This window comes from Aptenodytes patagonicus, chromosome 1, assembly GCF_965638725.1.
Source record: "Aptenodytes patagonicus chromosome 1, bAptPat1.pri.cur, whole genome shotgun sequence".
In the NCBI taxonomy this organism is placed as follows: domain Eukaryota; kingdom Metazoa; phylum Chordata; class Aves; order Sphenisciformes; family Spheniscidae; genus Aptenodytes; species Aptenodytes patagonicus.
The window spans coordinates 85,872,351-85,942,712 of NC_134949.1; the positions used below are offsets into that span (position 1 = coordinate 85,872,351).

A 70,362-nucleotide genomic window follows, 5' to 3' on the forward strand; every position below is an offset into this window, starting at 1 on the left:
TCAAATGCTGAGCTAACAGGGTTTCGGAAATTTTCAGTAAAGCATTGCCACACATCTCTTGCTTGGCCCATCATCCGTGGCCAGCAGCACCTTGGCTGATACTGAGCAGTCAAGAGGCATGAAGAATCCAAAATCATGGCACTGGTCTTAGATTAAAAAAAAAGAAGTTGTTTTTCTTTTCCTGTGAGGGCCATGTTATCTTCATGCTGTCCAAAGTTTTGAAGAGCACCCTCAGGTCATATCTGTGAATCTCTTTCATAATCAGGCTAGAATTAATTTCTCACATTTAATGGAAGCACATCTGCTCACAGACAGGGTGTGTCTGAATCACTAAATCTTTTACAAATTACAACATTGGGACTGCTGCCTTGGGTGAGCCCCAAGATCCATCCAAATCATTGCTAGATACTAGAGAAAGACCAGAAAAGAAACAAGTCCCCAGTGTCCCTCTCTGGCTGGCGGTGGCTGAGGGACTGCCTGTAACAGGAGCTGCATTCCTGCTGTTATTACACAGCGCATTGGGAATGCAGCTCCTGATACAGCAGACATCAATGAACTCCCTTCCTGGAAGCTGCTTACTTGCCTGTTTGAATTGCTGCAGGCTTTTGGTCTCCAGAACCACCTGTGGCAATAAGCTCTGTCCTTGAATGATGGCCTCTGAAAAATTTTATAGGTCTCTTGAGGACACTGCAAGATTTGGTAGTGTTTGTTAGCACAGCTTTGCTGAAGGTCAATAGTAGGGAGAACGCAACTGTTGCTCTTATAGCCAGCATCCTTCTGCAACCCAGTCCCAGAGACTTCACACCAAGATCCTGCCTGTCCTAAAGCATCCCTGAAGGAACAGGGCATGACAGGTGACTCCTTTTCCAGAGAAGTATTAGTAAGGAGCAGCCACAAGCTCAACTTTTTCACCTACAGCAGCCTTCGATGGGGTGGCATGGAAAGGTTCCAGATGATATTCAGGTTAGTAGCAGCACTGTTGGCTCCAAAGGAGCTGAAAGAACTCCTCCCACTCATGTGAGAGCCCTGATAATTGCTGCTATTGTAGTCCACTTTCAGATGTCAACCAGCACCTTTCAGTCAAGCTAACTCCCCTCTAATCGTGCAGTGGTTGCAAGAACATGTCTTTCCCAAGCTTAGGCACTTGCTGGGTGTGGGACGTGTGTTTGCGCTGTGCTTTAAAATGGATCTCCAAAATGATATATATGACTTAGAAATTTGCCCTCCAAAACACCTTATTTTTCCCCAGATCATGCTGGTCATACAGTTTACAGTACAGCTCTATAAACAGTGTAGCTGAACAACCAAAGGGACAAAGAGTGGCTGCATGAGGGAGTGGGGGTGGGAACAAGCAGCTGTGAGGCACAGGGACATAAACCAGCTTTGCCAACAGAAGACCATGCCTCTTATTATGCCAGTTGCAGACATCAATTGCCTTCATTTTATGCTCATTTTTTTTAACCATGACAGCTACTTCATTGCGTTAAGATAAAGTCATTGTCATCATCAAAGAGTGATAGAAAACCTGTGACTCAGGGAACTGGGGCTCTGTTATTAAATATACTTTGATACACACATCTGGTTTTAGGTACTTAGACAGTTATATAGTATTAAGTTTAGAAATGATGGTACGTCTATGTTTTAGCCAGTCTCAGTATTAAATATTGCTGGGTAGGGGAAATTCTTAAGGTGGGTGGTAGTTACTCATGTCATCCTTTGACTCTAGATATCTGGCATTGCCGAGAGTCATGAAGCTGATCCACTAATAACACAGAAAAATCTCTGTTTATAGTTTCAGAGTCAAATCAGTAATAACAATGACATATGGTTGCTGTGGCTATTTATGCTTCATCTGGATTTCATGTTGCAATGCTCTATTACAGTGGAAAAAGGATACAGAAAAATACATAATCCAACTTAAAAAATATTTTATTATTTGCCAAATTGAATGCACTGTTTGGTTTTCTTGAGGGGAGGCACAGAAAGATACAGACTAGAACAAGGGGCTTATTTATCATTTTGATGCTTATAAGATCACCTTACCAGCCTTTCTGCAAGCTATTTGTCACATGTCCCTTCACTAGACACTTCATCAATTCTGTACCTTGTGGCTGACTTACAGAACCGGTGGTCTAACCATCAGATGGATGCCTGGCGTGTGACAGTAACTTCTCCAACTTCAGTGAAAGATATGTGACCAGCACCTCTCCATACAGCCCACCGCTTCATGTGTTATGTATACACAACCGTACAGTGATATGTATAAATGAGATCCTCAAAGGAATCTGTGCCTCCTCTGAGACAAGTTACAATAATTTAGAAGCTCCAGGGGATTATCTAGGTAGCCAGATCTTGGGTCTTGCTATAAAGGAACTTGGTCGTCTGTGCCAATAAAGAAGGGGGGGGTGGGTGTGTGCGTGTGTAAGGGCATACGAATGAAGGGCTGTATGTACATAAATGGGCAAACAGGTATCTGCATGTCTGTGTGTCTGTGCATGCTTGCAGGTACATAGTTGGATGCCAAAACAGGTTCTAGCTACACGATGCCCCTGAGTTGGAGAGCACATGAATAACAAAGGGAGAGATGAGAATAAGATTTGATTCCTGCATGCCCAAGTACCCTACATCCACAGTGCTTAGGAATGATAGAGATGGTGGCCAGCAGTGGTTGGGAAAGGAGCCCCCATGGTGGCTGAGTGGTGAAAGTTACAGCCGTCACTCATCTTTGTGCCCTGATATTCCACACTGCCAGGACAGCTGTGGTAAAAGTCTACTTTGTGCTGGGCAATGAAGCCCACTGTCTGCTGGACGCTGCAGGTGCCCCCGCCTTTTCCAAAGACTCCTCCATCCTCGCTGGTCATGATTGTGTAAGCGTTCTGCCCTGCTCCGTAGTGCTGACGGGGGGGAGGCACGGTTTGGATGTTGCTGGCTGCAGTGATAGGGTAGCCCTGGTGGAATTTGGGGTGCACGTCCAGGTAAGTATTTGGCTGGAAGCCACTCTGAAAGGGAAAGACAGGGAATCAGAACACAGGCCTGACACGTGCTGGGGCTCTGTCCCTTCACATTTCATGTTGTCTCTTGATCAGCAGCAATGGCATGGGAGGACAAGAAGAACTGTATCCACCCCCATAGCTCAGGGGTGGATACACAGTCATACATATATATATATATATGAGGAAAACAGCTTTTCTCTGGAAGCATTTCAGTGGCCTAGTCAGCCCATTGCTAGGCTACCTACAGAACATGGAGAGTCGTGCCAAGTCTGTGCCTCTGCGCTGAACAAACCAGAAGGCAGAGTACGCTGATACTTGTATGCTTAAGTTGCCCCCATGGAGGAAATACATCACAGGACTTATCTGCCCGGATAGAAGGGCCATGTGGAGCCATGTGCTACGTTCTTACTTGCGTGAGGCACTGAGCCCGTTCAGTCCACAGGCTATGCTTCTGGCACCTTTTCAGCTTCATCCTCCGGTTCTGGAACCAAGTCTTCACCTGGGTGGGGAAGGGAGAGCAGAGAAAACATCAGCAAAGGGGAGGGAATAGCAAATGTTATCAGATTCACAAACAGCGAAGAAGAGTGACCAGATGGCATAGATATATGGGCAGCAGCAGATAAAGCCCTTTAAGGGCTCCCTGTGGTTGTTGCCAAGGGGAGATGTCTGTCTAGCAGCCTCAGCAGGTGGCTAGTGCATCTGCATGGTGGGGGGAGGGAGCGGCATTACGTCCACGGGACAGTTATCGCTGCAACAAATTCACTCGTTTCAGTCATGGAGGTGAATGACTGGTACAAATTAGACCCACCCAGGTCTCTACAAGCCCCCTGTGCTACAGGCAAAATTCTAAGACGCTGTTTCTGCACGCTTGTGAGCAGAGAAGGAAGAGGCTTGCTCCTTGTACCCAGCAGTTCCCAAATTCAGAGCTCCTTGCTGAGGTGAATTCCAGAGCCGTTTCCCCCCAGGGCTGTGTCTGCGCAGTGAGAGCAGCCTTTGCAGGGATGTGGATTGAAGGAAAGAGCAGATTGTCCCACCGATCTTGTTCCTGACAGAAACAGTTCAGTGTGTGCGTGAACAATGCGTATATAACTTTTTTAGTCCCAGGGCATCCCTAGGCATCCAGGCCATCGTGCCCAGCTCTGACATCCAAATTCCAGGCAGCTTTTGGACTTATAACTGCAAGCACTTGTGCCCCATTGCCCAGCCCCCTCTGCTTTAGGAAGGCATCATTTGAGCCAGCACCAGTTCACTACACACAACCTATCTGGAGATCAGCAGAGACCCTGAAGGGCTGCAATGCATGAACCTAGCAGTACCCACATGGAGGGGGGAGCGGGTGTCAAGCAGCCAGGCAGTGCCGAGTGTGGGGCACTATTAGGTATTGGACAAGATCAGCCCTTGGAAACGTTAGCAAGAGCTTTCAGCATGTTGCAGCCCTGGGATTCAGAGAACTGATGCATGCCAGGGTTTCTGTGAAGTTCACCAGCGCATGGAAAAAGTCTGTGAAGTGCTGTCACGCCCAGGGTAGACGCTGTTTGTAGCAAACAACATATTCATCACTGTGTTTGCAATTCTACTACAAGCGTTGGCAACAGTACCCTTAACTGATCCCTCACTGGGGAGGACCCAATGAGGTGCCACTGTCTCTCCTGTCCCCTAGAAGTGCTTCTGATCTCTGGGCATGAATAGGCAGGGGAGCAACTGTTAGCTGGCACCTTTGCCTCTACTCTCTGCTGGGGACTCATCTTTCCATCCTGTCACTGCCTTATGTGACCATTCAGCTGCTGCTGTGTGACAGATATACCATGGGTCAAAGTCTCCGTGTTCACCTGCTTGTAGGTGAGCCCCAGGGCAGCAGCCAGCTCCCGGATCTGCTGGGGGCTGAGGTACTTCTGGCTCTGGAACCGCTGGTGCAGGGTTTGCAGCTGCTCTTTGGAGAAAGCCGTGCGGCTCTTGGCCTTCCTCACCCCCTCCATGCCATCTTCTCTGCCCTTCTGAGACTTAGCCGTAGGCTGGGGGGATGAGGATGCCGAATTTGGACTGGTGGCTGAATCGGGTGTGAATTGGCTGAAATTCCCAGAACTGGACGAAGCTGGGGATACTTCTAGAAATAAAAAGACAATGGGAAAATATATACAATTCATAATGCACAGCTGTATGGGTATGAGCATGCTCCCTGCCTGCCGTAGAGTTCCTTGCCTACCAAACAGGGGCCTTCTTGAAGCAAAGGCTTGTGTCACCCTCCTTCCTTCATGGATCTGTGAGCACAGACAAGCCCACTGACAGCGAGCAGCTTCCCAGCTCAGCCCTCTGGGATGCCCGTGGCTCCCTTTCATCAGGTGGAAAAGTCAGGGCAGGGAGGGGAGAATGGTGCACATTGGCTCACAGCATTACTATCCTCCTCCAAAAGGCCCCGGTAATATTTCAGTCTCAGTGTGGTGTAAAGAGGCCTGGTCGTGACTGCAAGCATAGCTTTGGGTCAGTGACTGGGCTCCCCAAAACTGTCTGGTCAGCAATCTCAAGGCACTTGATAGACAGTGGCAAAGCAACCTCCAACCAGGGTGTATGGCGGGGCAGAGCAGTCAGTGCTTACAATGATGGGGTGGCAGGTGGAGAGCATCAGTCAGGCCTTGGATATTGGCTCACTCCTGTTTGCCTGTGGCTCCCACCACAGACCACTGCTGGAAATACATGTATAGATGGAGGGACCTATTTGGCTGAGGGGGGCTTCTGGCGAGAGAAGAATGAAGGAGAGAAATTTCACATGGAAGTGGGGAGGGAGAGAGGGGAGGTGGATGTGTGGGACAGGTGAGAAGAGCCAGTAATCCTGTACCAGGGACATGGGGGACAAAATTCAAGAGTGCAGAGGAAGGTATCCAAGCCCCTTCTCATTTGTCCTGGTACATGTCTTAAAGGGTCTCTGTTGAGGACAAAGTTGAGATAAAGATCTAAAGGAAAAACTTCCTAAACAATCTGGGCTACTAGTCTAGACAAAAGCTGCCAAGTTGCAAAGTCATTCAGGCTGCCTGAATAGGAAAATGCTAACAAGAGAGACTATCCCAGCACCTTTCTGTCAGGTGCCTGGTTGCTGGGGCCTGTGAGAGGCTGAGACCTTCTCAGCCCTGACTGAAGGGCTGTGATGCCAGTCTCCCCCCTTCTCCATAATTGCAATGATAAATCTGTCCATCCCTCCTTCTTCCAGCTACTCCTCTGCAAACCCTTCTGCATGGTCCATCCCCTCTCCTCCTACTGACATTTCAGGAGAGAGGGTGTGCAGTGAATGGAGCAGTGCCATTTTCAGTACATACCTTCTAACTACTGAGCCCAACCAATAGCTCCCAATCTCCTTCCTCGTCACCCTGAGAGCTGTGACTCCGAAGCCCACTGAGACACCCTCCTCAACCTCCCAAATGTATGTCTAGTGCAAAGTACTGACGCCCTCCTGAGGAAAGGGCTCCCCGTCCACCCTACTAAAGCCTTCCTTCTTCTGTCTTAAGCTGAGAGGCTACTAAGCAATCACTCAAAAGCCTTGAGGTGTTGCTGGGCTTCAGAAAGGTGGCCATGTCTGCAGTATCTTTTCCCTTGTTACCCTCCTGACAGAGGCACACCTGTCTTTGTGGTGCCTGCCCCTCCAGGGTTGCCTGCTCTTATAGGCCTGCTCTTGGCTATTTCCTATCCCTAGGAGATGATAACCACCCAGAGCACCGGCTGCGTGAAGAGGCAGGTGTGTAGTGGGGCAGGTTTCTGGTGCTGGGGAGCAGGGCCATGAGGTTTACAAAGGGATTCTGCCTACAAGGAGAAAGGGGCTGTCAACAGAAATGGTGCAAGGGCCTGAGGTGTTATGTGTATGGGGGTAGACTGTAGAGCCTGAGAGGAAGCTGAACATCTGTGACCTGGATGCACGGGAAGCTAAAATTTCGTGTGGGACCACAGGATGCTTGGCTCCTGCAGGCTGTGCAGTAAAAACCCTATAGGTAGGAAATGAGCATGCTCAGAATGTGGGCTTGGAAAACAGGAAAGTCTTCTGTTAGACCAGGAACCATAGCAAGACACCGTAGAGCTAAATCTCCTACATGTTCCTGCTCGGCCTGTCATCCCAAACCCCCATGTAATTTATCACCTGCAGCTCGAGCTCAAGACAAAGGTGCTCCCTCTCCCATGAGAAAAGCGTGAAGGAAAGAGGAAGCAAGAAACACAAACAGTGCAACAGACATAAACATGAAAACCTAAGACAGACCCGCTCCCACAAGCCCTTGACATCTGTAGGCCTTTGCTTCCATGACTGGGCTCTCTCTGTAGAGAGAGGCACCAGAGGAGAATGTTTGAAGACAGGTTTTAAGTCTATATACCAGGCCCACTGGGGGCACGAATGAGTCAATCTGCCTGCTGCCTTTGCGGAGCAGGCAGCATGCAGAGAACCTAAGCCTTTCTCCAAATTACATGGCAAGTAGCCTCGTGCCAAGTAGCCACTAGTCACTCTGCCCAAGCCTTTAGCTCTCTATAGCATCTGACAGCTTGAAACCGGCACTCCAAAAGCTTGCTCTCTTCCCACCCATTAACCTTACAAGAGCATTACCCTGCTGACCATACAATGGGGCTGAGCGAAAACCTGCTTTCATCAGCTATTCTATTACCACTCATTGGAGTGGGAGAGGAATGTCAGGAACAGAAAATGCCACCGCGGTGGGGCCTGGGACTTTTTTGCAAAGAGGGAAAGGCAAGGCAACAAGAGGATGGAAAGGAGAGGGAAATAGAGAGAGAGGAAAATGGCAAACTAAAAGAAGCAGAGAGTAACGATGCTGCATTTAAAGGGAGCAGATTTCTTGGCACAGTGATTCAGAGCATGCTTTAGCTCAAGTTTAATGAGCACACGAAGGGTGCGAGGAGTTTGTAAGGGGACAAGGGATGCCACGAGCAGAATTACCTTCAGGATTTGTTTCTCTCCATAGCACACATGACAGCATTGACTAAAAGGAGGCACAGACATTCCTGCCCCGAGAACCATGAACTTCCATGAGACCATGTTGTCACACTGCCCTTCAGCCTGGAGCAGAGACCTGCCAGCGCCTGGACTCTTGCAGGCTCTGTTGAAGTTTAGGAAACGAGTTCACAGTCAGCAAAGAAAAGTAGCATGGAAAGGTGGTGTGACTGCCCAAGGTCACCCATTCTCCTTGCCTACCACATCACGCTTTGCCCAGCTCACACATTAGGAAACCAAGGCAGGGAGAGAGAAAAATTTGCTCAAGGTCATTAAGCAAGTGGCTGACCTGGAACCACAGGTATCCTGGGATCAGCTCTAGGACAGCTGAAACGCCTTACCTGCCGTCTGCCTCTTCCCTCCTGCCTCCGGAGACTGACTGGCACTGGTGGCTCCCGCTGGCCCAGCCGAAGCGGGGGCATGTCCTGCCTCCCCTGCCGAGTTCCAGTATAACTCCAGGTACCCCATGCCAGTCCCGCTGGGGTAAGCCTGGTAGGGGGGCAGAGCCAAGTGTGCACACATGGGGGGCAGATGAAGGGGTGGTTCCCCCACCTTCCAATAGATGCCACCTCCACTTGGGGGGGCAGGTCTCACCAGCAAGCTGAGGTAGCCCCGAATGTAGACAGGTAGTTACCTTTATAGCTGGCTATACCCTGCCTGGGACTGCAATATCCACCATCGTCAGCTCCTTGAGGCTCTTTGTCATGTTAAAGAGGCTGATTGGTGGGGTGGGGACAGAGCAGGGTGGAGGGGGGGGAGAGAAAGCCACACGTGGCATCAGGGCTAAAATATGTGCCCTCTGAATTCTTCCCATTCTGCAGGTTCCTCAGTCACACCTGAGTAGGGGTCTGATCCAGAGCCCCAGGAAAGCTCCTCCTGCTTGCTTCTTTGGGCTCAGCTCAAATCATCCCATCACAAAATAACTCCATAAGCGCAGATGTCCTGTGGAAGAGAGCTGTTCACTGTTGGTAGAACAAACCCCAACCAATCTCCACCACATGAGAGTGGACAGAAGTCCAGTGGTGCTGAGCTGCACAGTACCATGCCGAGCAAATTCAAGCCCTGGCTCCAGTTTATGGGGAGGGTTCTGAGACCTTTGCTTCATGGCTTGTGTCACATTGACACCCCTACAAGACCTACACACACATGCACACACCCTCCCGACCTGGCAGCACTTCCCACACTCTCAGTGCAGATGTCAGAGATGGAGCAAGGGGGACCTGGGGGCTAGAAACTACATATTTTGGAAACTGAGGAGGAATTTCCTTCACACAGACATTTGAGGGAGCCAGCTGAAAATGCGTCTGGCCCATCTTCCACATGTCTGTGCCAGAGCAAGCTCAGAAACACTGGACAAGTCACATGCAACACCAGATCTCATTTTGCAGAGCAGACTCGGAAATCTCAGCTGACTGGTCTACAGAGGTACAATCAGCAGAGGCTTTTTCGCTGTGGAGGTAGGAAAAGATTTAGTGCAGATGAGGTCCACAGCTAACAGATTTGCTCCGCCATGGCCTTTCAAAGACACATTTCATTTGCATAGTCTTGGCTGTGGCCTTTGCCAGGCTGTTCCAGGCTGCTTGGAATAAAGAAGATTAAGTGTTTCCTTTAAGGTAGAGCTAGCTGATGTTTGCTGACATACGGCCCACCCAAGGGGGACAGGCACCCGCAGAGCTGTTCATTAAATAACTAGTGGTAAGTGAGTGAGCTACAGAATTCAGCTATGGGCCTGCAGGTTGGTCTGCTCTGTGGGCTTGCTCCAGTTCCTTCCCCTCAGGAGTTTTGCTCTGCTTGTGTTTAGGAAGATTTTAGTAGTTTCATCTCGAGAGACACTGCGAGTCTCTAGCTAATGTCTGTATTTCTCAATGCACAGACAGAAGCCCCAGAGTTAATTCAAATATTTCTTGCTAGAACCAGGCCTGCCTTGGCACCAGGACATGCGCATGTCTCATGTCAGAAGCTCAGAGCTGAGGGTGCAGATTCATGGAAGTGTAAAATGATTTAGTCTGGACTGTCCCTGCACCCCTCTGCACCTCATTGCTCCACAGTGCTTATCACTGCCTTCTTCCCAAGCCTGTGCTAGCACCCAGTACCTTGCCCAACAGGCCAGAGAGGTGAACCTGCTTGCTGTGAAAGTGTTCAAGTATCAGCAGGGAGAAGAAACAGGTGGGTGGGGTTCAGCAAGACCATAGGAAATAGGATTTAGATCAGTTTAAAAGGATGTAGAGCACCACTTCTACCAGCACTTCTGCTGCTGCTCTGTCCCATGGCAGGTTACTAGTCCCGGCTTCCCTGTCTGTAGAGCAGAGGCAACTTGGGAGCGTTCTGAGAACCCTGCATGGGATGCCAAAAGGAACTTCAGGACTGGCTTGTGAGTGATCGTGAAAATCAATGCAGCTGCTCTTGAGCTGTCATGAGCAGACTATTCAACTCACTTGCCACATCACAGCATGATTCTGCTGCCTTGGGACCATCTACTTTCCTGTGAGGTGCAGACCGGAGGGAACTAAGGGCCTGGCTAGGGTCTCTTTAATTTGACAATCAGTATTATGTTTTCTGTTTGCATGAAACACTTTTCTATGCCTACAAACTGCAGGGACCGACATCCCTCTGCACAAGAAATGCAGTTTTAAACATGAAATTCACTTGAAAATTGTAAAGCAAAAAAGGGCTTTTGAGCACATCTGCCCCGACAGAATCCCAAGAACATCTTCAATATAGCAATTACTCTGCAACAGCCTCTACCTGGTGGTTTTGGCTTGTGCCTCACTTCTGAATCATTCCACATTTCAGAGCTGCAGTGCCACAAAAGCTCAGATCACAGTCCCTCATAACTGACCTCAGTCCCTAGCTAATTAAGCAAAGGGAAAGACACCAATGACATGAACTGTACAGAGCTTGGGACCCCACTGGGCAGCTCCAGTGCCACCAGTCAAGGAGAATGACATGTGCTCCTTCCTATTCATGTCTGGCCTGTTACCGTATGTTGGTGTTCAAGTTTTCATGGCCTTAGGTGCAGTTAGAAGATGAATACAAGGTAGTAGACCTGGAGGAGATCAACATATCTTCTAAGACTGTTTAATCTGAAGACCTGACAGAAAATATGGCAAAGATCTGGGGTGCTGGCATTAGTGGCAGTGGGTATCTGTGGCTTCACCGTACTTGTTGGGAGTCTCACTGGCTGAGCACTTCGCACTTGATCTCCTTGATTTCAGCTACTTCTGAAGGTGTCTGGGATCTTTCTTGCAAAGTGCCCAGAGGCCATAATAAACTAGCATAGTCACCTGCACTACAAAGTCCCGCTGGGCAGAAGCCGGGGAGGAGGGCGGTGCTGCCCCTGGTAGCAGAGCCACCCGCCCGACTGGACCAGTGAGTGGGGCAGCACAGAGGGAGTCACCTCCCCGGGGGCGGGAGGGGGGCTGAGAGGCAGAGGAGCTGAAGGAACCTCAGGGCCTCACCCCCCCCCCCGTGGTTTCAGAGCAGCACCACCTCTCACGGGGCAGCTTATCTCCCCCGCGCAGCACATGACACAGCCTGTGGCGCAGGGAGCAGCTCCCTAAAACCAGCACTGCAGGCAGCTGACAGATGTGGCTTGGCATCAAACTGAGCCAGACCCTGGTTGGTTTGGTACTGCGTAATTCCAGGCTGGGCCCGGCTACTCACTATTATCCCACAATGTTCTCCATGAGACCCTTCCCAGGCTCATGCTCTTGGCTCAGAGGGCTTTCTAGTATCTTAACCTTTATCTGCTCTTCTGTACCACGAAGCTGAAAGCACACTCCAACAAAAAGAGGGTAAATTCTTCACAGGCATGTTAGTAACATGCTTTCATCAACAGCTAAGTCCTTTGCTTTCTCTGAGATGGCACTGAACTGTGCAACGGTCACAACAAATTAAACAGTAGCTTGTAAATGACCAGGTTTCCCCCATAAAGGCAGTGAGGTAGGAAGACTAGTAGTTAGAGAGACCAGGAGGAAAGAGCAAAAGTCTTAATTTTCTGTCCCCATGCCCTCCACGATGTGGTTGTAGCTCATGCTGACTTGCCCAAGATAGATAGCCACAAACTAGTGAACGCAGGTGCTACTGACAGGGTAACTCCAGTGACATGGAAGGCAGGAGAGGTTGCAAAAACAACCTTGAAAACTGGGCTGGGATTATGGACACCATTCAGAAGAGGCACAAGCAGAGCAGAAGATGGTGAACGTGCTTACAGAAATGGTTTCTGTAACTAGCTCCTTTCATTGGCATAGTCCATATTGTTGTGACAACCTGATCTTCTTATAACAATCCCTGCCTAGCCATGTTTTGTCACTGCCCTAATATCTTCTACACCTTTCGCAGGTGACCTCAGCAAAATCATCCTTCCAGGTAACAGCTTTTGATTTGTTTGGATGTTTTGGGGTTTTTTTTTGCTTCTGCTTTTCACTGGGATTTTAGGTAATAAATTACCTTTCAGACCTCTTCATTTGTCAGTTGCTGCTCTTTTCTCCTAAAAGAGGAATCAGACAGGGTCAAATGGCAAAGCTCAGATCTGGATAAAGACACTGGACAGACCTGACTCTCAGATGTCTGTGTTCTGGCAAAGTGTCCCATGACTGCTAATGTGCAAACAAGGCTTGACATGTACAGCGTGGACGTAACAGAGCAAGAACTGAAAGTTAAAGCTGACAGCATCCTGACTAGGCTCAGATGTTCAGTCACAGCTTGAGCCCTTGTGGCTCACCTCTTGTTGGTGTAGCACTGCCTGACAGCCCCTTCAGCGAAGATACAGCTGATGCCACCAACAGGAGTATTGCTACATCTGCATTCCTGTTTAGCTGGCAGAGCTGTGGCAGTTTGGGCTGCAACAGTTTAAAGTCCTTATTGCTACCACTATACCAGGAAAACACCAAGTTTCTTGGAGGCTTGGTCTCACCAGACCCCACTCGGGGGGCGCATGGGGAGTACCTCTCCCCAGAGGGACCTAAGCTGCAGGCTCACTTGCTGCTAGCAGCAGGCGAGCACCTGGCAACCCTCCGGAGGCTTTCTGGGCCATACAGTCACTTTCTGCAACTAGTAATATGGGCAAACAACCATTTTTTTCTGTCCAAGTTGGCTTTTTAAAAAAGTATGCTTTTCAGTTCTTGAACTTGTTGAGTGTGGTTTTGGTTAAGCATTCAAAGGTAGTTAATGCAGTTGTTTTAAGAAAAAGGCTTTGACAGTCTTGTTTTATAGTATTTCTCCTTTCTTTGAAGCCTTAAACAAATGCCCTGCTTTGTTTGAAGATTTGCAGGGGTTTTGTGATTGACGTTGATAGTAATGGCTTAATCTAAAGACATTTTTAAAAGCAAAGAAGTGGAAAAGTAATACAGTTTGAATCATAGGAATCAAAGTAGCTAAAACATTCTCATATTACAGCATTCCCACTCTGTCCCCTTTTTAACCACTTAGTTCCGAGTGTTTATTCTTTAATTGTAACTTGAATTGAATTTACTTCTCTTAAAGCACCATATTTTTCTCCAAAGACTTTTTTTTGGGGGGGTGTTTGATCATTTTCTACATTTTTTCTTTGCTTTGTGTGAGACACTGCTGTAATCTAGTCAGATCCATGTGTTTGCCTGTTCTCACAATGGCCTTGTCCTCCTTGCAAATACTGTTAATGAGTCTGTACCAGAAACACATACTGTTTTTTCCCCCAACACATACTGTTTTGCTGTACTGAGGATAGGCAATGGAAAGGAAAAATTATAAACATGCTGCTGCCTTTTTTTTTTTTTTTTAATGTGTGTCATGCTGGACTGAAAAATTTCTGAAAGGGGTAAAATACATTCCTAGTGAGAGAATATAACTAAGTTTCAGTTGGGTAATAAAAAAGAAAAAGGAAAAGGATTCCATTTCTCTTCTTCAGCTATTCTGGGCCTAGAGCTAAAGAGGGTCAGAGCTGGTACTTCGCTGTACATAGCAGCCATCCATAGCCACAAAAAAGTAAGTTAAGACCTCTCAGGGCTGGAAGATGTAAGGGGAGCTATGGTAACACCTACCTAAAAAAGACTGGGGGAGGGGCTAGGAAGTCTGCAAACCTTAAATAACGTTCATCAGTATTTCCTAGCTGCCTTCCATTTTTCCTTCTGTAAATGTAATTTAGGAGTCAACTTCCCATGTTAAGTGGTTTTGGTTCATGAAGGAAGGGAACAGTCTGCAGAGGCCCCTTCTCTTAAGTTATTCAGAGTAACAAAAGCCCAACTTACTTTGCTGTGCAAAAGTTTTCAGTAAAATCAACAAAAGGTAAAAGTGAAAACCTGTGCCACACACACATATATATATATTTAAATCCTCCCTCCCTCTCTCTCCTCCCTCCCTCCTTCTTTCTCTCCCTCCCTCCCTCTCTCTCTCCCCCTCTCTCTCTCAAAATCTGCCCAGTGGAAAAAAAATGCAAGGGCCAAGAAATGAATGGGCTTAGTTTCCAACAAAGCAGTTTAGGACAAGCTGTTGATCATTATCATGAGATCGATTTTTCTGCTTGTATATCCTTCCTGAAGTCCTTCACACAGCGAGGCCCTCCAAGAGAAGTGTAACTTGAACCTGATGCCAAGAGGAAGGTGAAATTGGAAGAGAAGAACTCTGCCAGCATTGCCAGCACTCCCACAGTCTCCTGGGTCTCAACTTTGGGATTTTACTTTCCTGATCTGTTAAAAAAATTGCGATGAGACCAGGCTGAAAAGAAGGCCCTGGACAGTGTCACCACATCTACCACTTTTAGCCTCATTCCAACATCTCTTGAAATGCAGTGGATGATTCCTCTGCTCTCACCAATCGTTCACAAAGCCTTTTCTGTCTACCTTCTGTCTCTTGACTTCATGTTTAAAAGGCATCTGCAGTAACCAGCCAAAGCAATTTCTCTGGCTATACAGCTACAAGCTCACGGACAGTATGCAAGCACAGCAAATTCTCGGCCAGCCTGATGCTGCTGTGTGTTTCCCACTTCCCAAAGTGCCTGTCCATACTATGTGTGTGCCACCAGCAGAAAGTGGTGCGAGAGTCCAGCATCAGCAATGGAAGGTGCACTTTCCTCCTTCATTGGTCTTCCTTTCCCTACTCAATGTATGTTTTGTCTTTGAAGAAAGAAGTTTATATATTAAGTAACAGCAAGGTTATGCTCCACGTCCGTCATGACTAACTCCCCTAGAATAATGGATCTTAACTGTCATTAATGTTATCTGTGGTATATTTTCTCCCTCAAAAGAAAGGTGATGAGGGATTTTTCTAACACTGTTTAGTACTTGAACTGTTTTCCCTTCTCTTTAACAAAAGCTATGAAGATTTTTAATGGCGGTTATTGCCATGGCACCAAGCTGTCTGAGGTCTTGAAATCTCAAATCTTGTATAACCATTTAGTGTAATGCAGAGCATTTTAATCAAAATGTATACATAGAGAAAACACTCTCCCACCACTGGAAACCCCACTTGGTCCTACAGAGATATGGTCCCTGTGTGACCCTCCCAACTTGTTCCTAGGCAAATCTTCCAAAGAATTCCCACTTAAACCCAATTTGCAAAACTGTGGGTCTCCATGGCCCCTCTTCCAGCTCAGCTGTCAACACCTGGGAATCCATCCCACTCATCCAGCCCTTTGATATTAGGCTTGTGACCAAGATATCTGAGGTAGGCTAGGCTCAGGCTAGGCTTTCCATGCTCCTTTCATGGGTTTCACTTATCCTGCTTCATAACCAGTAGACCAGTGCAGAGTCATATAAAGGAATGGTGAAAGGGTCCTCAATATCTTGTGAGCACGTGGCATATAGAGGATGAGCTGGTAGGGAAATCTGCCCACAGAACAAGGCAGGAGGAAGAGGAAACTGTGTTGGGACACCTCTGCAGGGGTACAAGATACAGAGAGAGCAGGTGATGGATTTTGGCAGGTGCAAGAAAGTTACAGGTTTCTCAGTTGTATTAAATGCAGACAAAGGCTGTCTTAAGGGGCTTATAGGCCCTGGAGCATCAAACCTTACAGACTCTTTGACATATCTAAGAGTGGGAGAAGAATGCAGTGTGCTCCTTTTCCAGTCACCGGCTCTGGTATCTGGGATTCCACCAGCCCAAATGTGCCAGGAATTAAGTCTCCCCAGACAAACAGAGATAACATAGCAGAGCTCTGATCAAGGGACTGATATCAAAGGAGCAAATCTCTCAGCCCCGGGGATGAATCATCAGAGCAGTTTATTCCAACCTTTTCTCCTCCTTTCAAGTATCAGGTTCAATTGCAGCAACAGCAGCACAAAAGGCTTCGTCATTCTAGGTGCTGCAAAGACAGGGAAAACACAACCAGGAGGAATGGAATTCACAGGTGATACAAGGCTGGGAGGGTGTTGCAAATACCACAGAGAACAAAGAAGTAATGCAAAAGGAACCTATCTTGCTTGGGCAGGGAGGAAGAAGGAAAGATGGGGGCTAGTCATGCACCTGGGGAGAAAGAATCCCAAAGGTAAGTAATCAAAGGGAGATGTCTAGAAAGCACAGCATAAAAAAAAAAAAAAGGCCAGGCAAAAGAGATGCATGTTTGCCAGCTGAGGTATACCAAATTCAAGCAACAGCAATACTATTTTGCAGGCATGCAAGTACTTGACAAATATCCATATGATCTTCTTTTCATGGATGGGGAAACTGAGGCACCACATGGGCTCAGTAAAGGGCCTGTTGTTGTGCAGCACTGTCCACACCTTGGCTGGGCAGAAACACCAGGTTGTCAGTGCAGAAAACTTTTGTCTTAGAGCTCAAGGGTCATATTATGCACAGTTATGGTGAGGTTACGCAAAGAAGGTTACATTCTGGTTTGTGTGCCCTGCAAAATGAGGGGAATGAGGAGGAGAGGGAGGCCCCGGGGAAGAGCAGCAGGCACAGGAGTGTTATAAAACACAGCTTCTCTCTGCCAAGCGCATATCAAACGAGAATTGCAACATCTCATCCTCTCTGCTTCTCAGCAATCTGTGGCTCTAATCTCTGTGTATACGTAAGGGGAGATCTGTTTTGTCTGAAGGCATTCCCACTGCCAGCTCCACTCAGGTTGCCCTTCCCACAAAGCAGGTGAGGACAGGTGGAAAGGGCAGACACGATGCCAGAGACGGGGCTGTGATGAAAGTAAATAAGGTTGTGTGTCACTTCAGCTCCACCAGTTCTTCGCAATCATCTCACCTGTGTGCCAGCCCACTCTGTAACAGAGATGAGCCGGAGGGCCGAGCCAGGTCTGGTCCTCTGCCTCATCACCTTTAGTTATGTTGGATGATCCTCCAGCAGGCTTTACTGGGGCATCAGTCACATCATTGCTGGATCTTAATAAGCAATGTTGTTAATGGATCTTCTTCCCCCCTGTGAGCTGTGTTAGCTCTGCAGGGCAAACAGGAGCAAGACTGTCAACTCTGTAGAAAAATCAGTTGATCTCTGAAGCCTGTAGCTCTGGCTCAGGTGCACACCAGGAGCCACAGAAGTGCTGCTGAGCCGTAGTCTGGTTTAGGTTGTGGTTTGGAGTTTGGGGGTTGGGGGGGGAGGCGGGAGGGAAGGGGTTGCGTGTTTTGTGGGGTGGTGGCATGGCATTCATGTTTCAGAGTAGCCCTGTGCTTTGGCATGTCAAGATACACCTTTTTGAGCTATCAGCTGCTCTAAAAAATTGTTACTGATAATTACATTGCAGATGAACCTAAGCTTTGCAAGGAGAATTGGGGGGTGGATGACAGCCATCTGTGTGGACTATTTGCTAAGGGTGAGGCACCTGGGAAACATACATGCTGCTAGTGTGTTGCCACATAACCAGGCAAGTATCCGTGCTACAGACAGGGTAACACAGAGTCAGCACCCTCCAGTGAGGCTGCACTTGGCAGCTTGTGTTTCCCTCTGGGTGCTGTGCTCTAGCAGGAATGAGAGACCTCAGGAGCAAGGAAGCAATTCATGGCCCAAAGGTGATCAATTTTGGAGAAATAATGTTAACTCATTGGGAAGACAACAGAGAGAGTGGGAGGCTGGTGGGCTGTGGAAATCTCAGCATGAAGAAAAGCAGGAGAGAGTTTTTAAAAGGTGATATTCTTTTGGAACCCAGGTAAAGAAATAGCTTTTCCTCACAGCAGAAGAGGCATGTGGCAAAAGTCACCTGGGATCACCACAGAAAGCAGTGCCCTTGAATCTCTCCCAGCCCCAGGCTCAGGGCTTTACTGGAGCGGTGCCCAAGGAGCTGCGGGCTGCAGAGCCACCTGGGTGGCATAGCCATACAGTGAGCTGCAGGGCCAGCACAGCACGCATCTCCACCTCCAGCGGCAGCCCTGCTGGCATCCCCGCTGGGCATTTCCCTCTCCAGCACAGCAGAAGCCATCATAAGGTGACCTTGCACTAGGGCAGGACTTGAAGTGTGCAAGGATGGCAGCAGGAGCATCCACTGGGCCATTGTCCCTGTGAGACAAGGCTTTGGCTTGGTTTTAAGCTCAGCAGGTCCCCTGTGTCATGTGGAGTTTGGGATGGGATTAATGCAAGTTTAGTCACTGCCCAGGATAACATGCCTCAGACCTCCACCCCCTCCCCCAAAGCTTTGTCCACAGGGCTATACATCTTGAAGAAAACCTGAGGCAGGGGAAGGAGAGCAGCATGAAGCGAGGCTTAAAGAATGGCTTTTTAAGGGGAGATGGGGAAGAGCAAAGGGGAGGCAGAAAAGTAGGGAAGAGGAGGAGGAATGGGCTGAAACATCAGGGAAAATACAGAGAATCCCAAAAGTGTGAAGGAGTGTAACACCAGGTCACCGTCAGCTCTGTATACAGGCAGACCCTGCAATACACGGCACGAGGCAGAAGAAGCTACAGGAGAAATGGGGCCATCAGAAAGCAGTGGGAAAATGCCATGTGGTAGAAGGAAGGACCAAGCGAAGGACCAAGGTTCAGGGGCACAAGAAAGGCCTTGAGGTATGAAGGAGAGCCCAGAGCTGGCCAGATAATGCAAGCCCATCTCCATCCACACTTTCAGTCTACCTATCTCTGCCCTTCCTAAGGCTGAGAGATGTCAGCCTGGTGAAAGTGGGCAGTGATCACCCCAAAGGTGTATTGGTTCCTAGTTCTGGGTATGCACAAGTAGGTTCAGAGACAGATATATCAGAGACCCTGTAAGGAGCAAGAAGAGCCACTATGAGCTGGAAGGAGGAGAGTAAGTTAGCAAAATTCTTACTTCCAAGGCCCTGGGAGATTATGGAAAGGAGAGGGAGGGCCCTGTTGGTGCCAAGGAGCATGCATCATGTTCAGCTTATAGTGACTCCAGTGGTGTTTGTGGGGTTGGAGAAAAGACCCTGCTCCACTGAACGGAAGGAGAGCCTCCACCACCCTCACTGTGCTGTTTTGCCCCTTTTTTTTGTGGTAGCTGGGCCCCTGATGGAGCCAAATAACCTAAGACAGTATTAGCCACATTAGCAATGTGGTCTTTTCAACTCTGGTAATAGAGACTTCCACATGGAAAGACACTATCTCAGGTCTCCAGCTGCTGCTGGAAGAGATTTTGGCACTTCATTGCACTCTTCCTGCAAGTCACTGCATATATCAGAGGCGAACCGCAGGCTCGGCAGCAATTTTGTGGCCCCCTTGCCACAGAGATGCCCCAGGGTATGGTGTGGGGGCTAGGTCATCACTGGAGATGGGCAAAAACCTTGATTCTCTCTGCTGCAAAGCTGTGCATGTGTGCATGGCTGTACGATTACAGTGATTCAGCTTTTGCTTTACTTTCCACTATAGGAGAAAGGAGGATGCAGATCTGCAAGCTGTGCTCAAGGCTCTCAGAAGGCCTAACTAGAGCTGGCTGGGTGAATGGACACTGGGCACCTTTTCGTTACACTACTGGGGAGAATCAAGCATACTGTATGTGTGCAACCAAAGTGCTCACACCCACAGATCACACATCAGATATGTGGTCATCATGGCTGTGCTCCAAAACATTCCCGGGCGCACCCAGTTCTGAGGGCCTGGGAGCAGGGGACACGTCAGCTTTGGCTCCCAGAGCTCCCCGGTCACCCGGCACCTCCTGCAGCCCTTCGCACTGGCACCAGGGACAGTACAACCCCCTTCCCTTGTGCCCCTCTTGCACCACCTTGCCCTTCCATGCCAGGCAGCGTAAGGGGATGATGAACCACAAGCCGTGCTATGCCTCCACGGTCTCCTTCGTGTCAGGGCACTGCACAAGCAAATACACCCAGTGTTTGTGCATCCGGTGCCAAGGGAGTGCATTTGGGTGCGACCATTCCTGTGCCCCTTTGGGCCTCCAGTCCAGCGAGGGCTTCCAGGGAACTGAGGTGTGTCCTGCACCGGTTCGGGTTGAAGTGGCTGGTTCTGGCTCCTAAGAGCTGTCGGCATTTCCAGGCACGAGTCCCACGTTTCCCTCCCAACCCTCTCAGCAGAGTTCACTCCTTTAAGGCTTCCCACGAGCTTTAGATTTGCTCGGTCTCTACTTTTAAAGTGTTACTAATTTGGCCTGGCCCTTCCTTCAGCAGGAGAAGACGTGCTCTCTCAGCTGAGTTTAATTAACAAAAGGTTGTCCCAGTCAAGGAAAAAAAAAATGAAACTACCTTTTCATGAGCCACCACTGTGCACTGAATCTTTGCTAAAGCTTAATTTCTAGCCAGCCCTAGCATCTGTGCTTTGGCTGCTCTTGTCTTCACACACACAGCCAGTCAGGAGGTGGACTTTCCATACCCAAGGAAAAACGTCTCTCTCCTCTGTTTACTTCGACTTCTTTTTTGTTTCTTCTTCTCTTATTTTTTTTGCTTCAGTTGCACTTGGAAAAAGAAATCAGACTTGTTCACACAGCAAAATTGCTCTAGACGATGAGTTTGGAAACACTGAAGCCTTCCACTAATACAATGCTTTTAACTTTGTTGTTGTTGTTGTTGTTGCGACCAAAGCATTACAACGTGCACGATTACCTATGAGCTATGTATGATCAGTGTGAATATTATTCTTGCGCCAGAATGAGAAAAAAGTCAAAGAGTAAAGGCAGTGTGATGCTGCTCCATCGCTCCCAGAAAGTTTTCTCTGTGGCATGAAATAAGGAAGCTGGAAAGCATTTCTTTCAACGCTTCTGCACTGGCAGTTTTTCTGAGATGGATGAGCCCCTGCAGATCTCCGTGCAGTGGTGGTATCTGTCCAAACTGGGCTTTGCTGACATTTGTCTTGGCTGGTTCTGTTTGTCAGGACCTTGTCTTGCATTACCTAACGCAGTTGGGAATATGCCTTTATGGAAAGGCTGCTTCTTATACGCTACTCTGCTAACTTTAGTCTAGCTGAGCTAGCTGTATTTTGCTGCCCATCATTTTTTCCCTGGCTGTGGCACTTAATACATCCTGAGCATTTATCAGTTTGCCCTGAGCCCTAGGTAGCTCTGAATGGCAGCTGACAATAAATTCCAGCAGTTGATGCTGTGTGAAAAGTGTGTGTTTTGGTCATCTTTCTGTTTGGGTTCATGTGAAAAATTTCATTCTGCAGACAATCAGGCATCCTAATTTCTAGTCTGCAGGATGTGAGTAACTTTCTGCAGAGGTTGATTGCTCATATCCTGTGGGGCAGTTGTAATCTAGCCTGCATGGACGGTAAGATACAGTCTTGAAGGTGTTGCTTTCATAACCCAGTGAAAATATAGCTATGGTGTGGTTAGTGTAAATTTCCAAAGGCCACCCATCATCTCCCACCACGCCCAGCTCCCTTATCAGTGATGCTTGTTAAAACTTGACAGTGCTGAATTTATCAAATCAAGTACAATTTCTGTGGGAACATGATGCAACGACATAGCTGACGAACTCCGCTGTGATGTAGCTGGAGATAAGACCAGGACAGGTCCTTTAGGAAGCCCCTAGTTAAAAAGAACCACAGCCAGACATATGTCATGCCTGTGTGCAGAAACTCAGTGAGAAAGACGTGGAAAGACCCAGACGATATTTGTCCTTCTCCCTCCAGCAGTGACCGTCAACCTGAGTGTAGCTCTGCACTTTTATTTGACGATGTCAAGATTTAATTTAGATGGGCATGAACTTTGCTCACCGACTTCCCTAGGGTTATCGCTTTGTTCATGAAAATACCCAGGTGCAAGGAGGGGAAGTGGTTTGCTCAAGATCCCTCAGCCGGTCAGCAGCGGAACGAAATGCGAGCTTCTCGGCTCAAGGCCCCTGCTCTGACCAGGAGATGGCACTACCAGCTTTTCTGCCTGAAGCTGGCGAGCTTTTTGCGCAACCACACAGCACAGCCAGCGGTTCCAGTTCGACCCCTGCATGCCAAGCACCACCCCATGATAAGACCTGGGCTGTCTACCCTGGTCTGTTTGCTAAATTTTCACCCTGATCGTCCTTTCTTCCAATGAAGTTGCTCAGATCAAAAGCCCAGAGAAGAAAACACACACTGGCACAACATTTTGCTGCACCCAAACCACCCAGCCACCACTCCTCACCCTATCTACATCAGCCCCTTCCCTGTTTTCCCCTGCCTCTCATTTCAGACCTGTCAGAAGAAGTACGTGGATGCTCCAAACAAGTGCTGTGTCATGTAGTATTGCTGTCTGCTTTTAACCAGCAGGCTCAGCACTGCACTTGCATATCAAATGTATTTGCAAGCATGCTGGTGTCTCCCCACCCTTCTCATCAACTGCTGTCAAACTCTGCTTTATCCACAGAATAAAAAGGGCCAGAGCACATCGAGTCCTGTTTCTAGCTGCTGAAACAAGATTAGCCTTCAGTATATCCCTTACTGCAACGCTGTCTGCATTTTTTTTGTTCATTCCCACCACCTCAGTATGCTTGGCAGCCATCTCTTTGTACCCATGGAACACTGTTGGATGGGCATGAAAGAACTGTTTTGGATGGAGCATGGTGACAAAAAGACAAAGGCTGATGGGCGACAGCAATTGCTGAGCTGCACATTCTTGGAGGATATAGACTAGAGTTTATTTACGTCCTTTGCCTCGTAGCTGCCTGCTCCCAAACCATGATGTAGTCATGATCCCATGACTAAAAAGTGGAGTCTTCTACCAAGACACCTAATAGCTAGCTAACACTACCTGGTAGCTACTCCACCTCACTTCATTCAGCTCCCCTCACAGCCACGCCGCTTTCAAGGATTCTCCCATATGAGGTCTTTTCAATCACTTTTGCCTTCAGAGACCTGACCACTCTTCACTGCATACTTCTTCCCTCTCCTTATCACACACAGCTTCCTCCTGTCTCCTGCTTTAACTGCTAGACGCACTGCCAGCAAGTGGCATGCCCTGGGTATACGATAATCCTCCTGGCTAGTTCACTACAGTGGCCACCTCCTGCCTGCTCTAGGACTCCCTTCTGGAGTCACTCGCTGCCTCTGCCAGGCCTTCTGCTGCATCACCTCTCAGTGCTTCACTCCATTCCATTCTTCCTTGGCTTCCTCTTGTTCTGTTCCCTAAACACTACCTCCAATTTCAGTTCAACCTTGCCCCTGCTCCACCAGCTCTGTGCTGCCTCTCTGAGCCTGATGTATTCTTTTGACTGCTCTGAGACAGTGGAAATTGCTCGATGGGCTTTGGGAATGCATCGTCCTTCGGCATGGACAGCCTTCCTTTTGTCCACCTTCACGTAACAGCAGGGAAGGAACGTAGGCAACTGTTTGTGTTCCGGAAATCCATAGTTCCAATTGTGCCATCAGTCACTCTTCCACTGATTTGCAGCATCAGAGAGTTGTAAAAAGACAGTGACACAGTAGCAGCAGCCATTTGCCCTGGCCTAACATCTTGGTGGGTACAGGGAGATGAGTAATGAAAGACATCATCTTCGAACCATTTTGTTCAGGGAGTCTGGGAATTTTGGATGAAAGCTATCCTGGCTAAGGAAGGCATTTCACAATTAATTCAAATGCAAAAAGCGTGTATGCAAGAGGTGGAAAAAAGGATAGGCTATGGAGGAGGAGGACAGAAGCACTGCTTGGGTACTGAAGGACAAAAATCAGTAAAAGCCTCTCAGAGCCCAGCTGGAGCAAAAACTTGCATGGGATAGGATGGGTGACAAGAGGGATTCTGTAATTATCTTAGTAGCCAGTCCAGGGAAAATACAGGTCTGCTGAGGAATGGGGGACAAACTAGTGATGGATGCCTCAGCCTTAGAAGAGGCTGAGGTACTCAAAGCCTTCCTTGCAACAGCCTGTAGAAGCAAAGCCTGCTCCCAGATCTCCAAACATATCATAATGGTTTGGAAAGTTGAGGGACAGCCAGGAGTGGGGCAGCAACAGGCTTGGTACTACTTAGAGAGCCTGGATATATCACAATGCATGGGATTGGATAGAATACACTTCAAAGGTGCTGGGATATGCTGAAGCTGCTGAAAGAATTGCCTGATGTGATTATGAGGCTGCAGTCTTTCATCTGTCATCCCTGACAGCTGGAAAAGGGGCAACATTGTGCCCAGCTGTACGGAAAGCAAGCAGGATGACTCAGGGAACTCCAGACAAGCCATCCTTACCTCAGTAGTATGTCCTCCTGGCACCCAGTGCCAAATGTGCGAAGGACAAGGATGTAGTCAGGAAGGGCTGATACTGGTTTACCAAGGGAAAACTGACTGCCCCTTAAAATGAAAGGACTGGCTATATGGATTAGGGGAGAGTGGTTGATGTAATATACTTTGACTTGAGTTATGCTGTAAGTACTGTCACCCACAGCATACTCCTTTAGAAGGAGGGGGAGGTATGGCAGCAAACCACTGCTCAGCATACTGGGAAATGGGAAGATGTAAAATATCCCAGTGAAGGAGAATGACACCACCAGTAGATTAGTTCTTCCTAATTCCATGTGGGTGTCCTGGCAAGATGACATTGCCCAACAAGTGCCCTGGGCAGCCTGTCACACTCTTCAACACCCTGACACAGGGTAGAATACAGCAGAAAGACTAAGCGTAGCACCTAGACCAGCTGATTGTCCATTAAAATATTCTGTAGCACTGAAGGTTGAACTGGAGGCAGAGGAAAAGCTAGATAGACTATATAAAGCCATAACCAACTGACCAAATATTAGCAGATTTCCCTCAACCTGTTCATGAGCAATATCTGGAAACGGAAGAAGCATCCCACATCTATTGCCACCACATACTTTTGATGTTCTGCTGATGTACATCCACTAAATGTTGTTTTTCTTGAGCATGTAATTTGTAGGGATGCATTCTTCCATGAAAAATTTGGCAGCTCCATGAGGCCAGAGGATATGACAATGGAGAATTCATAGCCGGGGAGACAGAGTGGGGAAGAGAGGCTTCACACTAGCTTCAGCTCATGCATAATGGTCATGGGCTATTCCTTAAGAAAAATCCAACAGTGCATCTATCTAGGCACAAGCTGCTGGGCCCACTAGCCTGTTCTGGTACAGTGATGGCCATGGTGGGACAGCCAGCAGGATGTTTCAGTGCAGAAGGCAGGAACTGAGATAGTAGGCCATGCAGGTTGACTAGCATTTTTTTGTGTACTGGCTAGAGCAATACTAGACGAGGTGGGTCAGACACTGTGAGGTAGAAGGGCAAAGTGCAGCATGCCAATATCTGCAGGTTAGCATGGATCTGGAATGGCTGGAGATGGGACCCCATAGTAGCTACTGGTCCATTTTCTGACCCACGGGACAGTTTTCCTTACAGCAAAGAAACCCTGTGCTCAGATTTCTGTCCCAGTCCACTGAGAATGAGAAGCTGGCATTAAAGGCACAGACAGGAAATATGGAGAGGAGGGAGCTTATGGCTCCCAGTTCTAGGGTGATCAAGGTAGAATGGAAAACCCCAGGTAGCAGGACTATTTTGGAGGAACATTTGATTTTAAAAGGCAAACAGGGAGAAGGAGACAGAGCAGGGTGATGACAAAGGCTTCTCCAGTGTTGAGACGTCCCCACAATTCACTCATAAAAACCCACCTGTCCCTCTTAAGCTTCCCTTCCAGAAACACCATTTTTCTTCATGATCAGCACAGATCTAGCTGCTAAGAACTCATGTCCAGTCCCTCCTCACCCCCTGAGACACTGCTCCCTCTCTGCCTGGTCACACCACAGCCACCTACAGCATTGAACCCTAACAGTGTGGTGTTGGCACTGAGGCTGGGAGGGATGGTAATGAGCCACATGCAGCTGGTCTTTGTGTCTTTCAGTGTGATTGATTCCTCTGTTATCTCCTTTACCTCCTCCAAGAGGACATTGGCACCTCTCAGTCTCCAGAGTTCTGTAAGAAAAGAGATAAAAACAGTTCTGAGATTTTCATACCTATCTGTCAAGGTTTCAACATGGATCAAGGGGGCAGACAGGGTGACATAATTTCAGATGATGTTATTTCAAATACTGGGAGAGATAGAAAGTCTGGTTTAAACACCGAAACGTCTTCCATCCCAACTACCTTGGCCTGCACTTTTAATGACTTACCTTGAGCAAGTAATCGAGAACACTGTATGTGTACAACCAAAGTGTTCACACCCACAAACCACACATCAGATATTTTTTTTTATATCAGAAGAAAGACTTGACCTCTAATATAAGTCTAAACTGGGTTTTGCAGTGTTGGTGGGAAGCCACTTCAAACACAGTTACCATGACTATTCTCCAAAACATTCCCGGGCGCACCCAGTTCTGAGGGCCTGGGAGCAGGGGACACGTCAGCTTTGGCTCCCAGAGCTCCCCGGTCACCCGGCACCTCCTGCAGCCCTTCGCACTGGCACCAGGGACAGTACAACCCCCTTCCCTTGTGCCCCTCTTGCACCACCTTGCCCTTCCATGCCAGGCAGCGTAAGGGGATGATGAACCACAAGCCGTGCTATGCCTCCACGGTCTCCTTCGTGTCGGGGCACTGCACAAGCAAATACACCCAGTGTTTGTGCATCCGGTGCCAAGGGAGTGCATTTGGGTGCGACCATTCCTGTGCCCCTTTGGGCCTCCAGTCCAGCGAGGGCTTCCAGGGAACTGAGGTGTGTCCTGCACCGGTTCGGGTTGAAGTGGCTGGTTCTGGCTCCTAAGAGCTGTCGGCATTTCCAGGCACGAGTCCCACGTTTCCCTCCCAACCCTCTCAGCAGAGTTCACTCCTTTAAGGCTTCCCACGAGCTTTAGATTTGCTCGGTCTCTACTTTTAAAGTGTTACTAATTTGGCCTGGCCCTTCCTTCAGCAGGAGAAGATGTGCTCTCTCAGCTGAGTTTAATTAACAAAAGGTTGTCCCAGTCAAGGAAAAAAAAAATGAAACTACCTTTTCATGAGCCACCACTGTGCACTGAATCTTTGCTAAAGCTTAATTTCTAGCCAGCCCTAGCATCTGTGCTTTGGCTGCTCTTGTCTTCACACACACAGCCAGTCAGGAGGTGGACTTTCCATACCCAAGGAAAAACGTCTCTCTCCTCTGTTTACTTCGACTTCTTTTTTGTTTCTTCTTCTCTTATTTTTTTTGCTTCAGTTGCACTTGGACAAAGAAATCAGACTTGTTCACACAGCAAAATTGCTCTAGACGATGAGTTTGGAAACACTGAAGCCTTCCACTAATACAATGCTTTTAACTTTGTTGTTGTTGTTGTTGTTGCGACCAAAGCATTACAACGTGCACGATTACCTATGAGCTATGTATGATCAGTGTGAATATTATTCTTGCGCCAGAATGAGAAAAAAGTCAAAGAGTAAAGGCGGTGTGATGCTGCTCCATCGCTCCCAGAAAGTTTTCTCTGTGGCATGAAATAAGGAAGCTGGAAAGCATTTCTTTCAACGCTTCTGCACTGGCAGTTTTTCTGAGATGGATGAGCCCCTGCAGATCTCCGTGCAGTGGTGGTATCTGTCCAAACTGGGCTTTGCTGACATTTGTCTTGGCTGGTTCTGTTTGTCAGGACCTTGTCTTGCATTACCTAACGCAGTTGGGAATATGCCTTTATGGAAAGGCTGCTTCTTATACGCTACTCTGCTAACTTTAGTCTAGCTGAGCTAGCTGTATTTTGCTGCCCATCATTTTTTCCCTGGCTGTGGCACTTAATAGGCATTTTTAATGCCCTCCTTCAAGCAAGCAGAACCCCAAATTTGTGGACCAAGAGGTGAGGTCCCTCTGCTCGGAAGGCTGTGGCTCTGAAAGAGCTGTTTGTTTCAGCTGCAAAAGTTCTCATGGGCATTCATGGTGGAGAGGACGCCTGTATTTCCCTTTCCCTCAAGAACTGATGACCTCTTGCCTGTGAGTCGTAAGCTACCAGAGTCCTATAAGGCTTCATGTTATTGTGCATACAGCTCAAGGGTCCATACTTTGGTGCTGTGGATGTTGCCTTTCTTCCGCACATTCTCTTCGGTCTTTCTCTTCCTCATTCTCTCACCTGCTTCTGTCAAAATTCATATTCCTCTCTCTCAGGCCCTGTTCTACCTTCTCACACTTCTGAACGCCTCACCTTCCTTCCAGATCTTGGGGTTTTTTTAGCTTGCATCTCATTCCTCCTTTCCTTGGAGGTCAGCAACCCACCGTTCTCTTTTTACTGATTGCTTCAGTACATCCTCATAATCTTCACTGCTTCCCTTCTGTATTCAGCCTCCTACGGGCTCTTCCATGCATTGTAAAGTTCTCCAGCCACACTGCTGCATACATATCCCTCCACACCTTCACCACTGCTCCCAGCTTTCATCCTCTCCCGGCTCTGCATGCCTATGCCTTCCTCAGTGGAAAGTTACTCTGGTGACTCTGTCCTAAACCTTGTGGACTCTTTAGGTCATAGACTTGCATCATAGACTAGACTCAAAGCAGAGCTATGACGTTAAGACATGTCACTGAGGGCTTTGATCCATATCAGAGAGAGCACTTTGAAAGAAATAAGCAAAACAGAGGGGAACAAAGATAGTCCAGACCCCAAAGTATTAAATGTATGAATACAAGTTAAAAACAAGATAATATGCAGGCTGGGTGACAATAGCTGTTGGTGACAGGAATATAAAGGAACCAATAAACATCTGAGTACTTGATGGCAAATTTGTTCATGACGGAGAAGAGAAGAAAACAGGATGAAACAGAGACCAGAGCAGAGATGAAAGACCGGGTGATGTTTGATCAGGTCAAACTCAGTGGTCCCACACTGCATGCCACAGTGACTGGTGCACCAATGTGACTGCCTTACACAAATCCATGTGACCATGTGCTAAACAAAAAATGGTTGTGCAACACAAGCAGAAAACAGACTTAGCAGGTCAGTCATGTGTCTATCAATCAGACATGCTGAAGCTGTGTCTCATGGAGAAGGAAAAGGCAATTGTTGTAAACACTGTGTATTTCAGTGGGGTATAGCACAGAAACAAGGTTTACCACAGCAAGTGAATTGTTTTAGAAGTTACACAGCCTGCCTCCACTAGATATGGCATACTTTTAAGCAGCACCAATTAAACTGTGTTAGCAATATATTTTAAGAAACAAAATCATTTTCTTTCCTAGTCTAAGCAAGCCTAATTTCCCTGAGTGCTGTCTACTCCTAGCAGCATACTATGAAGACAGCTGTCTCTTGTCTGGTATCTTACATTGTAAAGACAGGGCCAGGCTAAAGCATAAGCATGACAGACCAGAGCCACGTCCCCCAGGTTTTCCAGTAAGCATCTCACATGTCTTCAAAGAGTCCTTCTCAAAGTGAAGAAAACCTTGGCACTGTGTCCTTGGTCTGGTCTGCAGAAAGCCTGAAAAAAACCCAGAGGTGTGTAAATTTTCTGTGCAACTCAACGTGTGTTTGATCTACCTGCTGGCAGGACCTTTCTCATTATGTGTACAGCAGGAGAAAAGGTTGTAGTGAGCCACCTCCCGCTGCTGCTCCATCGTGGCCCCACGACAATGGCATCAGCAGAGTGTCCACACCTTCCTTCCTCTCAAATGAAACCAATGATGGCACAGTCCCCAACCAAACTAGCAAATGTCCCTTCTTTGAGGGCTATTCTTTGAGGGCTACTTAGCAGCTTTGCTTGGAGGCAAGACTGCAGCACTGCTTAGACTCTCACCTCCTCCAAAGGAGGAGCATCCCCGTGATCTCCCCAGATACTGAGATGTCTGGAACTTAAAAAGAGCACAAAATCAGATATAAAGATTTGTGCACAGGGCACTCAGCAGTGAAATTTACCTCCAATAAAATGTTTTTTCACATTTCTTCTCACAGAAATTAACTGCTTTTCTTGTCTGGTACACAAATATGTTAAGCAGAAATAACACATGCAAAGAGCAACAAGTGTTGGCAGTGACGTTGTGACACTCTTTATCGTGCCCCAGCCTGTAAAATGGCACTGAAACCTTTGATGTGGTTGATGTCACTTGTGACTCTTGGGGATCTTCTCTTGTCCACACTCAGAAGTGGTTTCTCTTCTAGAAGGGTTCTCCAGTGATCTAGTTACTCATACACATCCCAGGGCCTTCTGGTTCCACAGACACATCAAGGCTTTCCATGTCATTTGCGATTTTTCTGGTGGTAACACCTCTGCCAACCACTGCTTAGATGGGAACGCGCTGGAACAGAGATGGAATCCAGAGTGGTCCTGACCTGGCATGAACTCCATCTCTGCCAATAGTGTGACATCTGAGAAGGTGCTGAGTAGCTCACAGGTTTTGTAATGTAGGCTGTTGGGCAAAGAGAGAAGTGGCAAAGGGAAGTGGCAAAGGGAGGGGAGTTCCTCCAAGACTTATTCTCTGATTAAATTTTCACTTCCTTCATTATCACATTCTCCTTTTGTCTTCCCTTGCTGCTTTCCTCCCTTCCATTTCAGGTCCAGTTAGGGATGGGATGCAGAGACTTGGGGTGTTCTGCTTCCCACCAGAGGTGATAATTCACCAGCTCCAAGTATACCCAAGAGATAATGTGGGGATATTAGCGGGAAAAAAGCCCGCTGCAGCTAAACCTTAATCTCACACGCTGCTCTGGGGGCTAGCTTGATTTTCAGAGGCCTGTGCAATGCTTTGAAGGTCTCTGCAGTGCCACTTGCACACAGCAAGCCAGAACAAAGTTCTGTGCGTAGTCTCAAAGACATACCTGTCCTAGCTAGCTCTGCCACCCCTCTCAGAGTTGAATGACATTTTTGTGTGGGATTGTGGTGGCCGTAAGAACCGCCTACATGCTCGCTTGAATGCGATGAGCAGTTTCAACTGAAAACAACCCATCTTTAAGCATTCAAACCATTTAATTGCAAACAGCTTTTCCTTTTGAAGCTTCCTTACAATTTTCAGAAATAAAATAACCACAACTAAAACAAAGACTTATTCCCCAACCAAAAGTTTATCACAAAAACTACATAAAACATTAATTTAGGGCTCAGTGAATCATGTGCTTTGGCCCTGAATGATTTTGCTCTCCGGTTCCCATTTTGACAAGAAAATGGAAGATTGACCTAGATATGCTTATGAGTTTGGATGGCTGGGTTTTATTTTTGTCAGCTCAGCCACAGAGTTGAAAAACAATCATACACAGCTTAGCCCAGAGCATTCCCCAGCTCTGAGATTGGTTGCATAGCAAACTTTGCAAAACACAGGCACGAGCTAGGAACATGCAGCAGTCAGGAATGTCAGGTTTCAGAAAGCCTGCACTGGCTCTGTGTTACGCTGAGCTTTTTCAGACTTTACATCATGCCCTACTGTTTCCTGGCTACTTTGTGCAGTCTGCTGACTGTGGAGTTGTATTAGCCCGATTCTTCCTCTGGGGTACTTTGGGTTCTGTCATCTTTTCCTTCCTTTCACTTCTCTCCATCCTCTTCCTCCATAGGATATTTAACATCCTTACTTTTTTTTTTTTTTTTTTTTTATGAACTCTTCTCATAGTTTCTGCCCGTGAAACACAGGCACAGACTCCTTGGGCTTGTAAGATGGCTGTAGGACAGGAAAAGGAATGCACTAGAACAAGAGCTTGTTGCCTCATGGCAATAGATGGGTGCTCGGTACTCCCTAGGCAAGAGAGCCATGGGCGAGAGCAGCCCACAGACCTGCCAGTGGGCCAGGAATGCCACGTCCCCTGGGGTAAGGGAGCAGCTCCTGGGGAGCCTGTCTGTCTCCAGGCAGTGGGGTTTCCTCTTCACCACCCTGCTCCTTTCAGGCACCCAGTACTGAGCGTGCACAGGCACGATTTCCAAGGAGGACATTAAGGCCACCTGCCAGACAGCAGGAGCAAAGCATCATTTACAGGGGGAAGGGCTCCCTCCTCACCTTCCTGGCAGAGAAGTTGAGGACCACTCTCGGAAGAGGGCAGGGGCAGAAGTCTCAGGTGTTTTAGATCTCGGCCGGATTCCTAACCTCCAGCCACTTCCCTCTCCCCTCCTGTTACTGAGAAATACTGGGAAAGGATCTGGATACAAACAAAAGGGATTTGGGCAAACAAAAGCCAGAGAAGCATGTCTTTTCAGTTTAAAAACTCCAAAGGAATAGTAGTAAGGGAATTTATTAAGGTGGTATGCATGGAGGCTGAGATAAATGGTCATTTCCACTAGAATAAAACAGCAAATCCAGGGTGCTGGGCTAGCCAGAAAGGTTGCAGGGCAGAAGTTGGGGACGTTCCAGGACGCAGTCCCAGGCTGCGATAAAGGAATAAGAAACACAAGACCTGCAGATACTTAGTTCTATCATTTTTATTTTAAAAACGGGAAACAACCACATTAATAAGCATATAAAACCCATCCAAAATATTCACAATGCTGTTACAGAAAAAGAAAATAACAAAGAGATATCATGTGAGAAAGACCTACACACATTTCGGTCCAAGCCAACACACATCTCTGACGCAAAGTATGGAATGCTCTTATGCACAGCTGTAGGGGGAATTTCCAAACATATAGATGCCCATATATAAATACTATGTCTGGAAATGCTGGAGGGTCAAAGGAAGGGCACAAAAATATGTATAACTGAGCCAAAAATATGAAAGTTGGGAAACAAGACATATATAATACTTTGAGAATACATATCTGGCATGGAAGCCTGATAGAAAGCTAGGGAAAAACTGGGTGTAATAGGATTGCATTGTGCAAAGCTGGAGTATTTCAAATGAAGTCACAGGAAGTATTTCACAGCAGCAAATTTTACTGATCTTTGCAACTGTTTCTCATTAGGGAAGGTAGAAGTGTCATCACTCCAGTTACTGAAAGTGCCAGATACACACCCCCAGAATATACATCAATGGGAACTTCTCTGACCTGCTCTGAAGCAGTATGTTGTCAAGAAAGCTTGGGCTACCCATGCTATGACAATTTTGCTGTCGATCCTGCCTTTCTGAGCCTTTCTTCCTTTTGCCCACCTTGGAGTCTGTGGGCCTGCCTCTCTTCTAGGATATCCAGCGATGACCTCCAGCATGAGTTTGATCAAGTCCAAAAACGCAGATCTTAGAGCGGGAGTTTAAATTGGACCTACCTCTGTGCTACCTTTAGATAGCTCGTGCGGATCTGGACAGACATGGGCCTGGAGTCTCTCTCAACAGAGCGCTGCTGTCAGTGAAGCAAAGCTCCCACCCCTCGACTGCAAGCATACCGCACGTGCTGCTTCTTTTTGCCTTCCTGAAGTGAACTGTGCTAGCTTGGCAGCAAGGGTAGGTGTATACATACCCTCGATTGCCTAGCAGTATGACGAGCGGGGAGACTGGTATTTACTGATGTACAGTTATCATCGTCTGCCATATCCCTTTTAACAGAGGCGCTATTACAGAGCTGTACGCACCCACACAGCATGCTGCACACTGGTGAGCACCACAACATCACACACATCTTCCAGAGAGGACACACGGGGCAAAAACACTTGGCCTGCAACCAACCAGTGGGACCGAGCGCTACAGACCTTTCACACTGCTAAGCTAGCAAGTTCCAGTAGCTCTGGCCTCCAGCCCTGCATCTCTACCTTTATGAACTTACATGTGCCATAACTGAGCGTGTCTGTGTCCAGAAGGGTCATGCTACATGCCTCTGTCTAATGTTTATAAGAACAATTGCTAAGAAAATACAGCTTTGGAAAATAATTTTTATCCTCACACACCTTTAAGTAACAATCTGCAAATTTCAGACTTTCTGACCTACTAGAATACAGCAGAGAAGCCAAAAAAGAGAAAAAAGAGAAGGCAAGAAAAGTTACTTTCTGGTTTGCAATCACTACCCTCAATCACCCCATACAACATTCAACCATGACTGAAAATATAAACTAACGACACCCATTTGCTGCAATACCACACTTTCCAATCAACACTTGGGAACAGTATTTAAAATTGCCACCCAAAAAATCCCAAACAACAGAGATTTTGATGGACAAACAGACATACCTCTTCTCACTAGTACGCAATTCCTCAAATTTCTTCCCAGAGGGCACAAATAACTAAAAGGTGATGTGCATAATTGGCTCTGTTGTACATACCATCCAAAATGCCCAGTCTCCTCTTTAGTATCACATTTCTCCTTTACAGTCTTATTGCACCTCAAGTCTACAGCATCTTTTGTTAGAATAGCTATGTCTCTTAAACATCTTCAATTTCATTATCTGTACATTTTTGTACACCATTAAAAAAATAAATATTTACAAAGTGACATACAAATAAATAAACTTAAGTAAAAGTATGCTTTCAGTCTGTCTATACAAAAAAAATAAAAGAGCAGGAAAAAATATGCATGTAACTTGGTCCCCTTTTTCCTGAGGCTGAAAAAAGTGCACACTGGATAGGAAAAAGCAAGGAGATGGCTTTTTGGTAGGCTTGTTAAATTCCAGTGTAACACTGCACACACGCACACAGAGTAGACTCAAAGGGCCGGGGACTTGTTTAGTGGGTCACTTCAACTCACTACAAAAATAGTAATTAGATTCAAATACTTAACGGTCACTGCGTGCATGAGTAGTTAACCCCAAATAGCAATTATAGGTGAGAGAAAAGCAAAAATATTGCCAGCTCTTCTCTGTTCTCCTGGTGTTTGTGACAGGGAAGATGAGATTATTTTCGCAAGTGCCAGGTGCCTTCCGGTACTTGAAAATGGCATCACCCATATCAGATTTGCTTAGTGCTGGTAAGCCTGGCAGAATGGGCGAGTATGTGGGTGCAAAGAAGAAAATAGCAGCAATTGAGGGGGGGGGAAAAAATGTCCCACTTCTTATGGTTTTCTTTGCTTATTCCTTTAATGACTCTTTAAGCATGTAAGAGTCGAAGAAGGGGTGTGTCATGAATCTTAGGCAACTTCTTTGTCAGGTTGTATGCTGTTCAGCTCCACCATGGGGTTCTTCTCTACAGGTGATGTGGGACTGGCTTCTGCTCGTCCTTCAAAGCCCCTGGAGATGTCTTCAAAAGTCCTGCCCTTGGTCTCCGGCACTTTGAAGAATGTGAAGACAAAGAAGATGACCAGGAAAACAAGGAAGATGAGGAAGACATAGGAGCCACATAGTTTCTGCAAGGAGGACAAAAGCAGGAGGTTTTAAATTGAAAAGCTCGTAAACCTAAATGCAAAGTCATTTGCTGTTGACAGGTCAAAATTCTAACACTTTTGTCCAACAATGCCCTTACTGATTTTTCTCAACACAGCATTTTTTAAAATGAAATCGGGTTCCTGTGGGCTTCTGAAATGCTTTAACGTTCCTTGGGGTGACCAAAATTGAGGCTTTTAAAGGGAAAGCCTTGATGTGCTAACTAAGATGGCCCTTCCAACTATTTGTAAGCTACAAGCAGTTAAGACAGCAGAATATAAGGTGAGCCACACCACTCTTCACCTTCAGTAACAATCAGAACACAGAATCAGAGACCTCCGGAAGACTGGCCGGCCCTCTGCTCAAAGCAGGGACAACTTCAAGGAGAGATCACATTAAGGGTCATACAGTCCATGTTTTGAAGTCTCCAAGGATGGAGATTCTACAACACCACTCTGGACACGTATTCCAATGCTGCAGCACTCTCACAGTGCTTTGCAAACTGGGTCCTTACCTCTGCATAGGGGAAGAGCATTCCCACCAAGAAATTAGAGGTCCAGTTGGAACAACCAGCCACTGCCATGGCTGCAGGCCGTGGGCCCTGGCTAAAGAGTTCTGCCACGATGAACCAGGGGATAGGGCCAGGGCCAATCTCAAAAAGAGCCACAAAGCCAAAAGTGGCAACAATGCTGATGTATCTGATCCACTCCACAACGTCCTGCAAGGGAACAAAACATGATCAGCTGCAATTTGAGGCAAACATGGCACAGCACAATGCCATGTCCAGTGTCACAACTTTCTCAGCTGCACTGTGAACACTGTGGCACAGTTTCCACAATAGAAAGTTGCACTTTCCACTGCACACTCAGCTCTAGCCCCAGCTGTACCTGCCTACAGGGCAGAATTGCAGGGCAAGGCAGGTATATAGTCTTACAGGTCCCCTGCTGGGGTCAGCCTGGACAAGAACACTAATTACTCACCTTCAGAGCTAGAGCGACAGTCATAAGAACAGCACACACAGCCATGCCACCCAAGCCAACTAAATGGAGGGTCCTGCGCCCTGCACGCTCCACCAGGAACAGCTGGAAACATAGCAGGAGAAAACAAATCCATGACTTCAGCAGCAAGGGCAGAAGAGGCTCCCTTGCTCAGTGTGCCCTGCACCTCTTTCTTTTATCTGCCTGTAGCCCTCAGTGCCAGTGGTGATCTCAGCGCAGGTCACCAGGCTGCTCCATCCTTGGCACAAGTTTTTCCTCTCTGGTTCTTGCTACTGCCTTCTCTCATCATTCTTTTCCCCCATGCACTCCTTTTCACCCTCCCTTTCTTCTAAAATGATAACAATACCTCTTTCTCACCTCCTCTCCTCCCACAATGCTTTTAATGCAATTCCTTTTATTTGCTCTTATAGGCCACAGCCTAGTCCAGTGCTTTGCCACAGCCTAGCTACTTGTCTTCAGTCACATTTCCCAGAAGAGCCCAGGCAGACAAGTTACCTCTCACCATAAGGCCCTGTTCCACTTACCGACACAACAGTGAAGACGGTGTTTACCACGCCAGCTCCAATGGTGGCATACACAGGCTGCGTGATACCAGCTCTTTCAAAAATCCCTGTAGAATAATAGAATACCTGGGAAGAGAAGCAAAAGTTGGACACCATCACGATTTGTGTTTGAGAGCACGCCTCTTGTTCCCTGCCTAACGACTTGCAGGCCCACCAGGGAGTTTCTAAAAAGCACTCAACAGTATAAAACAGCCTGCTTCCAGTTAAGGTTCATTCACTTGATGCAAGGCTGCAATGTCTTGCCGGGGTGTGTATGGGAAAAGTGAAAGCCAATATAATCTCCACCTTCCGTCTTAGCAATCTCTGCAGTTATCACAAAACAGTGACCTCCAGTCAAGGTGCAAAAATGGGTTTTTGGAAGCACAGTTCTCTCAACATTAGTGGCAAGTGCAAGTGTAGCCAGAAATAAGTGAGGCCCAGCAGATGGGACAGGAAGATAACTCACAGCATTGATGCCTGAGAGCTGTTGGGAGAGCTGCAGCATGATGGCAATGATAATGGCTTGACGGTAGTTTGGAGAACGGAAGAGCTCTGGCACAGTTGCTTTCTTTTCCTGGGACATTTTAGCACTCTCTTCTTTCATCTCCAGGATGTCTTGAGACACATCTTGTGTACCACGGAGCTTCTGGAGAACTGGAAGGAGGAATCCAAAAATGCCAGGTATAATACACCCACGGCCAGTAGGTTCCCCCCACCCCACCCTGCTATTTCAGGGAGAGCACACTGGGAAGACTGGACCACCTGCCAGTGTTTGGGCCTGCTGCATGGGAAAGACCGAGCCTCTACCTGCAGCCTTGCTCATCTTTTCAACCCAGAGGTCGGAGTGCTGTGATCAGCATGGAAACCAGGCCCAGGTCCTGCTCGTGTTGCTTGATCTCCAAACTTACATTTGATCCCTAATTCTGTTCACACACTTGCCAGATCTGACTCCAGCCCTCTGCAGTAGGAGGGAAACACCCTCCAAGCTCCTTGTTAAACGTCAGCCTATTTTCTGCCTTTCAGAAGGAGCTGACAGAGCTGCAGCAGCTGGCCCTGCTACATCCCACCAGGCCAGGTGCCATTCCTCATGACTTAATCCCACCTGGAGTCTCTGTTGGGATGCCAGGTTTCTCACACTTCCTGGCACTGGTGCAACCTAAAGGATGGGAGGGTAGGCCTGGTGCCCTCTGGGAGTCACACCCTGATCCACCACAGGCTCCAGAGTCAGTCCTGGCCTCCCACTCAAGTTCAGTGGAGGCTGGGAGCCAGAATACAGCCCTGCCCCTTCAGAGATGAGTTCTTACCTGCTTGTGCTTTCTCTTCCTCCATCTTGTTGATCAATAGGAAACGGGGGCTCTCAGGGCAGAAAAGAAGAGCCACGCACTGCAGGATTGCTGGGAGGATCGTGAACCCCAAAAGCAGTGGCCAAAGTGTTTCAGTCCCCATGATTCCCTCCAGGCCAAAGATCTACAGCAAGAAATGGAGAGGAAGAGAGTGATTTAAATTAAATACTCCAATTCCTCACCACCACACCAGTGAGTATGACAGGACCACATACCGCACCTGATGGCAAGTGCAGCCCACCTTGCCCTCCCCCAGTCCCCCTTTCCCCTGAGGGCAGGATCAGGTTGTGTCAAGCCTACCTGGGCCACCAGGATGCCTACAACAATGCCCAGCTGGTTGAGGGTCCCAAAGGCTCCACGGAGGCTGGTGGGTGAGACCTCACTGATGTACATGGGCACAAAGCCAGTGCAGAGACCACAGAAGACGCCAATAATGAAGCGGCCAATGATCAGCATCTCCACTGCCTTTGCCATCTTAGAGAAGGCCATGAGAGTGCCCCCAGCAAAGGCCAAGATGTTCACCAGTAGCATGGAGTTCCTCCTGCAAGGGTAAAGATGTCAAGATTGAGCTTAACCTGGCAATACATTTGGAAAATCATTGGGAGAAGGGTAAACCTACCCATGACCCCCCATCTCAGGGGTGGGAGGAAAACAGAGTAATTCCTGTTCAGCTCCTGCCTTGGCCTGCAACCCTTTCTTTTTGCAGCCCACACATTCTTGCTTCCTCCCCAGCGACCTCCTCCTCCTCCCTTCCTCTCACCTCTGCCCTCTTCCTCCCCAACACTCCATTGTAGAAGGGAAAAATTCCCTAATGGCTTGGATCCCTCTTCCCAACTTACCTGCCAAATCTGTTGACGAACAGGCTGACTGAGAAGGAGCCAATCATACCTCCTACCGAGAAGATGGCCACAGAAAGGGACCACAGAGAGGTGAGGAGCTCTGAGGAGACAACCTCCCCGCTCCGTTCTGACAAGGTTCTGTTGAAGAACCTCTGGATGATCTGCAAGAGAAACCAGGTGGGGACAGAGTTACAACCCAGTGGGAGACATTTTGCATTGGCGAGAGGGGAGATTACTTCTGAGGTCTTCCTTCTGTTTTCATGGAGGCAAGAAGCAAGGATAGACCCTAAAAATTCAGTAGGCAGCAACAAGTCATACAAGGGGAAGATGAGGGTGCAGAAAGAGGAACGGGGGGGGGGAGGGGGGGGGGCGCGGGGGGGGGGCCAGTAATGATTAAGGAAAACAGGCTTATCTTCTGAATGTTTCTGGATGATGTGAGTACTGGTGGTGCTTGGGGAGCAGGTGCAAGACAGTTGGGATTGAGAGGGAGCAAGAAAACGTGGCCAGAGAATGGAAGGGAACATTTCTGGCAATACCAGAACTCTGGCAGCAGGGACAGGCGTTCTGGGATGGAAATAGTTTAAGAGACACAGAAAGTTTCACTGAAGTAAGCCTGAAAAACTGCAGCATTATGTAAAACAATCCTTTGCTGTCCCATGGGGATGTGAGGATTTCCAGGGCATCCTCTTTGATAATGAGGGAAATTCTGCAAGGGCTGAGGGGGACATGGCCTCAGAGTGTCCACCCCCAGCAGATGGCAGCAGGACATTAGCTAGGGAGGACCCCCCCACCTCCCACACCGGCAACGTGTGATGCGACATCTATTCCCGGAGACAGAGTGGATGTGGTATTGGTGACTCAGTTCCTGAGAGAGAGGAACCATCTTATAGTTACAAGAAAACCACATTTCTCGTTTCCTTCGTCTCTTTTCTTCTTTCTTAGGCTACAGTCATGAGATGATTTGGTCAGAGTGCCTCAGTCTCAAACCCTGTTACAAGCACTGAATCTACACTTAACACAAGGAATGAATAAACAAATAAAAGAAGCCTGAGATGGTCCCCGAGATAAACTAAGCTAGAGCAACTGTAATCCCTACCAACCCTCAACTGTTTTCTGCATGCTGCTCTTTACATTCCTTCTACCATGGCTGGTTTATTCTGACTCAAAACTGAAGTGGCTCACATTCTTCCATGCACCAAATATAGACCTACCAGGAAATGGCAGATGGAACCCTCCTGCCCTAGTCAACCCTCTGCACTCCTGATTAAGAGAATTAACCTCTCTGCTTGCTCCCTCTCCTCCCCAAAACTTTGCCCTTCCTGTCCATTGCTGTAATGGAGAGGGGGTTTTGAATGTCTTCTTTCCTTGACTTCATAAACCAGAACCAAATTGTTAGCTGCTTGGGAGATAGCTCCTCTCCTTTCTACACCTTTGTTTTCTCATCAGCCCCTCACTCATACCATCTTCCCCAGCTTATTTTCCCCTCTCACCTTCTCCGGAGCATTGATGACTCCAGTGTTGTACCCAAACTGGAGAGATCCAATGGCAGCAATGGAAACAGCATAGATAAGGGGTGCTGTGATTTTCTGTGGAAAGAGAGAAAACAACTATTTAGTTAATTTGGTTATTCGTGCTTTCTATACAACTTGAGTTTCTCTTCAGCGTAAACAGCAGCTGCAGCTCATAGGTGCCACATGCAAGTGCGCCAAGGGCAGGGGATGGGCTTTTATCCAGCAAGGGCGGGTACCAGTAACAGAGACCCTGAAAAGGGAGATGCAACTGTACGGCAGGAAAAATTTCTGTAACTAGAAGTAGGAGGGCCTGTCAGGACCTCCCCTTTATTATCTCCTGACCTTCATCAACTATTCTCAGCTCATTAGTAACGAATACACTGGCTGCATCAGTGGCTGTTATTTTGGGTTGATCTGCTTTACAGAAAAGCTTTCGCTGATCTCTGGCATGTCATGAAACAAGGGTCTAACCCTTCCCCATGCCAACTGACAAGTTCCCATAAACTGAGTCTCAGATCTGCCCATGAGCTATACTGACAGTCACTCCTAACAGTTAAAACATGCACTCTTCAGCAACAGGCCTGCTTTTCCCAGGCTAGAGCTTCCCAACCCTGCCCCAGGGCACCTGGCCGGCAGCCTGCCTCACAGAGGCGGCAGCAGTGCTGCCAACCTTCCCATTTATTTTTCCCCGATGCTGTGGCAATACTTGGTATTTAAATGAAGCACAGTCCCTGGAATTTGGGTATATGTGAATCTATTTATTGAAATAAAATAAACTGCTAAGCCCTCAGAGCCATAGAAGAAGCTTGAAGGTCCAATCTTAGAAATCCCACAGACAGAAATTTAGGTGTCAGTGAAAAGCATCTGATGTTTTCTACATTTTTAAAGCTTGTGCCATTTAAGCCAGCTGAGTTAGGGAGGCGCAGGGGAGCAGGTGACTCGGGAGTTGGCACTTAGATGGCCAGTGCTTGAGTTGGCACAATTTGGAAAGATCATGTTTCCGTCTCAGGAGGGACTGGAAGCTTTTCCAAAACTATTAACAGTCCCTTTTCCAAGGCTTTCCAACTATTGTCCTAAGGTTGGCAGGGGAGAGAAAAGTAGTCCATGAGCCCTGCTGTCACAGCTCTTCCAGTCTCTCGTTTTCCGGCTCAGCTCCAGGAGCAAAGGCTCCCAAGGCTGCCCAAAATTTTTGCCAATAACCTTCTGCCAATGCTCACACCACCTCTACCAATCTTTCAAGCCAAGCATGTAGGTGCTTCTGGCCTGCACAACCCTCACACAGCTACAAGTTAGGCCCCAGTAAACAGAAACTGGGGAAGTTATTCTCAGGCATGGTTTCCCCCACCTACATAATGTAAATGTCTCAGGCTGAGCTCTCTTCCTGCTGAGGTTAGTGATGGAGACAAAGGGGACAAGGTCCTTTTCTTGCAGGGGGCAGATGATTCCCAAGGTAGCGTTCACACCTGAACACACCCTAGGTGGTCTAGGCCGCCTTCTCCCTGCCACCCCCTGTGACAGCTCCCCTCATTTTTGTCGCAAGGAAATTTGGCACAGAACCGCAAGGACACAGCTCTTTCAAAGCACCTGGGTGCCTGTAAAAGGGCATTAAGACATCTAAGCACTTTTAGGACTCCAGGCCAGGTCATCCCTAGTCAGAAGGTATAGCAAAGCTGAGGACAAAACCCAGCTCTCCACATTTTCATAATGACAAGAGCATCTTTCCCCCCAGGGCTCTGCTTTGTCATGGCTTGCAGTGGTCACAGCTGGCCTTTTTCTTCTGGGTGCAGCAGGGACCACAGGGTACCTGCTTCGTGGGTACCCCTTACCTACATGGTACATACATAAGCTATAAGGAGGTTAGTTCTTCTACCGTCTTTCATACTCTCTTCTCCTGGCTGTTGCCTGCTATTCATCTCCTACCCAGTCTCATACCACCTAGACATCACATGGCCTGACCCTTCCCCTCCAGTGAGCCAGATCGTGATCTAATCTATGGATCATTTGTTACTGCTGGAAGCGTCTCACTTCCCAAAGGAAAACAGGGAGCTCAGAAATAGTACAGCTACACTCCCCCTATCCAAAGGCTGAAGGCTGAGGTCTGTATACCGGCAAGGAATTCAAACCACCACTCCTCCCTCCGACCACAAGCATCAGCAGCGTTCATTATCCAGGAGATGCTTCCCACCAGCCTCCCTCTCTCCTTCATCGACTGGAACCTCAGAGGAGTACAACTTGTCGAACCCAGCTAAAGCGGCCTCTCAGCCCTCCTCTGAGCGACCTTGACCAGATGCCCTCCTTTCCTCTGCCTCATCTTCTCACACTACCCGCATCTCCCATCAATATGGCGGTGAGGGCCCCGTGCTTCCCCGATTCTGCTCTTCCTGTGTTAACTGTAATCCCCTGGCATCCCGCACCGGGTTCAGCTGGATATTTGGTGTCTCTCTCTCTCCCCTCATGCCTGCCTGCATTTCTCCCTCGATGCATTCAAACACACGCAGTCATTAGCTCACTCCGCTGGCGCATGCCTCACTCGTAGCTGCAGATGAACCATGATGCCGACAAGGGCTCTGTCCCCCGCTCTCCAATGCGGAAAGGGGGAAAGGATATGCTTCGCTTTCTTCTTGAGATTTAAAAATAACTTTTTTATAAGCCACACCGCCACCACAAAAATTGCTTTAAGAGTAATCCCCCTTTTAGCATCACGAATCCTGCGACAAACGAGTGCTGCCCTGCCAGCAAAATAAACCTCGTGATCAATACGATAAAATACGGATAGCATCACGCGGATCATCGGGCCACACGCACGAAAACAAATCAATCTTACAACCCGCAACAACCCCTCCCAAACAGGGTGTGCCCCCCTCCCCACCCCCGCAGACGGGGCTTCTCCCGAGTCACCCGCTAAAGGGCCGCGGCCTGCCGGCACCACCACCGCATCCTTCGTCACCGCCACCAACAGGCACCCGGCAGCAGCCGGCAACGAGGCGGCGATGAATCCCGACCACCCTCCCGTCGCGACCACGTCCCCCCCCCTCCCCGGTCCTCCGCCGGGGGACCCGAGCGGCGGCCGGCCGCAGCGCTGCCGCCGCCGGCGGGGGGAAGAAGAAACCCGCGCTCCCTCCCTACCTTTTTGGTATCCATCGTCAGCGACGAACGGCGAACGACTGGCGACGAACGGCTGCCGGCCAACGGCTGCCGCTCCCCCACCTAACGGAACCCGCGAGGAGGCGGCGGCTCCGCTCCCCGCCCACGCACCGCGACCGCCCCGAGCCCTGCGCGAGCCCACGTCTTCGCCCCGCTGAAGCCCGTGGATTTATGGCCTCCGTTACGGGAGGGGGCTGGTGGGAGGGGCCGGGGAGGAGCTCCCCGGCATCCCGTAATTACCAAGGGAGAAAAAAAAAAAACCAACAGCCCTCTGAGCTCACACCGCTTTCTGACTTAAAACTGACATCAGCGGCCCTTCCGGCGGCGTGCGTGCCGAGCGGCCGGGCGGCCATGGTGCGCGGCGAGCCGGGCCGGCGGGCAGCCCGCGGCTCCGGCCGCCGAGCCCCCCGCAGGGAGGGTGCGGGGAAAGTCACAAGCCGGGAGGAGAAGTATTTACCACGCTTTCCGTGCCACGCCAATGTTAGCTAATGACAGGATGCCGGCGATGCGCACGGAAGGAGCCGCGTGACATAAAGCTGTCTTCAAGCTGTAGTTGAAACAGCGAGGGGCCCAGAGGCGGCCGCACGAATAGCACGGGCGGAAGCCTGAAGTCAAACGCCGTGCGCCGTGGATGCTCTTCCCACCCCCCCGAGCTGTGGATGAGGCACAGTTCTGGATAGTTGGGTTTGGGGGATTTTTTGTTCGGTTGGTTGTTTTCTTTTGGTTTGTTTTGGTTTTTTTTAAATATACTTTTCCTACAAAGCTAGAATCTATGGGGGCAAAGCTGAAGTTGTGACCCTGCGGCTGCACTTAGTCCCAAACTTGTACCCTTTCAACCAAACTCCGCTCCATGTTCATTTGCTGTCCATCCTGCGGGTCAAACAATCGCCGGACTCTTGCAGGAGAGTAATGAAGAGCTGTGCTTTGGGTCCCGGGCAAAACCGCTGCCAAACAACAAACGTCTCCGCTGAATCCAGAATCTGCCAAGCATTTTGACTCCAGTAAACGGCAACAGCTCAGAGCTGGAGCTGGGGGCAAGGGCGGGGGGGGGGGGGGAGCTGACTTACGCCGTTTTTTCGTTGTTGGGAAAATTATCTTGGGACCAGCCATCACTTTCATCACCAGATTCTGGGGAACTGGAACGATCACATTTCTATTTCACTTCTGCTGTTTATTTGGCATGGTCACCCGACCACACATAACTGGAACTTAACAGGTCCAATGGGGTGACACTTTCCCTCACTCCCTTCACGGGTATTTATGGTTGTTGTTAAAATATTATTCCCAACAGAAAAACAGTTGCGTAGGCGGGCAAGGGAAGCCTGCACAGTCCTCTTTCTTAGGCTATGTGATAAAAGCCCATCCGCACACCCACAGAGGAGCACAAAGAGACAATGGCAGGAGGAGGACCCCAAATAACACCCTGCCCCAGCTACTCCCAGGCCCATCACAGGAGCCATCAGCACATCAAAGGCCGCATTTTCACACGCCCGGAGGAGCACAGAGGCACAATGGCAGGTGGCAACCCAAATTAAGGACTGGGAGGAAGGGACACCCTGCCGGGGCCCGCCCCTCCCGGGGCTGTCCCAGGAGAGCCATCAGCCCCATTGTCCAGGTGTGAAAACCCATCACGAAGAGTCAACGGCTGGAGCACCTTTCAGACTGGGGGAGGGAGGGGGTGCTGTGTACGGGGGCACCCGACACACTACAGGATGCAGGAGAAGAGCATTTTGGGATTGCACAGGACTTACTATGGGATGTTTAGAGGAGGAATCAAAGGGGGGAAAGGGGGGGATAAGGAGCAAAAAGGGCCGGTTGCATGTAAACTGTTGGCTGCCCAGCACACTTGTCCAGCCTTGCCCTGCACTTGATCAGCACGGTCTTCCCTATCTTGTTGTTAACTTCTATCTCTAATTCTTTTCCTGGGTGAGGTAGTCTTTGTCTGGGGGTGGGATGGGGTGGTGTGTATGGGGGTCTGAGTGCCAGGTCACAGGCCCGTGTGCCCGTGGTGCAGCGAGTGCGAGTGTGCAGCTGAGGGTGTGAGCACTAGTGAAGATCCAGCCGGACCAGCCGGCAAGCAAGTGAAGTGGCCTGGGAGCCAGGGGCTGTCTGTAAGGGAGGAGCTGCCTATCGGAGGGACCGGGACAGTCCCAGCCAGCTGCCGGAGAGACCGTGGGGTCTGGGGGTCTATAGGGGTGAGACCCACTGGTGTCTGTGTCTCTAAGGATGAGGCCATGGCAGGTTGGCTACTTGAGGGACCAGGGGAGTCCTGGCCAGCTGTGCACGCGCACGTGTGTGTGTGTGTGTGTGTGAGTGATGGGGTCTGTACCAGCAACAGGAGTGGTGCTGCAGCCTTGGGGTCTCACATGGCCAGGTGCCAGCAACTGGGGAGACTGGGATCTGGGGGCAGACCGAGTGTCTGAGCCCAGCTCCTGGAAAGATCCACCTTATACACATGTATATATGTGTGTGTATATATATATGTATATTTCCCACTATTGGACCTCCATCCTGCTCAGTCTGGGAGGGCAACAGGATAAGGCCATTGGTGCTTTGTGTTTGTGTAAATGCTCTGTGTGTCTGTGTAGATCTGTGTGGTGGCCATGTATATATGTGCATGTATGTGGTGTATATGTGTGTTTTTATGCATGTGCCTACAGGGAATACATGCTCAGCCTTGCTACTGGTTGCACCTGGGAGCAAGGAGCTGTAGCAGCCTTGCCTCTATCAGGCTGCTGGATCCGGCCCTAATTCCCTATCACTCTTTGTTTGACTAATCGTGGCTCACATTTATTTTTCTTTTCCCTGGCTTATTTTCCATTTGTTTGCAAGCATAGCAAACTCCACCTTGACTCTGATCACCCAGCTGTCTCAAACCCTGGCATTAGCTCTGGAAATACTGGTCGTTTACTGGTTAGTGTGAGAAGTTGCCATATTTGGGGAGGCTCTAATCCAAATTTCAGAGGCAATCTTCGGACTGCACAAAGCATTCTTCTGAAATGGCCTCATTCCTAGTTTATTCTTCACCCACATGACTCTGTTGTAAGTGCTGAGCAATCCAAACTTCAAGATTAGATTAAATACATACATAGCTACCAGTCCAACTTAGAAGCAGTAAGAGTTTAGCTGAAAATTAAATCTCTAATGCAGGATGCAGAACACAGTGGATGGCACTGCCTTATCTTTACAGAGCTGATGGAGTAAACAGCAGTAAGAAAGAGACACGAGCTCAAAATGCATCACCGAAAACCAAATTTCCCTAAGGAATGTGGGGAAAATACCCCACCCTCCCATTTCAGTTAGTTTTGTCCCAGTCTGAATTCATCTGCTGGTGCTCAAATATTTAAATTTGAAGTTTGCATCACAGCCTGTTCCTCCTAAATATCAGGGTTTTTTCTGTCCTAGGACACACATCTACCTCCCACATCACAAATAGTTCTTCTGAAGATCAGCTGTTGAGGGAAGTACCTTAAAACCTCCTTAGCAGAGCTATCTGATACTGCACCAACTAAAACTATCCACCTAGTCTTTTTGTGAATATAATACTTATGTAGCAAAGTGCACTAACTGCACTAGGATGGAGGCCCACTGCAGGTTGCCAGTGGCCAGCCAGACATAAGATTTCTAAGGGAAGGGCCAGGCAGAACCGGCCCCAGGTAGAACTTGATGCTGGCTGCCCCACATTAAACACCAGTATCCTAACCACGGAGCTATGAGGATTGGGAAAGGCTCATTTTTTTTGCTTAACAAGCTTTTTTCTTTTTAGCTTTGAGAACACTTGCCTGTCTAAACTAGTGCATGCCAACTAACGTTTCGTTTCCAGGGAACTTACATCTTCTAAGGAAAGCTGTTTTAATCAGAGAATGCCTATTTAGCATTAAGCAAGAGCCGCAACAACGGGCAAGCCTGTTCTTATTTTGATTTATCCCAGAGGCTGGAACTGGCAAGTGACACCACAGAAACACCTTACTGTGGCTTTTTGAGAATGTCAATGGAGCTCCAACAGGTACAGTTCTCTTGCAAACACATTTCATATACACAAGGCCTTGGCTCAGGGAACAAATGAGGAGAAGGCACAAGAAATTGGGTGCTAAAAAAAAAAAATTAAATTTTTGATCCTGTCCATGCCTCGACAGCCTCATGGGAACAGAGACTGATCAACAGGGACCGATCAACCGCAGGATCATCACTCTGCTGTCCAAACTCCTGGCAAGCTATATTTCATCCAACACTAGCTGCTTTGTCATATCTGCGCAACTTTCAGTTCGGCGGTGCTGCCCCACATGATGAAGCTCTTTCCAGTCTCTCTCTTTTCCCTCCAAGTTTAGTGAATCCTTTCTATGTTTCTTATTATTTTGCCTGGAGAACAAATTCTTCAGAGATAAGAGGAGCAGGGACAAGGAAGATTATTATGCAGTGTTTGCCTTGAGAGATGATTTTGTGCTTTTCTGTTTGTTGTGTTTATAACAAAAGAGCATTCAGAACAAAGGAGAGAGAATGAGAGCCAGCGTGGGCCAGATGCTTCCCCCACAAGCCATGAGTAACTTCCATTGTTGAGAGGAGCTGAGAAGGAGTGGGAAAAAGGAGGAAAGATAAAAGAGAGAAACAAGATGATGGGTGGGGAGTAGGTGGCCTGTAGACAACAGGAGGTTAAGAGAGTGAGAAGAGAACCAATGGAGAGACAGAAGGCAAAAACAAGAAGAAAGGAAAAGGCATAATGAGGTGAAGAAAGAAGGTACTAAAACAGATTAGAAGGGCAAGGCAGAGAAATAAAAGAGAAAAGGAAGGAAAAGGCAACAGCAAAGTACCAGAGGAAAAGGGTGAACAGATAGAAAAGATGAACACAGACAGGGAGAGGTACAGGAAGAAATTGCAGAATTACCCAATTAGGAGAGCACAGACACAGCACTGGAGAGATCATGGCATTATACCAAAGTCGCCTTTAACTCTGCCCTCTACCACAATGAAATGTAGGTTGGAGCTAATGTCTCCGAAAACTTCCTAATCCTAAATCCTAGTCGATTAATCAAATCGCTGAAGTCAAATTTTTATTGCACTTTAACAATCACTTGCAAAGGGGAAGTAGCCTTCATAAAAAAAATGAACAGTTCTGCAGAAACCAACACGCTGGAGAGTAAACCAAGAGCAGTAGCATCATATTGAAAATTCTGTTTCCTGTACACATCTTGGTGCTACGTGAGAGACATGACAACCCCCAGAAAGTCATCTAAGGTTTCCTAGTCCTGCTTCCCATAATACTTCAGGCCTTGTCCTCTTCTTTTGCTCTAATTGGAAAAAGATTCCTGCCCAGCATCTAGGCCACAAACCTACTTTTTTTCTGATTGATGTTGCCAGGGCAACCGGGCTTTCTAGCAAATAGAAGAGCTATATATCTGTGCATTTGCCTTTTTCTTGTGCTATCTATTTATCTTGTTTTATTCTAACGTTGGTCCACATCTAAGAATAGCAATAATGAAGTACGTGCATGTGACTCACAGAGAATGCTGTAAATATATCGTTTCCATAAGCAACTGCCCTTCTTATGATCTCTCTGTTTCTGCCTCCTTTTCCTTGGAACGTACAGGCAACAGGTGAACTACATCTGAAACTGCCTCAAAGCCAAGGTCCCAGTCCCGGACTGGGATGTTGCAGCAGCTGAGGAGGTGGAGGCACCAGCAGAGCTGTGTTGGGAGCTCAGGGGTAAGCTAGCAGGAGGATGCGGGGAAGGAGTGACAGGCTTTGGCCAAAATATCTGTGGTGAGGTTTTTTTAATGTATCAGCCGCTGCATCTCACTGTGGTTTTCTCCACCCTAAGCAAGAAACTGAATTTGAAAGGCAATGTAAGAAAACAACCTGGCTAATGAAGTTCAATTAAAAACCATCAGCATAAGTAGAGAAAAAAAAATTGTACCGAGGAGTAAAATTACAAAGATAATTTCCTAGCAAAGTCCTGAGCAGCAGCACAGCAATAGGAAAATACACCCGGTTCAGGAGAGCGGTTGGTCTGGGGGTCGGTTCATGAAGAGGCCTGGAGAGGAACAGAAGGTATGGGATAGAGGGAATTAGGGTTGCTGTTCAGCTGAGAGAGACCTCAGATGACCCTTCCTTCTTTTTCCTGAGGGCTGAACAGCACACGCATAAGGAGTGGGTTGTTTTTGATGAGTTTTCACAAAACTAATCTTTACTTTGTATTTCTCAAGAAAATACTACATACAGATGAAAGACGTTATTTCTTATGGAGGGGAAGCAATTTTTCTCTGGCAGACATAAAAAGAATCCCTCTGTGGTATGTGCAGGGCACCGCGCCAGCCCGACGAAAGGATGATGGGAAGTTTGATGAATGCAGCTAGACAATGTTCTCTTAACCAGCTGCAGTGTTTCAGTCACACAGATACCGATCAGAAAGCATAGGCTTCCTCACAGCAGCATTTTATACCTAGCCTGGTCAATCCAGCACCCGTGCAATAGGTGCTGGGGCATGCTGCCTGCTGGCACACGGAGCCAGTCTGGGCCTGCACACCATGGCATGGGGTAGAGGCGTTTCACCAGTGTAAGCTACCTTATCTCACATCCCCATTTAAGCATACTTCTCACACCCCAACATTAGTAAGAGAAAACTACATGCACAGCCAGCACATACAGATACAATATGCAGAGTCGAACCCACCCACTATACATACACATACCCCAGCAAATACACACATTAGATGTACATATATTGACACAGCATCTCAGACACAGAAACACACTGACACATAACTGGGCAGAAGCAGAGCTGCGGATTCACAAACACCACTTCTGGAGGCATTTCTCATCGAGCCATGTTCTGCTCTCAGGTTCCCGGCCCCAATCACACTACATTTTCCAGCAGTGGCGTGAAGGGTTGTAGCCTGGGGTGGGGGAGGGAGCGGAGACTGTGAAAGTGGCTCAATGAGATCACGTGTGATTACAGCAGCAGGATTCTCAGGAAAGAAACAAAGCCCCTGGCTGACCCATCTCCGCTCCCCTCGCTGCTGTTGTAATCTAAAATTAGCTGCTGTTGAGCTGGAAACACTCAGGCAGCAGGATCTGACCCTCTCCCTCTCCCTGTGCTGGCTTGTTTCACCTCGCGGGCCAACAGTGGCTAAGCCAGTCTAGCGCACAGGGGTTTATCACTCCTCTCCCAGCAGGAGATGCTCTGAGCTGCCCTGTGGCAGTGCTTCCCTCTCCCCCTCCACGTACAGCACCCCTCACTTGCTGCTCAGTAGCAAAGAGCACAAGGACCAGCCCACGCAGGACGAGAAAGAGGGCAATGTGAAGAGTGCTTCAAAACACCGCACACCGCTCCTGTGCTGAGATCCAGGCGGAGCAGACAAGGAAAGATGAGATTAAACCCATCTTTAGGAAGAGCTGCCTTATGCAGCCAGTCCCGCTCTGCATTGCCAGCAGGGTCAGCTGCCAGAAAGGGGGCAGGAGGGATCCCAGCATGCAGCCTCATCATCCCATCCCAGCAGTTCTGCCCCGCTCCCGCTTGGAAATGGGGTGCCAGCAAGCCAGGGTGGGCATCTCCCCTAAGCCGCCTCCTCATTTTATACAGACTGTTTCCAGGGGAAGACCACGCATTTCCTGATTCATGCTCTCTGTCTCTTCCCCAGCCTCCTTCCTCACCCTCCAGTGATGCCGCCCTGCTCAGGCAAACCCCTCTGGCTCTTGCATTGCTCCACACCCCCTTCGTCCTCCCCCAGGATCATTCCTGCACCCTTTCATGGCTCACTTCCACTCCTACACACACATGTATCTGCTTGCCCATGGCCCTCCTCATCTTTTTGAAAACTAGAGTGGTTACATTCAGCTAGCCTAGCTGTGCGAGGATGCTGTGTACACAGCTGCCCAGGTGTGCTTCTGTGGGCAGGTGGAGGATTCTCCAGGGCCTGTATTACACTTGCATTTCTATATAAAATGTTCATATCTGAGTAACTTTTTGTTCTGATACATGAACAGATATGTAATGTGTGCTATTGCATGCCTGTACAAATATTAGCATGTCTGAGATTACCAGTGCATGAATTCATAACATTAAAATGTGTACAAGTATTACTTTATGTAATTTACTTTATAAAATATAGATATTTGCACACATGCTACTTCATACATACAAAGGTATGTACATATGCACGTGTTCATATGAATGTATACACAATATATAGCTGTATTTTTTTTGTGTTTGCATATCTGTGCTTGTTTGCATTTGTGTATCTACTGTATTTGTTTATATGAATGCATTTCTGTGTACCAGTATTCACCTGTTCCCTATTTGAAAGCCTGTATTTTTATTGCTTATTTCTACTGGGCACAGCTCGTCCAAAACCAAACATTAACTTTCACATTCACATTAGCATTCACATTAACAAAAATAAAAGCAAAATAAAATCCTACAAGGAAACTTCTGTAGGTTTTTTCTTAGTATTTTGTTGTGCAAAAAATATCACTCTTTGCAGTGATAAGGTCTCAAAACCCGGAAAAAGAGAGAGCTTGAACAGTAGAGATAAGAGTTTTGTTGAAAGCATTAAGAAACTTAACACTACTGACCAAATCCTCAAAAGAAATCTGTACTTTTCCAACAAGATGTGAAGGACAATACTTTTAATATTTTACATCACCATTTGCAACAGGGTAGGCCACAACTGCTGTTAGGCACAGCTCCCCTTTGCTTTACACTTAAGTGTAAGGAGAGGTCCTTGGTTACTCCCCAGTGGCAACTCCCAGCGGAGGTTGCTGTGGGAATTGCACAGGAGCCACGGCCACTCTGTCCCAGACCTCTGCCAGAGAAAGCTTTGGAAACTGGAGGGGTCACAGTCCTAGCTGCACAGCTCCCTCCTTCTAATCCACATTACTCCAGTGAGAGTCCTCCCCCCAAAGTATTTGGTTTGCTCCGAAACAGCTCTCACTGTGGCCCTGGTTCTCAGTAAGGAACAGGCCAGCTGCTGAGAGATCAGGGACTCCTTCAAGAATAGGCTTAGAGGCAGAGATGGTTTAAATATCTTCATACTAAGAAGCTTCAGATCTGAGTTCCCCAGAGATAACACACATTGTGGGACCGCCGGGAGGAAACAGGCTCAGCACTGCTCTGGGGCTTTTGGTCTATGATAGCAACAGCTTCATAAAGCATCTACACCAGTTGTTCCAACAGGGGCTTCGCTCTTGGAGTCATTCCTTCAAGGGATTGGGGCGGATTGTACAGGTATGTATCGCACAGAAAACACCATCACAGTTGGCTCCGACCCTGCTGTGGTCTGCCTGAGCAGACAGGCAGTGGACAGTGGGGATGAGCTGTCCATCCCACAGCTCCAGGTAGGGCTGGGGTGGTGTTCACAGGAGAAGCCATCACACATCTTTCCAGGAGGGAAAGTGCTTGGCCTCAGGTCAGTGCTTCTGCACAGATTTGTTCCAGTTTAATTGACCAGGTGGGAACAGGGTGCACTTTGTTTGAAAGAGATTATACTCCTGAATTAGCTCTCCTGCCAAGTCTGTTATCGCTCTGCAAACAATGTGAGTATGGGGAAATGGACCTGGGAAAGCAAAGACTGGATGCATGAGGAAGAGCGTAGATTCCTCTGTTGATGACACAGATAAGTAGAGCTAGCCATTCCCCAGCTCAGAAATTAAACTAAAGAAATGAGATGGCAGGTCTAGGATCACAAGGAGCCATAGTGCAGGGACTACATGCCAGCCAGTCCATTAACCCTGGCTACTGACAGAGTTACAAGAGTGCTAACGAGGGGACATACAGAAGGGAAACCATGCAAAGGGAAAGACCGAGGGATCCATCCAGTCTTTAAACCTGGTCTCTTCAGCCAGTGGTCTTCTCCCCACTAAGCAGCATTTTTAAACACCAGTAGTAGTACCCCTTCTACAAAACTCTGCCCTAGGCAGGGCCAGACGCCATGTTTGTGCCCACTGGCTGGGTGCCTTGGTTTCGGCAAGTCACATAACCCTCCTCTAGCCAGCTCTTGGCACCCCCTGTATTCATGCCTTCTCCCTGTCAGGCCATGTCTCTTCTTTTTCCCTTTTTTCTCTTTCTTCAAGTCTCCTTCCATCCCTTTGTGGTTTCTCCGTCTGTCCTTTTCCCTGTCGCTGTGTCTGTTTCTGAGCAATGTACGTCCTTCTGTACACTCCCCCCTTGACATGTATTGCCTCTTCGCCCTGCTACTCATCAGTGGCTCCTCCCTTCCCCAGCCACGCTTCCTCTCATCACTCCTTCCCTCATCATTTTTCACTGCCTGTGCCTCCCCATTCCTCTCCCAGCCTCTGCAGCTGTACTTCCCTCACTTCTGTCCCAAAGTCCTTTGGGAAAGGATGCTATGGTCACCACAGGGTTAAAAGCATGAGTGGGGGTGGGGAGCTGCCCTTCTCTGTCCTTGATTAGTGCCATCAGCCTTTTGGGAGACAGGAGGCGGCTGGAGGGAGCTGGGCTGCATCCTCCTGCGGTCTCTCACGTAGGTCCTCAGCACGCAGGCTGAGTGCAGCAGTCCTGCTATCAGCTGCGCCAGTGCCAGGCAGGAGGGAGGGAGGGAGGCCAGGTAAAGTAGGCTTTTTGGCAGACACAGCCAGTACCACATGTGGAAGCCTCAGAAACACGAGGATTGAAGGGGATTGATATGGTGAGCGACTGCTGCTTTTTTTAGACAGCTGGAGCATATTCAGTGTCATTGTCCTTGTGCTCAGCCGCTCTGCAGAGGCCCCTCGGTCCTGCACACTGCTCATGTGTTCCTCTAGGCTGCAATGAAGCTGCTTGTCGTTGCCTTCCCACAGTATACCAGAGTCCCTCTCAGTAATCCTCCCTTCTGACCCACCTAGGTGTGTGCACGCTCACACGTACATATGTGCATATCTCAGCCCTGCAATGCCCAGGCAGTTGAATTTCTAAAGAAATGAATACCTCACAGCAGTCAGTCTGACAGACAACCTTCCTGGGAAACTGAATCTCCTTGGCAATGGAAAGAGTGAAGGAACAGACTTAACAGAATGAGATTTTTCAGAAGTTAAGAGCAAGGAGCAGACATCTCCCATCGAGACATCCACACACCCTCCACTCAGAAATACAGTGGGAGGATTTAGGGGATAGAAATAAAAGAAATGCCAAAACCAAAGAGGACCTGGCTGAGTGAGACTGAGCACGGGAATTTAGGTGTGATGTCAGGGACTGTGCCTTTGAGCCAAATAATGTCCCCAGCTGAAGGACTGCTGGGTTATTCCTGCTTCTGGTACAGCCAGTTGGAACCAGGCACAGAATAGAGCAGTATCTTGCCAGATCCTCAGTCTTCAGGGGATCGCAGAACAGTATGTCAAGTGCTTCAAAATATGTCACTGATTGTACACACACCCACACACCCCCACACCCGCCCCCATCCATGAGGCATGTATGCATATATATAACTTCTGCAGCACTGTAGGATCTGGACACCTCACAGCCTTTATTTTTCACAGCACCCCACCGAAAGAAGGAAAGAGCCTTTTTCAGATGCCGAACTGAGACAAAGAGGGACTAAAAGTAGATCCCAGACTGAGATGCCACAATGCTGATCACTGCAGCATAAGCACTTTCTCAGTCCCTTAAATGGAAACCAAAAGTCCGGAAGGAGAGATGAATACTGCTACTATGGATCCAAAAAGCCAGCACCCAGGGGAACTGTAATGCAAAATGACACAGAGGAAAACAGTAAAGCCCAGCACTCTCCAGGCTATGTTGCTGTACTCAGCACTGCTGGGAGGTGTCTCCCTTCAGAGGGGACCTGCAACCTGTGCCTTTCTGAACCTGCACTCACCCCTCTCTTTACTTCTAAAAAAGCAGCTACTAAAGAACCTGCTCTTTCTCTCCATTGACACAGTTGCTCTATGGTTAGTGCGATACCCCAGAACATGAGACCTGTATTCAGCTTCTGCATTAAGGGACCCTTTTCTATGTTCCTAAACATGGTGTTCATGGATCCACAAGTTGCTATTGGAGGACAAACGCACTCACCATGCTGCTCTGAATGCCTGATTAGGTCTTGTAACTACCTGTGTAGTCCTTAAAATATACATATGCTCTGCCTAATAAATTCAAACATGCTCATGGTGAAAAAATGGACCAAAGACTAGAAGCCAAGATCACCTGCTCTCTGTACGTATGCCAGGTAAGGTAGGAATCAGGCTGCCTCGTGCCTCATATCCAATGCATCCTTAATTATTCTCTGTATGGGGATGTATCCCACTGTCTGACCCAGAATTTGCAATCGCTAACTTCTTAGGGCCTCCACCACTCCAGTTGCCTCCAGTAGTGAGAAGGGCTTCCCAGGGAGGCTCTTTTACAAAAACATATTAATCGCCACTGCATTTCATGTTGTGTCTGACCTAGTAGGGATGCAAACAGTATGTTCAGAAATAAAGCAATGACAGAAATTTGCCTCCAGTATATGACAGCCACCAAGTGTGTTTTTTGGGGAACATGTTTTTTAGGTGAAGTTGCCTAAATGCGGCCTATATCCCCCTTCAGATTCATAAGCCCCCGTATTGAAGTCTGTCTTAAATAACAAGCACTACACTATCTGTTTGTAGAACAAGCAGATGAACAAAGGGTGGGTGAACTATGACAGACATTGATGTGGGCCTGGAAACCTCTCTCAAGGGAGGATGTTGTGTGCATAGGTGGCGGTGGGGTACAGCCTGTTCACACCTACTTCTTAACTCCAGCCAGTATCCTGGCACTACAGCCACTGTAGCACTCCTTTTCTCCAACTTCAACTCTCATCTGTTTTTCTAGATCTTCTGATGGTAGCACAGTGACTGAGACAGCGAAATGGAAAAGGGGGTGAAGAAGAATTGAAGCAAAAAATACGGGAAGGAATATCTGTCTTACAGAAAATGAAGGAAGGACAGGAAAATAAAAATGAGAGAAAAACAAGATACCGGTTAAGACAATGTAAGAAAAGAATAGCTGTGCAGAAGAAATATATTTGTGAAAGAAAGGACAAGAACATAATAAAAATGAAGAAAAGGAGAAACAGAAACAGAGACAGCTGATATAGAAATATATCTCTTTCTAGTAGGCAATATTCTTCCCACTTTCAGAAAGTAACTGGGTACACGTTGCATGACAGTGTAAGGGAAGGATGTTCTTGCAGCATTTTTGTGTGAAGTGAAGCAATTAGTGCAGCACTGAGCAATGGGGACAGAACACGTGCAGGATTCCTCCACTGCCCACAGAAGGATTTTCTTTTTGGTTGAAAGCCCACTACTTCAGTGACTCAGTAATTTTGAGGTCTTCAAAGTTTCTCTTGGTGAGGAAATATCTCCTGCATTATCCCTGATGTTAGACGCAGGCTCTGTGCAACTCTTTGTGTCACAAAGGCGCAGAGCACCACAACCATTCAGCCTAACCTATGCCAAGAGTTCAGGTTTCCCTGGGAATTTGGGACCCTGAGCCAAACCACCTTTAGCAGGTCCAAAGACTTATCAGATAACACATTCTTCAGCCTTTCAGAAGAATCACTGGATCAGAGACAGAGAGGACAATGTGCTAGTCACGAGACCCTAAATCCTGAACTGACCTAATAAGGCAGCGAAGCTCAAAACTCCATAAATAACATTTATCTGGAACTGATTTCTAATCAAGTGTTGATGCAAGATTTCTAGGAACACGTTAAACCGTGGGGTGAAATGTAGTAGTAACATACATGTCTGACCACTGTTGCCACTATCTGAGACAAACAGATGTTCATACAGCAGACCTAAGCCTCCCTGAATCCCATCCCATTCTGTGCCAGGCTCAGTGTAAGATCTGGAATTATTCCCCATGGCAGCCACTCCCCTGATTCTTCCACAGTTTACCCCACAGAGCTCAGAATATTGCAGAAACCAACAAATGAAACTACTGATGCCATGATCTTCAGAGTCTGGAGCCAGCTAGCGATGGATTATTAGTAGGACTAATTAGTCGTCCTAAAGGGTCCAGCTTAAATCAGGATGACACTGTAGAAAGCACTGCATATAAACAGTAAGAGATAGCCATGTCCTGAAGATCTATCTCAACACCTACATACATATGGGAAAAGAATTAGTATTAACTCTGTTTTGCTGATATGGGAACCAGGCATGTAGTGATTACATGGTTTGACCCAAGAGAAAATCTCTGATGGAGCCATAAATCAAACCCGATATCCAGAGACCCAGACCAGTGCCTCACCAGCTAGGCAATCCACGATCTTCCCTCTGGACTAAAAGCAGACACCGTGACACAGGTGGCTGCTAGGTCTGCTAAACAGAGCCACTACAAATGCTGTATTTTTAGTGTGGTTCGTGTTCATCCTAGATTTCATGCTCCTTTACTTACTTAAAGCCTCTGGCACCAAAGAATAATTTGCTGGGAAGCAAGAAAGTGTAGTTATGGATCATAAAGCCTCACTTGCCTGCTGGGAATGCACACAGCTGATGCTATCAGGAGAACCTACACATGTCAGATTCTGTCCATCTAGCCCAGACCAGAAAAAAGAAAATGACCTTTAGAGTTGCACTCCAAATTTTTGTGCTTAGATGACTGGGAAACTGATGTTCCAGTAGGACACTCACCCTAAACTGGGAAGAAAACCAAAGCCACTCACTGCATAGTGTTATGCACCAAAAGAAGCTGGGGTACAGCCCTTGGGATATTGCTGTGCAGAACATGAAAGTATTGTCGTGACCGCCTATGTGAACCCAAGCATATTCTTACTTTTTGCTGAGAGGAATAAGAGCTGCTCAGTACTGTGACATTGTTCCTCAACTGTTGTTGGTAGGAGACAACCTGGTCAAGGAGAGAACCAAACTAACACTGAAGAATACATACTAAAAATGCAACCCTATGGCCTGTTGTCCCCACAGGGACCTTCAAAAGGCTAAACAAAACCTTGGTGGCTTGTGCAGTAAAGACCTGCCGTGATCCCAGTCACAGAGAATTGACAGGACATGCTCGAATACCGTACATCTTTTTCTATCTCTAATTTTGGCTCCCTATTCGCCTAATTTCTGAACCTGATGTAAACTGCTGTGCTGAAGCAGGTTTATGTGAGTTCAGTATGCTCTGCGGAGATCAGCTGTCTCCTCCTGCCAGGCGGCAGGTGTGGATTTTGAACCTGCCCAGCACCTTCTGTTGGTCAGTTTTCAAGGTGCCCAGAAGACAGCAGGGAGGTCAGTTTGGGACCTGTTTTCTAGTACAAAAAAGGCTACAGAGATCCAGAGAGAGATGCGGTTGACAAGCACATTTGGCTCTCAGGCAATAAACCATGCCCATGTTCCCTGGCAGACACCAGCCTTTCCAGTTCCACTCTGCTTTCCCTCCCATCACATGCTCAGCTGGTGGGCAGTCATATTTCAACTCCCACCAAACCAATGAAAGTGTCCAAGATACCTCAGTGGGGTAACTCTACAGGCAGAGTCCCTGAAATGGGGACATTTTCTCTTCCAAACTCCCATTTGAGGCTGACTTGTAAGGTGGATAAGCTATTCCCTATGCTCCACTGCAAGTTTCCATCATGAAATAGCTCACCCTCCTCTTCTGTTGCCTCTGTACCCCTTTCTGACATCCTTTAAGCAGGGAGGCACAATCAGAATAGGAGCAAGTGCATAGGTACACAAGAGTTGGAGGCATGTTAAACAGTGGGAATAGGACACACAGAGCAAATACGGATTTTATCCATGGCAGGAGGATCTTACAATTGCTCTGACTTCACTCTGGCTCTTCTCCAGCTGGAAAGGTGCTGCAACATCTGGCAGAAATCAATGGCATTCAAGTATTGTATTCCCTGTATCCCCACCTTCCCTGCAGCTTTGGAGCCCCACCAGATCTGCCCCACTTTGTGACCCACCACTGGGAATCTGTCAGCCTCCACCAATGTGAAATTAAGATGGACCCACAGCAGTTTAAGTGACAATAAATTTAACTCCCTTTCAAACAGAACAGGAGAATGTATGTCACCTATCCCACCCACTGCACAAATTGTGTGAACACAAGTTATTACAACCTGAAAAACTGGATGGAGACTAAACACAGCGATCCAACACAGACAGGCCTGTGTCTGCTCACCCCAGATACCACCTCTATCATTCCTACCTTACAACAGCTCTCCCACAAGCCTCTTTCCCTTGGGACCCCCTCTGCCTGCAGCATCCCTCCGTTACACACCCAGGTAATCCTCGTGGAGGAGCTCTGTTACCATTTGAAATCCTTGCCCTTACTGCCTGCCCTATGACATTTTCTTCAGCTGCCTTCCTAATTCCCTGACATGCCATCACCCTCCCGCTTTCTAAGCACTTTCCTCAGGGCAACACCTCCCGCTCTGGAGGCTGTGATACTGGTGTTGCCCCAGGCTTCCAGCCTCAGCTGACCTGGCTTGATCTCCAGCCTCACCTGCCTTCGCTGAGGAAAACAGGAAGGTGAAAGGCAGCACAGCAAAAGGAGGAGCTACATCTGGGTCAGCATGTTAGCTGTGCCATCTGCAGGACTTTGCAACCCTCTGCTTCCAGGAGATCTCTCCCATTCTGAAGAACAGAGGGGCTGATCTCTTGATACTTGTCCCCTAAGAAAGCCACTGTTTGCTGCCCAGCCACAAGCACTGACCAAACAGGACTGCTTGTCCTGGTAAGTAGAAGGCCAAGGGAACCGGGATATGGCTGCACTGGAGGCAGTAAAGCAGACTCCAGCACTGCTGGGTCTCAGATCCAATCCAAGATCGGACTTTCAGGACCTCCTCTCCTTTGCCCTTTCACTTGTTCCTTACTTCCTTTCCCCTCACCTCCGCTCTCCTTCTCCCCCTCTCACCTCCAAAAGGCTGGGGCAGAGGTGTCACCGAGGGGATCTCACTGTCACAGCGACAGACCCAGCATGCCAGCACTGACCCGAGACCAGCGATCCCAGACAGATACGGGGTCTGCAAGGTCCCTTGGCTTTGCTGTCCTTTCCCTGCTCCCACAGAGGGGCTGCAGGGACAAAGACATAGACCCTGCGAAGCCAGGCTGGCTCTTGACTCCTGAGCAGGCTGCAGCAGTTCCCTGGTGCCTCCGGGTTTGCCACAGGGCACGGTGCAATCCACCTCACCTCACCAGCTCATCTGTTTCTACAAAAACCTGGAAGCACCATAGGGCACTTCCTCCCCTTTAAAGCTTGCTGGTTGTCTTCTGTTCACAGCTGAAGCAATCAGGTGTCCTCACTTGCTCCACCTGGGACAAGGACTCTGCCTTTAGGTATACAACAATTATGACTACTTCAGAGTTACTCTGGCTCATGAATTTTGTAAAAGGCTGACAGTTTTACTTCTTTCAGACAAGGAGTGTTGGTATCTGTGACCATGATACAACATTCTGAGTTCTCCCAGCAATGCTTTCTTCAGCCCCATCACGGGTCAAATAAGCACAGAAAATGTTTGTGATTCTTCTGTTGTATATTGGATCATTTTAGGCTTTTTATGTGCATTTGTTGAAGTGTAGGTCATAAATGGGCAGCTTTTGAGAAGTGTAAACAAATTTGTCTTGTAGTTTTTCCTGTGAGTCATCTTGTCTTAGATCTGTTATAAAAACCTCTTATCAGCCTGTTTCACGATGAATGGTTATTTTGATAGTTATATCATCTCTCTCTGATGTGCATGTTGTTTCAAAGTTCTATGCTTTTTTCCAGACTAAAAATGGCTTTGGAAACAGGATACTTATTACGGATTGAGGTAATTTTTTTTTCTATAAAAACGGATGTAGGAGTAGCCATAGCAGAATAATTATCCCACCGAGATGAACACCAGTTTATTTCCCCTCATAAATAAGTATGGCTAGATTCAATGACAACATGAGCCGTTGTAGCCAGTAAGGCCTTAGAACAAGGGGATCTTCTTGGGCATATTAATATCTCTCCGGACAAAGTCAGCCTTGATTTGTCATTAAGTCTTTTACTCAGAACACCATGTTAAGGACTGCACAGAGAAACTACCACAACAGCAGCAACTAATATTCCCGATAGTTTACAAAGGTCAGAGTTATTTAATGCCCTTGCCATATGACAAGGGTCAGTCATGCCAGACCTGGAAATAGACTTCAAGCCTTCTAATTTTGTAATCCCATTTTCCCCTGCTCCCCACCTCCACAGCAACTGGAATTCCTGGCCCTTCTTCTGTTCTCTTCCACCTTAGCATCTCTGGAGCCAGAGCTCCAAGAAGAGTAACGTGATGGGCATGTGCAACTGGATCCTCCAGCCTCCCCTTCTCACCACACGCTCATGTGTCTGCCCTGTACTCGCTCTCCAGGACAGGTCCCCTTTCACCCCCAAGCTTCTGTGCTGTGCTCTGTACCCATCACTGCCCATCTCCCACACTCCCTCTCTTGCACATTACACGTCCCCCTTGCCTTTGCAACAGTTATCTTCTGCATCATTTCTTCGCCATCATCTTTGTCCTCTCCAGTCTCATTTTTTCCAACATCTACCTCCTCCTCTCTTTCTCAGGCTTAATCTAGCCTGAGTTTAAGATGTGATGTTAGCCACAAAGGATAATGCGGTCATTTAACCAGCCTAATATGGACACAGCAGACTGGCTTTAAGTCACGTTAAATGAATCAAGTTAGAATCTAAGAGGTGTACTTTAAATCCTAATTGAGGCAAGAAATCAGTGTTTCTTTGTATCTCTCTCATTTTTTATCAGTTTCTGACATCTTTTCCAAGAGTGTCTCCTCGTTTTTGTTCTGGTCATCGTCTTTTGGAACCCGTCTCCTTTTCCTCCCTTTCTGCCCCAAAGAGGCTGCTTCACACAATTTCTTCATCACCCTAAACAGGATGCAAGTCTTGTTTTTCCCCTGAAGTCTCAGCTACCCACAAGGTGGTTTTTTACCTACTCTCAGGCAAATCACATGGCTTTTCTCATTTAGATACTTCCCCTTTGCATGTGTTTATGTTAATATGTGCTTGCTTCTCATTCCAAGTTTATCGCTCCTGCCTCAAAGTCAAAGACTTTTTTTTACCAGAACAAAGAACTTTTTTTCCGTCTTAGATACAGATAAGGTGAGGCCAGGGTCCGGGAGGACTGTCACTAATCATACAGGGAGGCAGAGAGGGAACAAATGAGAGACTAGAAAATAAGGCTGGAGTGAAAGCATGAAGGCAAAAGGTTACAGATAGGGTTGAGTAACAGCTAACATCAAGAACAACGAGGAGGCCTGATTCTACCTTCCCAGTGGTGCCTCTGGTACCCCGGAGAGGGCAGGTGGTAGCAAAAACCAGACTGCATAACGGGAGCCAACCCACTCCAGCACTCGCCTCTGCTGGCCAGTGCCCGGGGACACCGGATAGGGCGAGGTGTGGTGGGGACAGGGTGCTCCGGATTGCTCCCCTTTGCCCCGCGAGACAACGGGTCCCCAATGAGCGCCAAAACTGTCTCTGTTAGCTGAACCACAGCTTCCTTGTTTGAGGCTGGGGGAACTTTAGCGAAATTCCAGCTATTTAATTGTGTTACTCATTTAACTTTGAGGTCAATTAGTAGGTCTTTTATGTCTTTAAATGCACACTAATATACTGCAACACTCTTGTCTCCTTATGGCACCTAACGGTTTACTCCAGTGGCCTGGATTTTCTTTCCTCGCTGCTGTTAAAAGAGGGCAGAAGCTACAAGAAAATGATAAACAGGAAGCCTAAAAGGCCAGATCATTTACAAAACAACACGTAGGCACATGTATCCATAATGTATTGTGCATAATACTAAATAGCATGAAAAAGAGCTTTTTGTTTTGCTGTATCCTTTTGTACTAAAAGAAATACTGATGCATGATCTTGGTTTAACTGGCATAAAGAGCTTCTTGGCCTGCTCCCCAGATGTGCACAGATCTGTAAAATTTCCTACAGCTTTTCTGTTGACAGTGCAATATAGAAGGCACTATTATTTGGCTACAGCAGAGCTCTTGCTGTTTTGTTGCAGGGGATCTGCAATGTACGTCATGTCTGTTGCATGTGTATTGAAGAGAGTTTCCGGATTTCCTTCCTGTGCTGTAGGACTGCAGACTTACAGCCACGTCCCATTTTTCCTAAGGGATCTTTTTGCAACTTAAAAATTCCTTTATCTTGCTTTTAGCTACAGGTTTCAGATGGGTTTTCTGGGGCACTTGAATCTTGGTAAGCATTCATTCCAACACACGCTCACTCCCCAAACCTCCCACCTGTGGCTGTATCCCACTTTCCCCTCTGGTGCCCATCACGCGGCTTCCCAGCTGCCCACCCAGTCATTCCACCCTGCTGCCTCTCCTTGCTCCAGCTCTCCCACCCACTCCCTCTTTTTCTTTCCCCATTTCCCTCACCAGTCTCCCCTCCTTCCCTCTCCTTCCTTCCTCCCTTTCTCTTCCTCTTTGCTTTCTCTGAATGACTGTAACACTGTCAGGACTTGGCAGATGAGCCGCCCCGTCTCCGAATTAGCTACGTTAGCTAAGTTAGCTACATTAGCTGTGTGCGGTACAGGGAAACCCTCTTTCGCAAGCTCACCTCTGCCAATCCTGGACAAGAGAGGGCCATTTTTAGGGATTCAGTTTCCCACGGTGATTTAGCTGTCTGACGCTGTTTGCTTCTGAACCGAGCCCTGGTGCCCAGCCAGGGCAGGCTGAGGTGTGCGGCGATGTACCCAAACAGTTATTTATGATGTAAAAATGTGCCCGTTGCCCTTGGAAACCGGCTCGCCCGCTCCTCTCAGGCAGGGGTTGCTAAGCAATGCGCTTGTGCTTGGGGGGTAGCGGGGAGCAGGGCTAAGATCTGGCAGGGCTTTGCTTAGGAGCGACCTGTTGCAAAACAGGAGGGCAGGGACAGGCAGAGGCCATAGAGGGGATGGCTGATTTATTGCAGTGTTTGACTGACAGCTAGCTGCTTGCCAGAGACAGTAAGTGGATGGGACGGAGGGGAGAGCAAACCAGTTCCGGTGGCAACCATGCTCAAGTCATCTGAGGTCAAAATGCCAGAGAAAACGAATTTTGATGTGAGGATAAATCCCACAGCAGTGACTGCATGTCTCAGTCTGCCAGGTCTGGGTGCCTGAGCCCCCCTGCACCCCACTCGCCCCCCGCAAACCGGACTGCGTTGCTCCATGCTACAGTGCTCCTCGGGGCTCTCCCAAAGCCTGATCATCTATCTCAATGCCTGTCCTGAATTCACCCCAAGCTATTTCTGTTTCTGAGTCACTGAGGACACATCTGCATAGCCAGCAGAGGTTGACTGCAGCCCGGGCCGGCACATCCACGCTCCTCTCAATCACCAGCAAGGGCTGCCCACGGCGGGACGCGAAGGCGGCTGCACCAACCCATCACCGACTTTCAGGGACGGCTCGGCTCGCCGGTCACCACTCCTTCACTGTCCTCACGTACCCGACTTCATAAAAAGCCAACATAAACGTGCCTAGTAACGATAAAACCACGTCGGCTTGTTTCTATCTTTTTTTTTGGGGGGGGGTTGGCAGGCAGCCTTTGCAGACCTTCTGTAAGCCCTTCAGCCAGGAAAGCAGCTGGAATTGAGCAGTCTCTGCAGAATCCTGCGACGCTGAAACGGATTTCTGTTGCCATCTGGTGGCAACTGAAGAGCACCTGGAAATGCAGAATAAATACCAAGATCCACCCCCCTCCCCCGCCATTCTCTGAGCGGGGCTTGTCCTCCTCCGTTTATTCCACAGGCCTTTACTCTGGCCACAATTTCCTCACTTTAGAAGGGAGCTGGGGGAGAATGTTAATGATATTACATTATTTATTTATTTATTATTTAATCTAATCTAGATTCCAGGTTATACCTGTCATTGCAAGCCTTCTCCACAGTTTTCAATTCAATACTGGCAATTTTCTCGACTACTCCACGTGCTGTAGTCAAGACTCACTCCTAACCTCTGAAGCTTGCGGTTTAGCTCACCCTAAATTAGAAATCTTCACTCTATCCCCGAGAGTTGCCAAATGAGTCATCCACAGTGGGTCAGTTAATGAACGTAAAATTACCAACCCCATCTGCCTGTTGCAGAAATCTCCTTATAGGACTGCACCCCTGCTTACCAAGGAACATGCGAACCACCCGCCAGCCTCAGACTCCCTCTCCGTCTAGCCCACGGCCCCATCGCTGGCTTAGGGGCAGAGGCCTCATGGAAGGTAGAGATCTCGCATCAGGTAGTTTGCCCTGACATGTTCCTTTCGTGGGCACTATTGCAGCTTCTGCTGGAGCCTGGCTTAAACTGCAGCACAAGCATTTCTGCAGGTAGCCACAAAGTCACCCTCTTGTCATCTCATTATTCCCTGGTAGAAAATATTTCCCTTCCCATTCAAGGAACACACCAAACCCAAAGACTGCATGGACAATTCAGAAGCAGGGCATCCTGATGGCATTTGATTGTAGTCCTCCTTTGGTTTTTGCTCCCACCTATACTGAGCTCCTTGTTGGAGCCCTGCCTTTGTGTCTCCCCCCATGCCAGCCTTGCTCTCGCCCCTGTTCCCTGCTCCAGCCCAGCCACATCTGCCTGCCGGAACCACCCAACCTTGTTCGTGACCATCTTGCCTAAACTCCAACAAACTGCCTTTACCAATCAGGCACAGAGCCCCCCGTGAATTTCCCACTCCAGTGTTTCTAGAGGCAAGGATGTCTCATGACATCTTGTCACTCCCAGTAACTCAGCTGATGAAATCCCAGGAGCAGCCAGCCACACTCCAGCTCCGTGCAGATGTTGGTGCTCCAGCACCAGCTTCTGCCCCATGTGAAACTATCTGTGGAAGTGCAGCAGCTCCTTCACTAGCCTCATCTCAGAGCTGAACCTTCCCTTGCCACACAAAACTAAAGACCACCAATGCTGTTTTGGTACCGTTCACCTATGCCACAGGTTGTTTTTGACCCAGTCTCCTGTGTGTGCTGTTGGTGGTGTCATGAGGGCCCAAACAAGCCCTCCACTGCAGAAGGTGAGGCATTTCTTTTAATGGTTTATGTAGACCCCAGGAGAGGGCAGTCAGCAGAAGCTGCGCTCACAACATTAAAGCAAAGGCAGAGGGACTGTGTGGGGATGTTTGGCAGTACTGTGACCCTCAGCGTGGTCCCAGGAAGGAACCCTACAATGCAGCATCCCCACTTCCAACAGGGGCCGACTGGAAAAGTCCTGGTGCAGCTGTAAACATCCTTTGCTTTAGGTAATTTATTTTTTATTCTCTACATCAGTATTGACATCCACTGGCAAGACAGGAAGGCTGAGTGTTTGAGGGGCTCGTAACTGGCAGTGATTCTCTCACCCAGCTCTCTACAGCTTCATGTTTCAGCTTCATGTTCAGTCCATTTCATTCACAACTGTTACCTCAGGCCTCAGAGCAGAGACGGGCACTAGAGAGTTGTTTGCCACCATGCTGCTGGAAGGCGGTGGGGGGACAGACAGCGGTCCTCAGCCATTTTGAGTTAAACACCTGATTCCACAGACATCACAAACCTAGGCAGTCCAAGACAGCCCACCGATCTGTCAGCTCACTGCTCTGCTCCAAAATGAGGTAACCTCATCCCACCACAGTATGATGGCAATGGGTCACATGGGCCTGAAAGACACAGGAGTCTCTAGAAACTTCATAGACACAGGATTTTGTTAAGAATATTAATGGTTTTTTACAACTCAGGCCAGGAGCGGATCTGCATTCATTCCGAACTATTTTGTGACAGAGATCATTTGGTTACACAACCACACTAGTAAATGAAACGGTGGCTGGGAGTGTTCCCCAGCACTGAAATTTGATGTTTCAAATTTTGTTAGCAGCCAACTAGCAATCTTCCAAACAGTTGTGTTCATGGTTTAGGAGTCAGCACATAGCAAGGAATGGTCCAGAAGGAAGTCTGCATACAGCCAGCCTGTTAGGGAGGGTAAGAGAGTTTAGCAGTATGGCCACTCCATGCCCCTTAGCCTCAGAGCCAGAGAAGAGTCTTGTTTAATTTACTACCACAGTCAGCCTTTCTCTCTGAGCAGGCACTGAGCCAATTTATAGACACTTTGTTCACTTTTCATACTTCCCAATTACTTTAGGCTCTCTGCATGGTACCAAAATCATTTGGGGCAAGGGACTAATGCAGTTTAGGTCCAAAGTCATCTGTCACTAGCATGTCTCTGCATGTAATGCTTGATTTACTATGATGACAGAGCCAAGTTTATTGATTTTTTTTTAAATTGCATTGCCTTTAGAAAATTAGAGCTCGTTGCTGGTTTTCAGGATCCAGCTTACTGGAAACACTGGTTAATAGGTCAAGTGCATTGCTCTACCACCGAGTCGTGCTTTACCACACGACTCCCATTGATTTGATCCCAGACACGAAGACTCCCTATCAGAGCCAGAGCCAATGCTGCTTTGAAACAAAGCGACGTTACTCTGAATACTTAACATAGGGTTCATGTGTTCCCAGATCTTCGTCTACAGATCTCCACATTCTTTCTGAGCTGGAAAGGAGAGCTTCCTTAAATCTTGTGTCGCCTATCAAGAACTGAAGAGGAGTACTGGGAAATACAAGTACCTCTTTCATTGCATCCCTGACCTTCTGGCTTGCATGTGGCAAAAATCACTACAAAGCTAGAGCTGGGGAAGCATAGAAGTTCTAAATCCAATAGGAAACAAATGGTAAATACGTCTTCCAGGCCAGAACTGGTCATTTTGAGTGTATGGTTACTCATCGTGCTGACAGTAATTCTTCCAGAGGCTGCAGGCTAACTTAGCTCTGAATATTTTGCATCATCACCAAGTGCATGTCATAACTGTGGCTATGCCATTTTAAGCAACCCAGAGCAGAAATGCTGGCTCATACCAATTCTTAAGAAGGGCTAAGGATGATTCACGTTAAGATTTCAGAGCTCACAGACTGAAGCAAGCCTACTGGTGTTTAGGGACTCTGCAAATGTTTACCACCAATTTGTTACTGGGTTATCAAGTAATCTCACTCCCTGACACTGACTCCTTAAGCAGAGGGCAGTGTTTTCAGGACAGCAGCCGTTCAAAAATCCTTTGAAAACCTTACACAAGCCTTTGTAAATACTTTCCCCCCCCCCCCTTCTATTCATCCTGTGTCTCCTCAAATGTTTAAGACAAAAATCTTCTGATTATGCACGGGAACACAGTTATCCCAGTTCCTTGTTCCTTGGACAGAAGGGCATCTGATGCTGACTATTCCTATAAACCAACAACTTCAGAACATAATTAGCAATATTGTCAAAAAATCCTGCAAGTAATTAGGACTGTGTCTGGCCCATGGTAACACCCTTGAAGGAGTATGTTGTGCTTTCAAATGTGGACTGATCAGAAAGCTTTAATAGTTCAGAGAAGAAACAGAATTAAGGCCAAATTAAATGGCTGTTTCCTTTTCCTGTTTCCACTCTACTACCTCCAGCTAAGTAGAAGAGTAGGACAGAAGATGCCTGTCCGTGAAAGGAAATGTTAGTCAGCCCCCTTCTCGAGCTCTGTATCTTCATTTTAAATTCAGTTATGTTTCAGTGTGACTCACACACCTTTGGGACATCCTTCGCTACAGTCTCTCCTGGGCATCAGTCACCTACCAGATAATTCAGCATCCTCAGCCAGGATGTTCCCCCTCACAACCTCTCAACAGGTCGTGGGGACGTAACCCTAACGAATACCTCTGTCCCAAGTGTATTGTCATTGATGACAGCGCTAGACACTCATGAGAGCTACATAAATGTCCAGTTCTTCCTGAAAACTACTGAAGTAGTACTGAAACCACTTCCTTCGGCAATGAATTCACCAGTGTAATCTCACGATATGGAAAAGTGTTTCCCCATTTTCACTCCCCGGTTTCATTCAGTGGTCCCTTTGTTCTCATATTATGATACAAAAAGAACAGAAGCTCTCAAGTCTACTTTTCCTACTCTACCAATTACTTTATAAACTATCTGTCCACTTTTATATCTCTCCTTTCCAAAATAGCAACCTCAGTTTTTCTGATCTCTCTCTCATAGTTTCTACATGCCTCAATCGCCCATGTCACCATTTCCTGAAGTCTCCTCTTCAAGGGCAGACTTCTGTGGTCCTCTCCAGAGCATTCAGACAAGATTGTCCACACTGGCGCTGAAATCTCATGCCTATGATTATTATAGAGTTAAACCTCAGAAGGGGTAACATCAGCCCTTGCCATTGCACTGTTGACATTGAATTTCAATTACTGTTATGCTGCCTAGTCACCTTCCCTGTTTAGGTCTGACTGAAGTCTTCCAGAGACCTCTCTAATATGGCTACTCTGAATTACTTTGTCTTCTGCAGAGGTTGTTGCTTCACTGTTCGCTTTTCCCTCCTCTTTCCAGATGAACAATAAAGAAACACAACACAGGACACAGGATAAATCCTTAAGACATTTTGCTTTTAACTTTTTGCCATGATGAAAATTAATTGTTCAGTTCTACCCCTTGCTTGGTCCTTATAGGACAGTTCTTGTTCAAAGACAGTTCTTCTCATCTTACACTGTAATGCTTAAATTTTTTTGACATTTTTTGTTTGCACAATTTAGAGAAGGCCGTTTTGGAAGGTCTCTACTTAATTCTGGAATTTTTTTCCTACTGTTCAGCCTAACTTTGGCCACTCTGTACTTATTTGTTCTTAAACTAGTAGCATCCTTCCAATTAAAAGCTCCTTTCCCTACCTGTTGCTTACTGTCAGGTGTGTTTCTGGCCAGCC

General features: G+C 47.8%; 2 protein-coding genes across 2 annotated transcripts; both read right to left on the reverse strand.

Annotated features, from left to right (window-relative positions):
• Nucleotides 1-2,636: 2,636 nt before the first annotated feature.
• On the reverse strand, nt 2,637-8,493 carry LOC143155827 (homeobox protein NANOG-like). Its single transcript, XM_076328802.1, has 4 exons — nt 8,313-8,493; nt 4,823-5,097; nt 3,403-3,492; nt 2,637-2,999 (listed from the first exon to the last, which is right to left on the reverse strand). Exons 1-4 carry the CDS (start codon nt 8,491-8,493, stop codon nt 2,637-2,639), a joined length of 909 nt encoding a protein of 302 aa, XP_076184917.1.
• A 24,010-nt stretch (nt 8,494-32,503) lies between these two features.
• Nucleotides 32,504-43,837, reverse strand: LOC143163952 (solute carrier family 2, facilitated glucose transporter member 3). Its single transcript, XM_076345883.1, has 10 exons — nt 43,675-43,837; nt 40,528-40,623; nt 39,038-39,198; nt 38,499-38,739; nt 38,160-38,322; nt 37,322-37,509; nt 36,838-36,942; nt 36,296-36,397; nt 35,830-36,033; nt 32,504-35,299 (listed from the first exon to the last, which is right to left on the reverse strand). Exons 1-10 carry the CDS (start codon nt 43,687-43,689, stop codon nt 35,084-35,086), a joined length of 1,491 nt encoding a protein of 496 aa, XP_076201998.1. The 5' UTR covers nt 43,690-43,837; the 3' UTR covers nt 32,504-35,083.
• Nucleotides 43,838-70,362: the final 26,525 nt, after the last annotated feature.

What these genes read in the sequence shown, in the direction of transcription:
- LOC143155827 (XM_076328802.1), bottom strand. Translation starts at nt 8,493, where the DNA reads ATGTGTGCACACTTGGCTCTGCCCCCCTACCAGGCTTACCCCAGCGGG. An exon ending in AGGGAAGAGGCAGACGGCAG is followed by an intron (nt 5,098 to 8,312) that starts GTAAGGCGTTTC and finishes TTTTATTTCTAG; the next exon opens with AAGTATCCCCAGCTTCGTCC. An exon ending in GGGCTCAGTGCCTCACGCAA is followed by an intron (nt 3,000 to 3,402) that starts GTAAGAACGTAG and finishes TTTCCCTTTCAG; the next exon opens with AGTGGCTTCCAGCCAAATAC.
- LOC143163952 (XM_076345883.1), bottom strand. An exon ending in TCATCAATGCTCCGGAGAAG is followed by an intron (nt 39,199 to 40,527) that starts GTGAGAGGGGAA and finishes TTTCTCTTGCAG; the next exon opens with ATCATCCAGAGGTTCTTCAA. An exon ending in GGAAGAGAAAGCACAAGCAG is followed by an intron (nt 37,510 to 38,159) that starts GTAAGAACTCAT and finishes TCCTCCTTCCAG; the next exon opens with TTCTCCAGAAGCTCCGTGGT.